Genomic DNA, 72,089 nt, shown 5'->3' with positions numbered 1-72,089 from the left:
CACTGCTGAGATATTGTGCACGACACCAGGCAGCTACTTTATTTGTAACTGCTGGAAATGTGAGTCACATAACAAATAAAGGAATCAGCATGTTGCTGTAAACACTGCGTCACTCACCCACAAATAAAGCTTCACTTCATGACTGTTTCAGATAAAGCTCTGTAATCTCTGAGAGCAGAAACAAAGCGCTCATATTTCTAAATGTCTCCGCGCCTTAAATCCATGTTTCTTTTGTTTGATGGCAAATCTAAGTGAATGAAAGTGCAGAAAGACGGTTATTGATCTAATGATCCGGGCAGAGGGCGAGCTGTGTGGACTGTATGTGTGCAGGCCGGGGTCCGTCTTTGGAATACAAAGGCCGCTCTGCACTGGAGCACTCTCAGCAGCATGTCTGTGAATCACTGTGTGAGCTCAGGCAGAAAAACTCAGGTTAACATCCTGATTTCATCCTGAAGTGAGATCTGCAGTTCTTCCATGAAGAAACACAAAGTACGACAAACAAACACACCAACAGCCAATCAGAGCGAGCGAGCAGACCGGGAAGCACCACCGACCTGACAAACATGGCTCCAACCAAAACACACAACAACCCAGGAGAACATACACACCGGGGGGAATATGGCATCAACAACATGCGTGTCTTTACTATGTCTCATGGAGACACATCACAGCTGACGACATCTGTCGTCCTCCATGTTTGTTTTTCTTCTGAAGTCACGTTTGATCTCCACACACACATAAACACAGACACACACACAGTGTAGAATGTGTGTGTGTTCAGTGGATAAACATGAAAACTCTAAAACAGCTTTTACATGACAGACACAAGCAGAAAACGCTGAAGCTTCACAGACACATCATACGAGCTCTCTGAACTTCCAGAGGTCTGATGATTCATGCAGTGATGGTAATGGTCCAATAACATTTTAGGAAGCCTCTGTTAATCAACACAAGTAAACATGTTCACATTCAGAAGTCACGTTTTAGCTGCTCAGACCTGCACTACACCAATAAATGAAACCTTTCAATGTAACGTCCTAACATCATCAACTCAGCTTCCTGTCCACATCTGTGTCCTCTGCTGTGCCATCATCAGCTCTGAGACAGAGACATGAATGTAATAAAAGAGGACCTGAGACTGAACCCTGTGGAACACCGAACGTGACGTGAGATGTGATAAAAACCAACCGGGTTCAGTGTGTGATGAGCACACAGGTCTGAAGAATCAACTCGAAGCTAAGATAAAAAGAATTAAAGGCGAGCTCTGTGGTTACAGAAGGTCTGTGCTGAGACTGAATCAGGTGGATCATCCAGAACAATCTGTGCTTCCACTGTTCAGCTTAGAGTCCTCCTCCACTGACTGCACATGGTTAAAACATTAAGAGCTGAAAGATATTTTTCTCCGCTGTGAGTAAATCTATTGCTACATGCGTGATAACTGTCGTCCTTCAGTGTGTGTAAACAGAATCATTAGCGGGCTGCTGCAGACCTCTGCCTTCTGTGCTGAAGGTGGCTGATTACTGGGTTTGGTGTTAACAAAGAAATCAGCCGGGGAAGAGTATTGGCATCAGCACCGGGTAGAAGCAGACTGCATCAATTCTGTTAATGAGTTCTCCACCTCTCTGTCCTCCTCTTCTTTCTTTATTCCCCTGTGCCGTCTGCTGAGCTGGTGCTTCTGCAGGAAAAGATGGCTGGAGGATGGAGAGCAGCCAAACTGGCTCATCCATGAACTTTCAAAGGTCACACGATATCCTGGCAAACAGCCACAGGACACGGAGTGCTACAGTAGCACGGTGCTGTTCAGTCAGTGGTGTCTTGTTGATCTGCTGGAGGATGAGAGCATTATAAGGCTGCAGGTCCTCGTCTGAAGCAGTGTTTGTCTTGAGTAATGCAGCCCCTCACGTTCATGATAGAAAATATGAGCCTTAAATTCCCTTTTTCCTATGAAAATATTATCAGAGGAGCATCGTTCTTCATGCACTGACTGCTCATTTTCTTTGAGAAATGAAAACCTGTGGTCGGCCTCTCTCTCACACACTCAGTGTAATCACTGCACTGCATACCTCCACGCTGTCTGGACTTTGATAATGTCAGGGGGTTGTGAGACAGAGGACACAAATGCAGACTTAGCCGGAGGTGAAAGCAAACTCAGTGTTTTATTCAAGCAAGGTTCGGTACACAGGAGTTCAGTCCACGAGGCAGAGGTATCCAAAAGGCAAAGGCAAAAAACAGTAGTCAAATCCAATCCAAGTCACACACAAGAGAATCCAAAACTTACTCGAAAACACGTAGGGAAAAATCACAAGAGCGGAAAGGCTACTTGGACGGCTGTGTTGCATGGAAGACTCACAAAACGAACTCGCAACAAGGGGCAGGAAACACACAGGCTTTATACACAGGAGGGCGGGAAGACAATTGGACACAGGTGAAGCACATTAGGGCGGAGCAGGTAATCACAGGAGGGGGAAGGGAGCACACATGAGGAAGGGGAAGTAAACAGAACTGAAACACAGGGGGAAGATCGAGTTTCAAAATAAAACAGGAAGTTACTAGTAAAACTAATACAAACAGAAAATGAACTACAAAATAAAAGACCTGGCTGAAACCATGACAGATAAAATCCCGGCTGCACTTTAACTACACAGTTTGACTTTTTTCCATTAACTCCACTTTTTTTCTACCTGACTTGCCATATCTTACAGGTGTACATGACACAGGCGGCGTCCTCGCAGCGTGATGTGTGCGGCGCCGCCGGCTGCTGTAAGCAGATTCTGCTGGTGATACATGAACAGCCTGCGTGGAGCTTCTGTGCTGTTTGTCCACAGGGGGAAACTGATGAGGTTGACTCAGGGGTCATCAGCTCCTCCTGGGCAGGACACAGCTGATCATCCTCCTCCTGCGCCGCTCCACTGCTCAACAATCAGCACAGTACCAAAAAACCATGAGGCAAAGAAACACAGATGCCCTTTACCACCCACAGTCCAGCCTGCAGGACGGCGCTGCAGCGTGGGCCCCAGCGCCGGAAAGTTACATGAATATAAACATGTAATACATTCACTGGGAGCAGGGACTCCCATCTTTTCTGCCACTGTGGTCATTTTCCAAAACACAAGCCTAATGTAAAAATAATCCATGTATGCAGAGTGGAAATGGATGTGCAGTGTTTAGCAGAGTTTGTTTTTATTTTCATTTGGTCAACAGTGATTTCATGCTCCAGTGGGAGAGTAAAGCTCAAATCCCCGCTGACAGAGCTCTGCTGCCGACCACTGCCACGGGTCAGCAAAGGTTAACTCGTTCCTTTAACTCCACACACCTCCCAGTGCAGCTCTGTAAATCATTTTAAGCTGCTTCAACCTAAAAACCTAACTTCATCTGCTGCCTGAGTTAACTGGTCAGACTGAAGGTTCACTGAGCACTGCGTCGGACTTAAACCACCTCATCCATAAACTGTAAATAAAGATGGACAAAGTGGCTCCGCCTCCACCCGTTGAAGGTAACTCCACCTTGGAGCCAGAGAGAACATCACTCTCCTAATGTTTTCAGCATTGAGCTCAACACAAACAGGATGCAGTTTACTTAATGTTTCCCATCATGCTAAGTTACAGTTAGCTGCTGAATGCTAGCTGGCCGTTTGTAAGCTGCTTGAATGTGTAATTAAAGCTAATGATTGGTCTGCTAATCATGTAAGCCTGCTGGGTAGGGTTGTTCAAATTAATTAAAATTTAGCATCCAGGTCTGCCTCGAGCCCCTGGCTTGTGGTGCTGTTTTCAAGATTCAAGATTCAAAGGGCTTATTGTCATGTGCACAGTATAGAAACTGGTTTCCCTGTACAATGAAATTCTTACTTTGCTGCTCACACTGAATGCCATAAAGGTTTAAGAAGTCAAAATAGAATAATTTGCAAAAGAGCAATTTGAAGAGCAAAAAGATGCAAATAAGTACACAAAAATATAAACTATGGAAGTAAATGAAGCTACATACATATACATGTAAATGTGCATGTGTGCTACATCAGCTGTTGTGCAAATTGAGCAGAGAATGAATCATAGTGCAACTGTCAGGAGGTAAACAGCTGTACATGTGCAGTTATTGGATTGGATATTAAGGTGCATAAAGAAAGAAATAGATAAACAGTATTGCAGTTACTGTTACTGCATGCAAACATGTCAGCATGTAAACAGTCAGTGTGTATGTGCAGGGTACAGTCCATTTTTTACTGTTGTGTGTGTGTGTAAAATTAGAAGGCTAGCAATCTAAGCTAGCATAGCCAGCCAGAAGTAACTTAGCTAAACTGCATATCTGCTAGCATCCTAACTAAAAAATGTACACTTGAAAACTCCTGCTGATCAGAACCTGTCACAAACATAAACTTATTTATTTGTCTTTCTATTTACTGTCATTAGTTTTTAAATTTTTTGTCTGAGTGTTTCGGTTTGGACACACCAAGCACTTGTTCAGAGGGTGCAACCCCCCATTAAAATACATGGGATCTGCCCTGAGAGGAGTAACAGGAGGCTGACACACCTCTCTCTCCAACATTACTTAAGCTTAATTAGGCAGGCAGAGCTGTTACCATGGTGACAGGCTGTCACACAAGAAGCATACAAAACAGCCATATTTGTAGTCTTTATCAGACTTTAGGCATTATATCTGTCATATTGATCATCCTTCAGCTGTATAGTATTCGGTATTACTTCTTTGTCAATCATTATGATATCTGCCATATTCATCGCTATGGAGCTGTTTGCTACATGTCCACATCGCATATACTGTGTTGTAGAGCAACATCTTGTGATTCTGGCGGTGTCCATATTTTTTGTCTGAAGGCTTCAGTTGGGACAAAAACAGAAGTTGTTTAGAGGGTGTTTTTACATTGGAAACACATTAGGAGGGGGACAGAGAGAGCTGCAGTCAGGGGCATTAAGAGCAGCAATAAACATTCAGGTTGCCATGGATACAGGCAGGCATGCCTTTGATTCAAAGGCATACCTTTGATCCTGTGTCAGCCTGTCACCACGGTAACAGCCCAAAGGTATATAAAAGGCACACCTTTTTGCAATAAAGGTATTGTTGGTAAGTTCCAAAGACAGACACAGCAGGATATTTTGGGGAGTTCCGTGGAGACGAACCTGCCTGAAGTGCAAAGCAATAGGCGTCCTAAAGGAGAATAATTTCAAGCGTGATTACTGGACTAAACGCGGAGAACAGAAGGATCAGAGAAGAAGGAGAAACACAGCTGCAGAGGAGGCTAACATCTTAGCAACAGGTTTCTTCATACAGTCAGATTCGTGGTGAGTACTAACAGTAGTGAGTGATAAGTGCAACTTCATCGCGTTCATTCAAAGAGAGAGAGGGACAGAGAGTCGTGTGCATTTACGCACATGCTGTGTGTGTGTGTCTGTGCGTATTGGGGCGAACTCCATTCTGTGTGATAGAGAGACCAGAGAAATGTAAACCCAGGGACTGTAGAGACGGTGGAGCTCTCTGTGAAGTTACATTGATGTTAGACTCAACTCAAAAAAAAAGCTGGGAGGAAGCTGTTGTCTACTTAAAGTTATAGTAGATGGTATTATTTGGCTGATGATCTGTTGTTTGCCATATCTGCAATGGACATAAGGAGAAGGGTTACAGGCTGGAATCAGTAGATCTGATTCCAGAATCGCAAAACAACATGTCCACATAAAAATCATTTAGTCTCCCTAAGCCTCAGCTATTATTCCAAGATCAGACAATTCACCTCCTATTCAAAGCAATTATCCAGCTGCTGTTCAGATTAATTCAGCTGCTCTTATGACTGATTCAGCTTGTGTTCAGAGTAATTCAGCTCTTGTTCTGCCATTCAGCTTCTATTCATATGCATTCTGATGTGTTTTTTAATATTTTTAGAGTTCAAAGCAATGCTTCAGCTTCTGCAATCAAGAGAGAAGCGCGAGAAGAAAGAGCGCCAAAAACAAGAGAAGCGTGCGATGAAAGAGCGCCAAGAACAAGAAAAGCGTGCGATGAAAGAGCGCCAAGAACAAGAGAAGCGCGAGAAGAAAGAGCGCCAAAAACAAGAGAAGCACGAGAAGAACGAGCGCCAAAAACAAGAGAAGCACGAGAAGAACGAGCGCCAAAAACAAGAGAAGCGTGCGATGAAAGAGCGCCAAGAACAAGAGAAGCACGACAAGAAAGAGCGCCAAAAACAAGAGAAGCACGAGAAGAACGAGTGCCAAAAACAAGAGAAGCGTGCGATGAAAGAGCGCCAAGAACAAGAGAAGCAAGAGAAGAAAGAGTGCAAAGAACGAGAGAAGCGCGAGAAGAAAGGACAGACGGTGAAGCAGTTTATTGTGGAATCAGACGGCTTGATCACTGGACTGGAAAAGGCCAACGGGACCGTCCTCACAAAAGAAAATGAAAATCTCAGAAAGGCTGCCGAAGAACATACCCAGTGTTCTTCCAAGTATGAGGAGCTGGCCAACGAAACCTGCACTCTGAGGAGTGACCTACAGAAGGCCAACAAGACCGTCCAGGAAAAAGACAGTGTGATAAACCAACTGTCAGAGGACAGGTCCTCCTTCGAAGATCAGCTGAAACGTGAGCAGGAATCAAGAGAAAGCATTGAGATATACCTTGATGAGCTCAAGAAACATAACAGCAAACTTCATTCAGAGGTGGTTTATCACGCTAATGTCATTACTGACCTGTCTGCTGAAAACACTCATGTCTGCAACGAACTGGCCAAGAGCAAGGCCAGGTTCAGACAGTTGAAGGAGTGTGTAGACCAGTCTCTGACTCTGCAGCAAAAGGTGACTCTAGAGTCAAGGGTAAAGTGGGAACAGCTCAGTGAAAACCACAGAAAGGCTACCAAAAAATATAGCCAGTGGTTTTCTAAGTGTGAGGAGCTGGCCAACGAGGTCTGCATCCTGAGGTGTGACCTACAGAAGGCCAACAAGACCATCCAGGAAAAAGACAGTATAATAAACCAACTGTCAGAGGACAGGTCCTCCTTAGAAGATCAGCTGAAACAGGAGCAGGAAGCAAACGAACCAGAGGAGCTCAAGCAACGTGACAGTGACCTGATTGCTGAGAGCAAGGATCCCTGCAACCAACTGTCCAAGAGCAGGGCCAAGTATAGACCGTGGGACCAAAGAGCTGGTAGAAAGACTGCCAACACGATTAAAATCACTGTAACCTCCAAAGAGAGAATGTGTCACATCAAGAACAGATCAAGGCCAAGGCCACACAGTTGGAGGACAGAGAGCAGGAAATCCTCCTTGCTCCAAGATGGAAAAAATTACAGAACCCACCAAAGAAAGAATGTGTCGCAGAGACACCAGAACACAAATGGGACAGGCTGTTCCACATACACGATCAAGGCTACCTAGACCAGGACAACCTACACGACCAGGAATACACAGACTACCAGAACAGCCGGGACTACAACAAAAGTGTAGACCACCAGGACCGATACAGCCTGGGCAACCCGAAAATGGGGATAGGGATAGTTGTGGAAACACTGAAGTAGACCTAAGTCTCTGAATTTAACCTGATTTTTTTGACAGAATTTGTGCGTTAGTTGTACTGATGTGGCTGTGATCTCCCAGCACTGTTCTCCTGCTCCGGAATAAATAAAAATTCTTCATTCACTGTTAGCCATTCCACTCTCCACATAAGTTTGCTTCATTCATTCAGTTCCACTCTTTCATATCAGGGCCTATGTTTGCAATTACAGCCCCCACTCATGTCCTGTTCTGGTCATTGTGTGTCTGTCATGTCAGTTTATAGCCTTACTGTTAGTTTACATTGTTCAGTGGGAAACACTATGCTGTCACAAAGAGGTCATTGCTGTAAAATTTGCAGTGATATTCAGAAGAAATGACGGATTTTTTTTGTTACTTTTAAATTTACAGAACAAAACCATTCAAAAACACATCTTCATTTGTACAAAATGAGATGTTTGTAGTGTTATACTTACAGTATAGTGTCAGATTTTTTTTCTGGAAACACTGTAACAACCATTTGAATTTGCAGGTTGCATCATGCTTGTGTAAGGCTTTTAATAGTTGCAGTGTCAATGAGTGTGTTAATGGGAGGCGCTTACAAAGGTGCACAAACAGCTGCAAAGTTATTGTTATTCACAAAGCAATCATCTATAAACTAGATGATTTCTTAGTGAAGTTATCATCTTAAACACAAATGTTTATTTGATTGTATTATTTATTTATTATATACTTCCAATATATATTGCCATTTATTAATTGTTGAATATGCTTATTTAAAAAAAGCTCTAATCCTAGATCAAATACTGCAACACTACACTACGTTTCCGCAGAAGACGAAAGTTAGAAGAACTGACTGACTGACGTGAGGCATTTTGTTTTTAGCTTAGTTAGCTGAAATGCTGTACGTGCCCCAGCTGCTATCGAGTCGGCTGGAAGTTCTTATAAATGCGTGATACAGTTGTGTGAGCGCCGGAGTCCGTCAGATGTAATAGTGCACTTGAAAGAACATATTGTGGAAGGTGACTTGTTCCATGAGAGGGTGCGCACGCATGTTCAAAGTGAAATCCTCATTTACTTCCACATAAGGAAACACGGAGCTTTGCAGACGCAGAATAAGAGACATGTACAGAGAGTCACAGACACGGTTCCAAGTGTTACAGCACGGCAGAGAAACGGCTTCATTCGCACTGGATATATATGTCAGGAAACTTAAGCTTAATTAGGCAGGCAGAGCTGTTACCATGGTGACAGGCTGTCACACAAGAACTGCATACAAAACAGCCATATTTGTAGTCTTTATCAGACTTTAGGCATTATATCTGTCATATTGATCATCCTTCAGCTGTATAGTATTCGGCTACTTCTTTGTCAATCATTACACATGATATCTGCCATATTTATCGCTATGGAGCTGTTTGCTACATGTCCACATCAAAATCAGCTATTATTCCAAGATCAGACAATTCACCTCCTATTCAAAGCAATTATCCAGCTGCTGTTCAGATGAATTCAGCTGCTCTTATGACTGATTCAGCTTGTGTTCAGAGTAATTCAGCTCTTGTTCTGCCATTCAGCTTCTATTCATATGCATTCTGATGTGGTTTTTTATATTTTTAGAGTTCAAAGCAATCGTTCAGATAAGCTTTCAAAGCAATGCTGCAGCTTCTGCAATCAAACTTGCATTTTCTTCAGAAAATGCCTTTTCTAGTTTATATTCAAGCCGTTCACACAGCAGCCACACAGGGCACTTCTCACACAGAGGAGTGATTCACTTCTGTCATACAATCCAGTCAAAGGCAGACTGCTGCTGTCTGGAATTAGCGACCTATCAGCCAATCAGAAAATAGAACTGCTCAGCTCATCTGTCTCTGAAACAATGACAAAATAAAGTGTTTGCTTCTGTAGGTAAAACAAAAGCAGCATCCACCAGTCACCTGGGAGCACTGCAGTGTTTGTCTTTGTGTCATTCATGATTTTAGTATAGATCAAATAATGTATTCAATATAGTGGAAGCTCACACAGAAACACTTGAAGTCTTGAGAGCCCTTCGCGGACACATGAACAGCGTGTCAGTGTGAACGTGCTAATTGTGATCTATATTTTCATTTACACCTCACAGCTACAAACCTCCAGCTCTGCACCTAAAACACGTTTCCATCATTTCACTGTTCTTGAACACATTAAAGGAGGAGAGGTGCATGCTGGGAAGTCTGTTCAAATGCTGCTCAAGTTTCTTTTGAAACTTAATGAGTTGAAAGAACTCTTTGATGATCAGAGGCAGCAGAAGAGGAGCTCAAAGGGTTAAATGCACTTTCATGCTATACATATGGATGTTTAAAGCTAATAGTCCATCATGATTCTGTGTGTTAGTTTATCTCACCTTTATACCATTATTTAACCTTTATCCTAGAATTCTGGTAAAATAAAGGGTTAACTTTCAACCTCACAGCTCATGTCTGCTGGTCCTGATCAGTCGGTGGCCTCAGGCAGCTCCTCATCACTTCCTGGACGATGACCTGAGTCCTGGCTCAGTTTCTGGCTCTCAGGCCCGCATCTGTCGATAGTGTGAGTAAGTCAGGCATCAATAAAAATTAAACATTTAGCAGCATGCAGCTGATTAATGTGATTTTCCAAATGATTTTTCCTCCTGGCTCTTAGCTGTGAGGGCTACAGTAATTCCTCCCTAGATGGGTTTGCTTCCTGAATGTTAACTGTGGATCTCTGTGGAGACAACAGGCAGCAGACCTGCTGCATGTCAGCCGGCAGGTTCCTTCACACTGAAGCCAAATAACAACAGACAGCACAACAACTGCTGCAGCAGTCAAAGGAAACACTGACAGTTGAATCATGGAAACACTGTTTAACCTGTCAGACCCCGTTTCCACAAACACGGGTATCTGTGAAAACGAACATTTCCTTCCCTCCGTTTTCCAAAATAACATTGTGCACACATCATCGTTTTCATAAACGTTTCTGTTTACATTAACCCGCATAAATACGCTCAGAGAGCCGTCATGACTACGCCAGGCCTGTGGGGGGCAGTGTTGGCAGAAGGAGAAAGCCGTGCAAGCCAATCAGAAGCCTCATCGAAGCAGTCTGCCAGACTTTTTGTGTCAGATGTTGTTTGTGTCAGATGTTGTTCCAAAATTGCTGAAACTCGAGACCTAACATGTCTCTGCTCTTCTACACAGCACGAGGAGCTGTATTTGCAAATGCAAACGCTACCATTACTTCCATTACTAGACTACAGCTGCTCTTGCAGCCGTACTACACAAAAAAAGGTCGTACCAACTGACGCACTGCTGCAAACTCCGTTTTTGTCAGTTCAAACGCGAATACACAGAGTTTTTAGAAAGAATTGTTTTCATAGGTGAAAACTCATTTATGTGTAAATAAAAGGCACAAAGGAAGGAAAAGTCTCCGTTTTTACACATACCTGTGTAACAAGGTCTCAGTCAGACTGAGTTACACATCGTCCAGCATGTACAGCTGAAACAATGACATCACTGATGTCAGTATTAGCTAACCTGCAGTGACAGCTTTGAGTACACTTCAGGGGACTGATGGAACCTGGACACATCAGCCCAGGATGGTGGACATTTTGAGACATTTGGACAAAAGAAGCACACTGTAGATCACAGTGCTGAAGAGAAGCCTGAGAGCACAGCGCTGTAACACTGAGGCTCTGCTGTGTGACACTCTCTCATCAGTTTATCTCCTGCCTGCGCTCCGTCACACAGGCCGGCAGTGTGTGTCCTCAGAAAGGTCAGGTTCTGCAGTTTTTGTCATTTTGAACCACCTCACTGTGATGTAGGGCTGCAACAAACGAGTATTTTGATACTCTGCGATTATTTTTGCGAATACTCGAGTACTCGGATCACACGTAAATGTCATAGTTTTCCCATAGATACGGCTGCAGCTAACAGCTAATGGATACCTGCTTTGGACCGCTGCAGTGTCATTGCTTCAGGCCGTGACCGCCTCCATGCCGGGCGCCAAAACGCGTATGTGTGTGTGTGTGTGTACAGTTTACACATTTTGAACCCCCCAATGACGTCTCTAACGAGTCATCGAGTACTAAATTAGTTGTCGATGCATTTTGCCCTTGAATATTACTCGAGTACTTGTAAAGTAATCGTTGCAGCCCTACTGTGATGAAGACTTTCAAAGATATTCTGAATGAAGAAGAGGCGTCAGTGTGTCTGTCTGTGTTCATACCTGCACTGTGGGCTGAAGACAGTCGGCTCACTTCTTCATTCTCCTGTGCAGATGTGGGCTGCAGAGCTGCAGTCTCCTCAGAGACGGCGGTTGTTATGGTTTCATAGAACACACACAGATGGTGATGCTGCGAATAAAAAGGATGGAGGATACACAGAACCAAGACACAGGCAGGAACAACGAGGGCGGGCAGCCAATCACAGAGGAGGAAAGACAACAGGAAGTAAAACAAACTGCCTACCAAAACAAAACAGGAAGTAGAAAAAAACTGAAACAGAACCAACTTAACACAAGAGAACATCCACCCACCCATCATCTGAACCAGAACCAAAGACCTTTATACAGCACAAAGTGAACTTAATGACCAAAAGATGATAAACAAATGGAACACGTGTGACAGGAGCAGCTGTCCTTTAAAGGACCTGCAGTGGGACACAGCTGTGTGGTCCTCACCCGGAGCTGGTCTGGACCAGCCTGGCTGTGCTCAGGGACACAGCAGCATGTGCAGCATGTCTGCAGCAGCACATCCGGACTGAACAGCACCTCCAGCAGCAGGCCTGCACAGCTTGCACTGTCACTGTTTACTTGCTACATCTGGCCGCTAATGTTGTTATTCATAAATGATGATGATGATGGCCCAGCTTGTTATATCTGAGAACGACAGGAGCACCAGGAAACCAGCATTATAAAGAATCATTAGACTGGAGCACATGAAAGCCTATTTCCACACATTTAGGGCTGCATTCTCATTATCCACAGCATAAATCACTCTCTGCCAAGAAGAATCATGAGCTGGTAAAATATATACATGTCTATATAAACCTCCACAGGTTCTATCAGAGTCCTCAGGTGACTGGTCATGATTTAAATAAGCGTGGGAATATTTTATGAGCCAAGGACAGGCAGAAGCAGGAGCGGCACGTCGATATTCATACGATGCTCTCAATCGATGTTCTTTCTTCTACAGAGCTGAAGGCGGCTCACTGAATGTGAGAGACGTGCTGCAGGAGGACAAAGACCGTCAGGAGGTGTGAGCTCCACAGCACAGGACGTGCAGACGTATCAGGATGCAGCCAGATGTTTGGTGGGATCCAGGTCATATAACAGCATCCTGCTCCCTCTGCTCTGTTAACTGCTAAGTGCTCTGTGCTTCAAACCTCGCTGACACCTGAGCCTTTTCCTGAAGAACACAGCCTGTTCAGAGGACCCTTATCTTTGGTCCCAAACCTCCCCTCACAAGCTACAACAAGCCCCGTTGACTTAATGTTGTCCTCCCAAGACGCACCGGTCTCAGCGCTCTCACACAGGAGCAGATAAAAATGCAGCGCGAGGAACGACACTGAGGAACTTTGGTGCCTTTCAGCTGAGAGCTATTGATTCATTCACAGCTTTGGCTCACCGTGTTCTCGCTGTGCTAACAACATGCACCGGACACGGTAAGAGGAGCTGAGACTGCAGGAGGCGCAGAGGAGGAGCTGAGCAACCAGCTGCTTACAGCCAATCAGGACTCCGTCAGCACACGGGGTCAGACATTAAACCACGTGTTAGGATAAAAATTTCTGGTTCAGATTCATATAAAACTCGATCAATACCGATGACCAGTCTGGTGTTAAAACTTGATTTCGGCCCCATGCATCAGCAGCATGTTGGTAGAGCTCAATGACAACAAGCACAGAGCAGCAACATAGGAAGCCAGCGGTATGGAGGTAATTCACTGTGCCAATAATCAATCACTTAACACTTCTCTATTTTCTCTTCTTTAATTACAGAAAAAAAACTGCTGCTTTTCCTGTTCAAAGGAAAATGTGACACAAGGTGACATCACCACAAGCCACTGTACAGCATCAGTCACCATCAGTCCTAATCTGAACTAACCAATCAGCAGCCATTAGCAGGATGCTAGCATGCTATGGTCCGAATTAGCTGTAAGGAAGAGGGGCGCTGTGGGATGGCTCTCCTCAGACGTCTCTAACTGGTTGCGAGGTGACCGTGACGTCGTTAATTTGGCGCAGCTGCTTCATATTGATCAGCAGCATCAGATCTTAGGTGAAACTTCAACAAAGCCATCCACCTAAAACTCCTTTTGAGAGAGAACAGTTCAGCTCGACATGCAAACAAACGCACAGCTTTGGTTTAGCAGCATCTGAGCAGACTTTACATGGAGTACTTTCTCAGAAAGCCTCTCTGAACTGTGTCATGTCGGGGTGAAAAATCCCCTTGTTTCCTTCTGATCACCCCCTGAATTAGTTTGTAAGGAAGGAGCGGATAAATTCTGGTCTCAAAATTATAATTTATTAAACAATGAGGCAAATTCTGAGTCGCAGAGCTCTGGGTTGTTGAGATACAAAGAACCAAACAAGAACAACACAAGAACAGGACAACCAACAAGAACAAACAACCACACAGCAACAACGAACAACGCAACAACAACTGGACATGGAATTCACACATTGATATACCCCATGGGCGTTCCGCCTGCCAGCCCACAGGGGCATCTACTATCCCCCTGCAGACCCTGGGTCATACAGCGAATAGAACATTAGTGTTTACTGCCAAATAAGGTAAAACTTCAATTCCTCAAATCTCATAGGTTGTGAGTCCGATCTAGGGATGACCATAACATGGGGCACTCAGGAGAAAAACACATTCCTTTAGAATCTGGCTTTTATCAGGTCAGAGGTGCTGCTGTCCTGTCCTGAATTTATGACCATCTCGTACCAACCGGAGCTCCAGAGAGCAGAAAAACAACTGATCTCATCTGCCACAGCCCGAACTGCAGAAAACAACGTTATATGACACACTATGAAATTACTTCTTAATACATTTAGTATCCTCGAATTACTTTGATTTTCTATAAAATTTCCTAACACATAAACACGTATGAAAATCACATTATTAAGTGATAAACACATATAAACATGAATACTTATATATCTGAACACACTGCATGTTAACACCATGCAGAATAAATTCTTTCACCCAACAGTTGTTGTACCCAGCGTCCAAGCTCTACAGCCCCATGTGACGCATCATGGCGACGCAGACAGTGAGCTGACAATAGTCTGCTCAGAACTTCACCTAAACGTTACACAATGAGTTTAAAAAAATAAGAACTGCCCATATAAAATCCGACGGCCAGACATTGCACACCTTATATACTACGATGCACCGGAGTGACGCCTTTTGTCATCCAGTCTCTCTGACATGGAGAAAGAGAGAGGAAAACAAACAAGCATGCAAATGTAATTTATTCAGGCTGGAGCCCATTTTAATTTAATGCTGCTATATAGAAAATAGCTGCTCCCATATATAATGGCAGAGGAAACACTGGTAAGTTTGCAATATGTTGTTGTTCCATAACACTGCACTTTCATGATGTGTATGGTCTGTGTTATAACAATTACAGTAGAGTTATTAGTGTGTGAAGCCCACACTGGGGCACACAGGCTCGGGTCCGGCAGCTCTACTGTAAAGTGGTTTGAAAAAATGAAATCGTAATCAGCTAAAATCAACAGCAGGCCAAACTCAATCAAAAACTGGAAATCAGAATCGGGATTCCTAGTTAGCATTAAGCACAGACAAATAATACAGAGATTAACAGATTACTGTTGATAAGAAGCACAATGTGTATATTTAGGAGACCATGCAGTCTGAAACTGGAGAGATGAACATGTTTGTGCTGCTAACTAATTAAACAATCTAAACAGCCTTATGCTATTTATCTTATTTGACAGGCAGCAAATCATTAATTAATTCACTGATTAAATGTAACTTCATACAGTCTGCACATAGGACGCAGACACATGCGCACATACAGGTGAGCACACTTCCACCAGTGGATTGAGCTGGTGGATTAGGCTAAAATAAGCTAAGCTAAGCTAAACTAAGCTAAGGTAAGCTAACGGTTGTGACGCGACCGATCATGTGGCGCGCTTGACCGGCATAAATTCGGCATATCTCAGTCTGATCTGCGGATGCCGGTCATGGCCGATCAATCGCTGCATCTGTCAGAAACACTATGTGCTGAATGTCACTCTTTTCACACAGAGCCGTTGTTGTTCCGTGACATTGTCATGTTTACATACCTGTTCTGTGTAGCTTGATCTCAGGCTTCAGGAGCAGATCCAGCAGTTTGCGCTGACGGTCCAGCTCTCCCTCGTACTGGACGATAGTTTGTTCAAACACTCCCAATATTTCAGCAGCAGCAGCAGTTGGCCGCTCGCTGATAAAAGCTCTCAGAGACTCCGCAGCAGCCATTCAGATGTGATAAAACACTTACAGCGGAAAACTTCTGTTGAACTTCTGCTGTCACTGTGCTCGTCTTTCTAGTTCCTCTTCCCCCTCCTTCTCCTTGTTCAGTTCATTTGTTTGATTGCCGTTGCTAGGCAATAAAACACTTGTTATTCACCCTCTTTCATCTTTTTTGTTTGATTTCCGTTGCTAGGCAACTTGCTGTTGCTATGCAATCAACTCTTGTTATTCACCCTCTTTCTTCTTCTTCTTCTTTGTTTGATTGCCGTTGCTCATCTGTTGTTCATCTCCCAGAGGACATTCCGGGTCAACTTCACGTTTTTTTCCAATATTAAGCAATTTCGGTGTCATCTGCCAAATGTATCTCCTCCTAGAAATTTCAAGCTGCAGACTCCATTTTAGTCTTAAAACGCTCATTAGATGCTGCTCTATCAAACTTGTATTCAGAATTTTCTAATTCCGAATCGTTTCCACACGCCAGGCGCAGCCACAGGTTCTGAGCGCTGTGTTTACTTGTTTTTGCTCCTTGCTTTATAGTTCTTTTACAAACCATACATTTTGTATGACTTACAAATGCCAATATTTCCTTCAGACTAGGTTTCTATTTTCTTTATATTTCATTATATTTCCATTTGAATGACTTAATTGGAATTGTGAAAAGTCTCCTGCCCTGAAATGACTGAGCTGTTTCTGAGGTATTGCCGTCTCCTTCCTCCTCTCTGGCGCTTACTGTTTGTAAATGGCAGATTTCAAGCCCAGGAGACTGGTGGGAGTGCATGCAGCCTGTGGGAGTCAAATGAAAAACAAACTGGAAGATTGTAAACAAGAAATGTATATAAAAAATGTGAATAGCTGGTTCATAGAGTGGAGGCTGACCACCATTTTAAATCTGTCCTAAAGTGCATATTGTGCAGAATCAGAAAAACCTCATTAATCCCTGCAGATGCTGCTTTGTTCAGTCACTCAACATCATAAATTATCCTGGATAGTATGAGAGATGGATTGATTTCTCATGTTCACAGTCCTCCCAACATCAACAGACAAGTGCCTCATAATGCACCTGTAGGGGCTACTGCTGTAATAAAAGGAATGACGCAAAAATGTGACATCATCTTTCACACACACATTTCCAAGAATCCGTCTGTATGTTATAATACAATAGGCATATTTTATAAATGCTGTTGCCCAGAACATATACATTGGTTTGTGATGAAACTGTACCCTAGCTTCTATATCGTATGCTCACTCAGACTTGATACGGGGCAGAATCTTGTATTCGTATATGTACTTCCAATATGAGGCGCCCTCACATTTAGGCTTTAGCTAGTTCTGTGTCTGAGTAAACGCTCTTACTTGACACACACATATGCATCAAATACAGCAAGCCATTGCCATCACACAAGGACATCTGGCATTCAGCACACCAGCTGTTTGTACTTTTATAAAGCGTTGTTGTTTTTCAGTGTTCTCAGGCACTGATGTGACATGAATAAGCATGTTTCTCACAAATGATGGTCTTGTTTCGCCTGCTATTGAGGAAACTGACAGTTAAGGTTGGTCAGATATGGGAGACAAAGCCTTATGTAGCCTTATGCCTTCGACCCTCAGATTGCCTCCTCTGCTGAGGCTTATTAACACAGACCTGTATCCATAGTAGTTCACATGTACAAGTGGCTTGGATGACGTCCCTGAAACTATGACAGGTGGAGAAATAAATTCAACTCTGAAGAAGATAATTGTGTTGTTACAAAGCTTGTTGTCAGTATAGACTTTCAGGTATTTTCTGTCTTATGTTTTGTCACAGAACATGTGTTTACTGCAGATGTATTTATGAGAGAAGTTAAAGGAGTTAGCTCTTTTTTATGCTGCTGTAAACTAATATAAGGTTCATTTCATCATAAAAATGCAATTGGGCCACTTTACAGATATTCACACAAACTCAGATAACTTGTCTTCCACCTGATACGTTCTTTTGGTTTCATAAGAGAAGAATATTGAGAAAGAGGTCAGCTGTAGTTCCTCCTCTCAGTTCCATTGCAGTGTATTATTTTGTGTCTGTCTCCTTATTTCATTTCCACTGTGTTTGGGGACTGCCAGGTGAATGCCTGTTTTTTCCATCTCCTGGTGTCGTATGTTACTAACAGTGTTGGGAAGAATACTTTTAAAAAAGTATTCAGTTACTGAATACAGATTACAGGCCCTACAACTTAACATTGCTCAGTCTAAGTAACATATTCTGAATACTTGGATTACTCACACATTAATTTGTGTAGCATGTATATGATATACTCTACAAATCTGGATGTATTGAGTTGGACTAGTGCAGGGGTCGGCAACCTTCAGCATTAAAAGAGCCATTTGGGCCGGTTTCCCACTGAATAAAGCACACTCGGAGCCACAAACCCCTAACTACTAATCTACACCTATTTGACTAAATTAAAGGCAAAATTAATCTATATATAGGCCTAATATAGATAGATATAGATAATATTTATCTGAACAAAAAATGCCAGTTTATATGTTATTTTGATTTCAGTGTGCCGTCATAGTACAGTAGTCAACCTGAATATGAAGCACGTTAGTTCAGGGTCCGATATAAAAATATGTATTTTCAGAATAACAGCTTGTTAAATTATTTCTTTCACCTGGTTAATGTGAGTTCTGCTCTGGAACTTCACGGCACAGCGTATCGTATCCACTTCAGGGCTGGAAGACGTCGCTTTGATTTTCACGAAGGACTGAGCTCTGATCTGTGAGGCTGGAGCGATGTTTACTTTTAATGTAGTTCATGATGGAAAACACCAGCTCGCTCAAGTATGAGGATCCAAAGATTGACAGGACTCCAAATGCAAACTTTTCCATGTTCATATAAGTGTCGGGAATGTCATTGCATGCAGGCTGTCAAACACCAGTTTGTCCGGTGTCACAGGTGCTGCGCACAGGACGCGACCGTGACGCATATTTTGACAAAATATTAAAAGTTTTATTTTAATCACGACAGCATCTCAATCTCCAAAGAAACAACTATTACTATGAAAAAACTAAATGAATAAAATAAAATACATTTAAATTAAACGGCCATTATTTATTCATATTATTATTATTTTTTTCCAAAAATGAGCTCGCTGCCTGGGAGCCACAACAGAGGGATGAAAGAGCCACATGCAGCTCCGGAGCCGCAGAGTGCCGACCCCTGGACTAGTGGCTCAGAAGTGTAGGAGCAGCTCTGGGAATGAGTAAAAGAGAGACAGGGAGATGAAGATTTGCTGAAGTACCATATAGTGTGACTGAAGTATCATACATAGTTCTAAATTAGAGTTCTCATATCATCAAATATATACATACAAACATAGATATTCTATTAGTCAAATTGGGAAATAAATGTTTGCTATATTATAATATCAATTCTGCTAGTGTAGCAATATCAAACATGATCAAACATTAAAGGTCAGACAGAAATACTTTACAGACCTCTCACATTGATTCAATGTAGCACAGTTAAGGATAGTCAGAGAGACCTGGCTTTTTTCTGGACTCAGTGCAGGAGGTGGGTGACAGGAGGGTTCTGACAAAACTGACTCCCATGATGCACCACTGAGACACAGGAAGTCATTCCTGCCTGTCTCAATCAAACTACTGAACTCTGAACTGTAAGATAAGACAAGATAAGACTTTATTAATCCCGAAGGAAATTCCTGTGCCAGAGGTATCAAGTTACATTAAATGCAGTTAAGTACAGAGTATAAGAGTAGAAGTGTCACTCAGACACTGTACATTCATACTGGTGCATTCATGTCCTGCTCTTTACTATGGAAAGGTTTTATACAGTAGTGAATATGTTCTTTAGATACAACTCAGGGATTTAAATGCTATCTAGGTATTTAGATATTTATTATATATTTCAATGTATCTTTAATTTCTAATGTCTGTAACAAAAAAGAATTTCCCCTCGGGGATAAATAAAGTCATTCTGATTCTGATTCTGATTCTGATGCTGGACAATGAGTCCACCCCCTGCAGGACCCCCTGTCAGCTCTGCAGAGCAGCTTCAGTGGCAGACTGCTCCACCCTCGGTGTGTGAAGGAGAGATACAGAAGGTCTTTCCTTCCTGCTGCTGTCAGACTGTATAATAACCACTTCTGATAGGAGCAATATTCACACACCACAGTGTACAACACATTATTTATTTAGTTTCTGATGCACTATGTACAGTTTTCTTACAGACCACTTCTCCCTCCACTCACCTGTGCAATAACTGTTCATATGTAAACTGTTGATGATTCTATTCTATATTTTATTGGTAGTTTATTTTATCATATATATCTTTTCTTAACTTATCCTTTGCTGTCTGTACCTGCTGTTGCAAAAATGCAATTTCCCCATTGTGGGACTAATAAAGGTTTCTTAATTCTTAATATCCTGTGCTGACCGCTCCATATAAACCAATGGAAGCGGCTAGGCTAAATTACCCAATGGGAATGAATGAGCGGCTGAGCTAACAGTAATGAGACTCACCAGTTCTGTAGTTTAAGATTAGTTCAGACGATCCACTCGACACATAAAGACTTTGGTAGTTGGCTCCTATAGATCGACATTCAGTACATTTAATTTGAATAGAGGACAACATGAATTACAGCAAACTTTTCCTACTCGTGTCCCACTCACATCTAGACTGGCACTGCCAGGTTACAGTGATGCGATTGGTCTGAGTCGGACGTCATTACGTAGAAATACAACACGGCCCACAATACAATATATGGGAGCAGTAGCTGGAGTTTTTCACCCGGGTTACAATTTTAAGCGAGTGAATGCAGCGATCAGTCCCTGTTTACTACAGAGGACGCTATAAAACATTCAGTCAAACCTGTCCAGACTGTTCCAACTGACTGCATCACATCAATGTTATTCTACTTAAAGAAACAGGAAAAAAACGTAATGATGACAGAACGCTCCTCCTACAGCTGTAAAGCTACAAACATTAATTAAAAATGTGCAACTCAGAAAGTAGCCATGCTATACAGCTGAAACTTTGAACATATTTTAAAAGATGTATTTACTTAAATATAGTTAAAACTGTAGTCATAGCTCCACCATGTGGTGAGATATAAAGTGTCAAAAACTTTGGACAAAACATTAGTGGACAACTTTAAATAGTGTAAGATTTTTTATTTTGGAATATCTAATAGCGTTTCATTTCTATTGGCTAATAAACTTTTGTGGGCGTGGCCATGTGCACTTAATGTACTATAACTGATGCATACTGTAACATATAGCTGCCAAATTTGGGTCACCTATGTAGGCTAGTACTAAGACTTAGTGTACCAAGTTTCATGGTTTGGCCTCTGGGGGGCGCTATAGTGAAAACATATGTATTACTCAACATAAATCCATCCTGTTTTTCAAATGCTTCTGTGAAATACCTGATATGACTTCAACAGCACAGCTTTCAGGTGTGGAATGGTCATCTGTAATAGCTGATATCTGTTACACTGGTAACTGTCATGGTTTCAGCCAGGCCTTTTATTTTGTAGTTCATTTTCTGTTTGTATTAGTTTTAGTTTTACTAGTCACTTCCTGTTTTATTTTGAAACTCGATCTTCCCCTTGTGTTACAGTTACTTCCCCTTCCTCATGTGTGCTCCCTTCCCCCACCTGTGATTACCTGCTCCGCCCTAATGTGCTTCACCTGTGTCCAATTGTCTTCCCTCCTGTGTTTAAAGCCTGTGTGTTTCCTGCCCCTTGTTGCCAGTTCGTCTTGTGAGTCTTCCATGCGACACAGCCGTCCAAGTAGCCTTTCCGCTCTTGTGATTATCCCTACGTCTTTTCGAGTAAGTTTTTGCACTCTTGTGATTTTTCCCTACGTGGTCTCGAGTAAGTTTGGATGCTCTTGTGTGTGACTTGGATTGGACTTGACTACTGCATTTTGCAGTACCTTGGATTACCTCTGCCTCGTGGACTGAACTCCTGTGTACCGAACCTTGCTTGAATTAAACTCTGAGTTTGCTTTCACCTAAGTCTGCATTTGTGTCCTCCGTCTCACAACCCCCCTGACACTAACAGCTCTGCAATCACAGTTTCTTCAGGAACTGCCATTCTAGTTAAATTAAGAGATCAACATTTTTAACCACCCAAAATTATTATTATTATTATAACGATTATATTATCAAAGGATTTTGAAAACCAACACAGTGCTATGACATGGTAATACTATATTATACTGCACCACTACAGTAATCAAAGTCCATTGAAAGTTATGCTAACTGAAGATAGAGAGGCTCAGAAACAAGTTAAATATTGTCCATTTATTGTTTACAAAGACATCTACAGTGCCCATGTTAGTCAGAATATGTCTATGTGTTTGCGCTGGCTACTGCACCAACAAAAACTCTTATCATAAACACTATGCCAATAACATTCTGACAAAAGTTTATGTGACAAACACACTAGACCACGTGGCCTAATGGATGGAGTGAGGCCACCGCTGTGTGTTTTGGTTGCGTACCGGAGCTCGGCTACGTTAGGAGCGGCTGGATAAACGGCGTTAGTCCGCGCGGGCTCGGCGCTTAGTTCTCAGGGAGGACATTTAAACGCAGCCATTGCGTCATGCTCGGCAGAGAGGCGGACAGGTAAAGCAGCTGCTTGACAATCCAGGTTTTCTTTGCAGTGTAGTTTAATTTAAGATTAAAATATCAGCAAAACCGTAACATTAAGTCGCATATACGCATTGCAAGTTGCAGAGACACCGCGCACGTCTCATTTTAATTCAGCTGCTGCAGCCGACACTTCACGGCAGGTAAAGTGCATTTTAAACTGCCTGAAACATGACAAGTGATCTTTTTCACTTAATATAGTTTTTATTGAGGCCATTTAAAAACGCATATAGCGAACGGACCGCGGTATTAAACTGCTGAGCCCGTCCCGATGTGTTTCTGTTTGTTTTTGTAATTTTACCATGTTAAGAGCGCAGCATTGTGCAGTCTTTATGTTAGAAGTTACGCATGGTAATAAAAACACTCTTTTTACACTTTTTTTATTGCCGGTATTAAAAATGATACCGTCGCTACCTGTGTGCCCCGCCGTATACCTTAATGCCGCCCCACCCTATTTCTGGCTGAGATGGTTCATACATTTAGTAGCATTTAACATTTAAGATGCAGTTATGAGCACAGCATCCTGCTTCTGTTTGTCTTTTTACTAGATTACTTATAGATTACTGTGTGTTGCTCATGCTTGTCATGCAATGAACACAATCCTGATTTATTTTTTGTTTTGCAGGTTTTTGACACATATCAGACAGAATGCGAAGACGAAGACGGCTCGATCCAAAGCAGGATGCACAGTTTAATGCTAGTGCTGAAAGGGACAAAGTAGGATTTGACATCAAATTCATCAATGCCTTCAAAGGTAAGTTGAATCCCTTGATTTAATTATGATTAAATACATCAGCTTACTTTTTGTCATCTATTTGTTATGTGTATTAATTAGGTCGTGGCATCTTCACCACGGCTCCATTTGAAAAAGGAGACTTTCTGTTGGAATATCGAGGTGAACTCATAAGCAAGCAAGAATGTGAAAGAAGACAGAGACTTTACCATGACAAGCTGGTGTTCATGTTTGAGTTCCATTTTGATGGAAAACTCTGGTGGTGTGTATTATATTTCGCTTTGTCTAATCAAAACTAAATGACACATTGCTTTTGGTTTAGTGAACACAGAAATAATATTAAATTAAGGATCTAAGCCTCTGGAATGAAGGTATAAATATATATAATGAAGGTATAATTAAATAATAATAATTATAATAATAATAATAATTGAAACCTTTATTAGTCCCACAATGGGGAAATTGCTCAAGGCAGCCCAGCAAAGAGCGCCATACGCCAGTGAGCACACTGGAGGCTATGCAGGTAAAGTGTCTTGCCCAAGGACACACAACAGTGACTAGGGAGGAGTTAGGCTGAGATGGCCGTGGGCAACCAGGCTGAGATGGCCGTGGGCAACCAGGCTGAGATGGATGAAGGCAGGAACTTGACAAGTCCACTGCTTGGTCCACACAGCCAGAATGAAACGGTACATAAAATTTAGCACTTCATTCTTTGCGTGTGGCAATGCGTAAGTCCACCAACACGTAATGTAGGTATGTGTGTATGTAGTCACCTGAATGTGAAATGTGTTTTGTAAGTACTCTCTCCTGAAAGTGAAAGTTGGCATAGGATCTGAATGTGTGTGTGAAATAAGCAGTAAACCACCAATCCTCAAGGTGCGGTTGATAGTGTCATCAGTTTGTTTTTAGAAGTTCTTGGACAAGCTGAATTTTATCTGGTTTAGTATAATGTGTCTAAAAAACTGTATGTCTAAAAAACTATAAAGGTTGTAAAGCAAGTATTTCTTTACACTACGTTTCTTCCTCAATTTTGGTATTAACAAAACCTAACATGAGAAAACGGATATCAATGCAGATGTAGTTTTTAACCGTTGGCTCTTTTTTACTGTTTTAGGGAACCACTGAAAATGGCACGAAACAGTTCATCGGTTCTAATGAAATGGATCCAGTTGTCTGCAATAAAAAGGTACAGTATATTGTATGCCATGTTAATATTAGGTTACGTTTATGTGGTTTTCTAGCTATCAGTATGTGACTTTTCACATTATTAAATATTACCATACATTTTCACCAACAGTGTCAGAAGCATCAGCTTGTGTGCACAACAGTATCATCCTTGGACAAGTGCATCCAGTGTGTGGGACCTGTATCCTCCTTGAAGTGGCTTGGATATAAGTGCAAAGGTAAGCTGCAGTATTTAGTACAGTGGTGTAGTACAGGGCCGTAGGTGGACGTGCACTCCTTACATCTACCTAAAACATAGGTGCACCTGAAAGGGAAGGTGTCTAATACAACAGTCCAAAAATAAATCCTTCTAACGTTTGTGCATACAAACTGATGCAACTGGATGCCAATTGTCAGATATGTTGTTTGTTGTGTCGTGTTCTGTCATAGCCTACTGACACATGCAATAATCATTTTTGTCAATTTAATTATATTAAATAAAGTCTAAATGTGGTGTTGTATGTAGTTCAACACCACCAAGAAATAAAGCCTCCACATTTAAAACTATTGAAACACTGAACCTTCAGGATGGAGGATTTATTGTGGCATTTTTATGGTACACTACATGTATTTTTATCTAGTTGCATGTAATAAACTGATCCTTTGGTGTATGCATTCTCATTTACAGTATCTCACAAAGGTGAGCCCACCCCTCATATTTTTGTTGTATTTGTTGTATCTTTTCATGGGATAATACTATAGAAACAAAACTTTGATACAACTTAAAGGAGTCATTGTACAGCTCGTATAACAGTATAGATTTACTAAAAATAACTCCACATACAGCCATTAAAATAATTTAATTAAATTAAAATTTAATTAAAAAATATAAACAGCTGGCAACAAAAGTGGGTACTATGCTAAAGGTTGTCCTGATTCTTGTCTTTTAATTCTTTTTATTCGCTCTATTAAAATTAAAACAACATTTCTATTGTTTCTGTGTAAATCATTGCTATGACACAAGACATTTTTAATTTACCCATAAAATTAAAACTTTTAAAATGTGTTACAGTTTGTTTGGGCGTCTGGCATAAAAAATGCCTTGAGCGAATTACAGATGACCTCCAGCACCATTCACAGGTGAGTCCCTATATAAGGTTTCTTGAATATCTAACATCTCTTGCTGTTTCCAATTATTTAATTTGTTTCTCATTCTTTCAGGAGCCACAGTCTTCTATATGTTCTGTGGACAATCTGGTGTCAGATGAGGACAATTCAGAAGTGGGTAACCTATCAGATTTTGATCACAGCCTGTCTGATGAGGAGTACATACCAGACTCGGAGTCACAAAATGATAATGATTCAGATACAAGCATACCCTCGATGTCTAGCGGTAGAGAGGTTACAGCAAAAACTGTTATGGCTGAAGGAACATCTCATGGATCAGATGCAGACATCCAAGTTTGGCCTAGCCAATCCAAGGCTCCACCACCTCTTAAAGACCATGTGATTCCCAGTGCTGCTAAAAAATCACATTTAGGTACATCCACCAAAAAGGCATCAAAGAAAAAGCCAAAGGATGAAGCACAGCTTCTCAATCACAACTCAAGTCAATTGACTATGACCATAAAAAATTACTGTTACATTTGTGGTAAGCCACAAAGCAAAATTTCTCGCCACCTGAGAACACATAAAACGCACGCTGAAGTTGTATGTTTGTATGTTTTTTCCCTACCTGAGCACTCACAAGAGCGGAAAACACTATTAGAGAAAATGAGAAATAAGGGAAATTTTAGACATAACGTTGCAGTTTTACAAGATGGACCATTGAAAGTTAAGAGAAAACCTAAAACTAAATCATTGGCAGGAAAGTTTATTTCCTGTATGCATTGTCAAGGGATGTACATTCGGAAAGAGTTTTGGCGACATGTCCGCAAATGCCCCTGCAAGCCAGAAAATAAAGATACTGAAAAGGAACCTGGAAGAACCAGAGTGCTGGGTTTGGCTGCTGCTCTACAGACTGCATCCAGTCACCGGATTCCAGGTGGTGTGTGGAAGCTCCTGACAGCCATGAAACAGGATGAGGTTGCTTCGGTTGTGCGAAATGACCTGTGTATTGTTCAGTTTGCCCAGTCCCTCTACAACAGACATGGGCAAGATGCTACAAAGAGTGAATACATGAGACAGAAGCTCAGGGAAGTTGGTCGCTTGTTGGTGTGTCTGCGCTCAGAATTCTCAATACAAAACCTGGAGGAGGCTGTGAGAGAAGTAGTTTGAGGCCACCCTCAAACTACTTCTCTCAATGGAGAAAGGACATCTTTCCAGAATGCAGGGAAAATCATTGGATGAGATTGAACTTGAGGGTATGTATATCTTGAGAGATTATTTAGTCTGAACACAGTGCATGTGTACACTGTCTTCATTTGACCTTTATTCACACCATGTCCCAGAGGAAATTGTGTTTAGTGATGATGAAGCCAAGGACGGCGAGAATGAGTCCGATGATAGTGGAACGGAATTCACAACGGCAACGGAGTGTGAAACTCGTGAACCTGTTGATGCTGCTTCAGAGTCTACAGTCACAGAGCCGCTCCATGACACGGGAGGTTTTGGTAAGTTGCCTTACACTATACTTGTGTTTCTGATGATGAAATGTATTTTACCACGACAAAAACTTTTTTCCATATGTGTTCAGCAGAAGCTGTGTCAACAGTGACATCCACGGTAAATGAGACTGTCTCTGTATCTGAAGGTAAGGCAAGTTTAGTTGCAGAGCAATGTTACATAAGGCGTAAACACATTCATGGAGACGATGGAAAACACATTTCAAAAAGTTGATATAAAGACACAAATCAAATTCAAAAGAATAAAATAGATAACTATATAGTGTTGTGTATTTTAGAAGTTTAGATCATTACATTTACATTACATGTATGCATTTAGCAGATGCCTTTGTCTAAAGCAACTTAAAAGAAGAGGATTAACATTCAAATGAAAACAAACACAATCAAAAACCTTACTAAGAGAATTTGAATTTGATGTAAGCAGTGTAGCTCATTGAACAGAAGTGTGATGCTCTTTTTGGCTGGTTGAAAATCAGACGTGCAGCTGCATACTGGAGCAGAAGCACCGGCTGGAACACCTATTAGGAGGGCATTGCAGTAGGCAAGAGAGGCGAGGTCTGGATCAGGAGCTGGGTTGCATGTTGAGTTAGGTGCGGCAAGACTGGGCTACAGAGGCCCCAAGTAGACATGCACGTCTTAACGTAGTATTGTCTTCACACAAGGAGGGCTGACACGTCAGTGTTACCCCTACTATTATGATGCAATAGTAGCTGCACTATTGATTGCACCTAGCAGTGCTAGTAGTTAGCACCTTCTGATGGGTTCCGGGTATGTTTGAAATCAGGTGGTTTAACCCACAAGCAGATTTTCCTCCTGGGAGTTTCAGCTGGAGTCTGTGGTGGATGTGACAGAGGAGAACAACACGCCTCACCCCCTTCATGCCACGCTGCATGAACAGCACTGGGACTACCCAAGAGCAGCACAGAACGCCACAGGAGGTCTTTCCTGAAAGTGGCCATCAGACTGATTTTTAGTGACACTTCTACTACTTATACTCTTCTACTTTAATTGTAACTTGATACCTCTGGCAAAATCATTTTAATATTTAATTTTAAAAATTGCACTCTACTACATAAAGAGTATTTTCATTATTTTTCAGCTGCAGCTTATGTGAAACTTCGTCTCAGTGGTGAAATTATGATGAATTGGTAAAAAAATGATTTAATCCTAGGAATAAGTAAACAGGAATCTGTGGCAATAGGTAAATGTATTAACACACTTGTTTGTGTCTGTGTCTTCTGTTTTTCTACAAGATGCTTGTCCAGATAATGAAGTAAGAAGAGCACCAAAGAAACCATGGTCCAAGGCTGAGGTCAACGCAGTAATGCGACATTTTAAAGATCACATATCTAAAGGACAACTGGCAACCAAAACTGAATGCACTCACTGCAAGATGGCTGAAGGGTCTGTTTTAGCACAGAGAACAGTGCAAAATATCAGGGACTTTGTTAGAAACCGAGGAGTAACTGCAAAAAGACAGTCACAGAAGGAAATGTAATGTATGTAAATCCACAGATTTGCACATAGAAACCAAGTTTCTAAAAGCAATCAGTTACTAATATGGGAGAGTAACTACGTTGTAGTAACAGATTTAATATAAAGTTATTAGAGTTAAAAAGTTTGTTTTGTATGCATGTGTGACATGCTTTTTTTACATTTGATTAATGTAAATGCACTTATAATCAAATTTAATTTAAATTCTGTGCAAAGAAGAGTACACGGTTGTGTTAGTTAAGTTATCTTTATATTGAAACCTCCCATATTTATTTTGTAGAATGTTCCTGTTAAAATATATTAGCAAGAAGGAAAATGTAAGTGCATTCATTTTTATGCACCTCTTTCTGTTTATATGTTTATTATTTTTAGTTTTGGATTTGTGCAATAGCACGTAGAATACCAATAAGTTTGGTTGCTAGGCAACCAAACTAATTAAAGAACCTGTCCATTTAATCCTGTGTTGTCAGGTGTGTATTTATGTTAATCCATGTTAATTTAAAAGTGACGTCATAGTCCAGATAATGCATTTTCTTGTTCTCATAAACCACAGATTTATCAAAAAGTGAAATGTCTGCTCAAACCACAGTTGGAGCAGGGTCATGTGTATAGAGTTCTGTTGCGTGTATCTGAACTCTGAAGTGACCCAAATTTTTTTCAAGTTTTTTAGAGTAACCTAAGCCAACTCCCATAGCTCTAGGACCATGGGAAAGGGTAGCCCATCTAAACCACCTTCGGGCCTGTTTCGAGAAATTGTCCATCTAAACCATAAAAACCCTTGTGTGTGTGTGTGTGTGTGTGTGTGTATGTGTGTGTGTGTGTGTCTGTGTGTGTCAGTGTGTGTGTGTGTGGTCAGCCTTCATCCTTCCTGTCAGCAGAGCAAAGCTGTATCAGTGTCTCATCCAGGTCTCAGCTCCTCAGGCTTTCTTCAGAAGAGCTGTCACTGTTGGAGTATCTGTTGCACAAGTGCTGCACATATCTGATCTAAGTTCTTTCTGAATCCTCACATCTAAAGTTACAGAGAACTTTTACAAACTCCCTTCTTGTTGGCTGCTACAAGCCGACAGCCTCCACACATCAGAGGCCTGCACACCATGAGCTTCCTGCACTTCCTGCTGTTGATGACAGCTCTCTCTCCGATTGGGAGATTAGACTGATGTGACTGTGACATCATGACGTCACTATTCAGAGCCTGCTGTTTAACATGCTGCTCACAGAGAGACAGAGACAGCAGCAGCACTCTGTGAGCCAGGTCCACTCTACTTGGAGGAAGTAAAACGCCTCATTTCATCAAGATGGAGACACTGAAAGAACACAACCAGCAGCTGTGACACATCAGCTTTTCCTCTTAATCTACTCAATTCATGGATGTTCTGACACACGTCCTGCCTCGTGCTTCAACAGGAAGACTCATCAAGTTGATAGCAGCTTCAAAATAAGTGTGTATAAGTATTAAAACACTAAACTGTGACTTCAAAGAGTCTCCTTTATTTGAGCTGATTCATAAAATGATCATAAACACATGACAAATGAAATCCATTCAAACTCTGAAGTTCACCTCATCATATCCCAGTGGCAGACAGAGCAGGCCCCCTGAGTGACAGCAAAGCAGTGAGCCCCCTGCTGGTGATCAGCTGCATGTACCAGAAGCAGACAGAGATTTCTGATATGATGTTAAAGGTGTCACAGAGGAGGATCCGACTGTCTGACCTCTGATTCTTCTGTCAGCATCAGACACATCACAGTTTGATCAGTTTTCAGATCACACACAGCAGCATCAGTAACACTGAGCAGACATTACACACTCCATCAAACACACACACACACTGCTCACTTATAACAGGGATAATAAGTAAAGCTCTTTACAATAAATTCACATTCACATGTTATTATCACTTCACACATGGCACAGTATATATGGCAGAGAGTTAAAGGTGGAATATGTAGTCAGAGTTAATACCAAATATTGACACTAGGTGGCAGCACTTCAGCCTCCATCCACTGCTGCACTACCAGCACCACTCTCAGTGCTTTTTGTTTCCATTGACTGTACAACATGATTCAATCCATGTTATTTATATGACAAACTATGTGTAGTGTTTCTATGTGTGTAGCTGACATGTTGCTCAGCTTCCATTGGACACATATACTAGATGGAAGCTGCAGCAGGATTGGCTGATGACTGATCACAGGTGTGAACAATCAGCCGGTGACGAGTGGAGCAGGAGCAGCTGCCCATGCTGCAGAGACACAAACAGCAGCAGCACTCTGTGACCCATGTCCACTCTGTGTGTCCTCCAGACAGTCTGGAAACGAGAGGAGACAGAACATTATCATACATGTTGCATAAGTAAAGTCACATGACATGCACGACTGTAAATAAAGGAAACCACATATTTTCAGACTCTTAGAACACAGAGCCCAAGAAATAATATAATCTAAAGCTCACAAGACACAAGACGAACAGAACAGAACAGAACAAATACTTTATTTATCCCAAACTGGGAAATGTTTTCTATTGCAGCAGCAATGTACAGGGTCAGTATCATCCTATCTGGTGGTAAAAGTCTTTCTCCCCGTCGCGGAATCGAACCCCGGTCTTCCGCGTGACAGGCGGAGATACTATCCACTATACTAACGAGGAATGCTGACAACCACCATCTGTCATAGCAGCAGCCACCTGGTGCGGTCATGTGTCAGCTGGGGTGTGACGGAGTGGCTACGTCAGTAACTGTGGGCAGACTGCAGGTGTGTGTGCACCCCATTGATAGTAAAAACTATGGACAGAGCTTCTGTGACGTCACGTTTGTTTCTGAAGAGCCGTTCTGAGGCTCAGTGGGAGGTTCCAGGACATTGATGACCGCCGCCATGTTGGTAGCGTCACGTCCACCAAAACTCCAAATATGGACAAAGAGGGGGAGCACGAGCGGGGTTTAGGGGGGCGGACGATCGTGGAAGCAGGAAACTCACACTGTGATACGCCTGTCACTCAACGCCCATAATTATGCGTAATTTTAACGAGTGAGTTGTAAAAAAATTCACCCCCCCTACAATTGACACTAGAAGAGAACCTATCATCTGAGACCAGAATGGTTTTTTGTACTAGGCTGTAAACATGTTCTTTTCTGCTGTGAAGTCGGACATTTAAACATGGGAGTCTATGGGAAATGACTCGCTTTTGGAGCCAGCCCCCAGTGGTTGCGGCGTGAATTACAAGTTTTGACACTTCTGCATGGGCACAAACACACACGTTGGCTGTGTCCCAATTCAGGGTCTGCATCCTTCGGAGTGCGCATTTTAAGGCCGCTTACGTCACAAAGCTGCGCGAAGGCTGTCCCAATTCGCCAAAAGTCGAAGGGTCCTTCAAATGCGTCCTCCAAATGCGTCCTCCTTTTGCCTGAATTTGGAGGACGCATCGCTACCATCCTTCGTGGCCTTAAATATCCCACAATGCTTTGCGGGCCTACTTTTTGTCCAATAGTACGATGACGGACCAAGCGAGCGGCAGCGGCACCGGCAGGAGTGCCGAATTCACATTTAAATGTAAGTAAAGAGCAGTAGTTCGAGAGTTTTAAAATGCTAGTAGTGACAGTGGCATTAAAAAAATGAGTTTTATATTTACAAACATGACGTCCTGTTGATACGAGGCGCTGAATGTTGTTTCTTGTTGTTTACTGTAGTATAGTATAAAGTATAGTTCACGTGAGGAGCAATATTATCGTTATTATATCAAACGGTCATTCTGCCTGTTGGCATTTTGTTGAAGGAGGAGCAGAGAGAAACAGAAGAAACCTGACAACTGATAACGGAGGAGATGAGGCTGGAGAGAGAGGGAGGGAGAGAGAGATAGAGAGAGGGAGGGAGAGAGAGAGGGAGAGCAGAGAAAGAACGGACAGACCTCAGCTCATTGAGAGGATGGTGGACAGCAGTGATTTTATGTTCTGTGTTATTTAAATGTTACTTATTAAATTAAAGGATGATATTAAATCGTTCTTGTCTCTGTGTTCTTAAACTCTTCTAACCTTGTTACATTATGTGTTTCATCACCTATTTATAATTTAAGTAAACTTTTGAACAACTTCTCAGTGACCACAGTAAATCATTTATTGTGTGTGTGTTGTGTTATGTACAATATTTACAAAGACACAGTTTGAACATTTCTAACTATTTACCAGTGGGCATTATGAAAATGTACAGTTTATTATTTATAAAAGATCAGCAGAAAATACTATTCACAAAGAACATATATATAAATGTTTGGCTGAGCAGGAGTCCTTGGTGCTGCTGGACTGGATGATGCCACGGTGAAGACCTTGGAGTCCTCTGGCTGTGAGTGGGACATCATCTGGGGGAGGGGGGTGTCTGTCTCCTCTGTCCACCACATCGTCCATCAGGGTTTGCAGAGCGGACGATCGGCGGCTGCCATGTTACTAAAGATGTTTTTAAAAAGGGCAAAAATAAAAATAATAACTTCAACAGAGCGGTTTCCAAGCAGCTTAAAATATGAAAAGCTATAAAATATGTATCCTCACCCTCCAAAGGATGATGGTCAGTACACCTCCTCCAGGACAGACAGCTGGTCCTGCAGGGAGCCCCACTCTCCTCCACCCAGCAGTAATTCTCTGGTGTAGTGACAGACCTGATGCTTAATGACACATTAAAGCAGTGCTTTCAGGGTTATTTGCAGGGTTCGTACACATTTAGCTATTTATTTAAAGTATTAAAATTACAAACAGACCCTGTATCAAGTCTTACAATTGAATAAAATATAAATTACATTTAATCATATTTGTCTATCTACTGGTTATATATCTAGCGTTTGCTCAGTAACTGGTATATTAATTATGATCAATAATATGGTTAAACAGCAGCTTACCGTCACCTCCCCACTGCGCTCTCCCAGCCTGAAGAAAATGAGCCGTCACAGGTTTTGCTGCCGCTGGAGCCGCCTCTCCTCTTCCTCCAACAACAAATAAATATATTAAAATATTCCAAATGTCTAAATCCACACTGTTGTCCCGTTTGTTGTGTAGTCCGTGTTGTGTCGCTGTCGCTGCTTTTGTTTTTCCCGGGGCAAAATTTATGACGTCGCGCCACAATCAGGAAGTGATTTGAAGGCCAGACCGTCCCATTTACCAACGGTGGAGGATCCTCCGGAGGATCCTCAGGAGGACGCGGCCTCCTGAGACCGCGTAGGCTGCGTCCTCCGAAGGATGCAGACCCTGAATTGGGACACAGCCAACGTCAGCTTCTCTCTACAGACTGTGAGAGAAACAGTCTGACTGAAGACAGGAGGAGGCAGAAATGTCACTGTGTGGATGTCAGCTGCCAGAAAACACCACAGAAGAAGAAGAGGCAGAGGAAGAAGAAGAACAGAGAGGGGAAAGTGTTTGTGGTGACAGTGGATTGGAGTAAAGCTCAGCTGCTACAACAGAACAGTTTCTGAACACATTTGTAGCCACCAAAACTACACCTGGTACAACAAAGGATCACAGTGAGTGGAGGACCAAGGCTGGAACCAGAGGACCAGAGCTGAGCTCTGGAGGCCAGAGAAGTCCTCCTGATTGAAGCTGAAATGAAACAGTCAAGATGTGAGTGAAGTCCAGACTTTCTGCTTTAATTCAAGTGTTTGGACAAAAGCCATTGTCCATTAACCATTCGGGAGCTGTAGACATTTTCATACACACACATTTCTGCTGGCTCATATATAATGGAACAAAGGGCTGACAAGCAGCTGCATGTCCAGGTGAGTCCTGTTCCTGGTTCCTCCATGACTAATCCAGCAGATCAAAGTGCTACATTTACATTTGGTAGCTGTTCACTGGAGCTCTGAACCCTTCATCAGGTGTGCCGTGTGGAATGATCCCCTCACACTTCATCGGTATGAAGCGTGTTATTGAGTTATGGTAAATACTTACATCTATGCCAGCCACTTGTGTGGCAAAATGTCATCCCGATCTTATATTCATGCAGCCATATTGTGTTCTATATACAGCTATACCCCATATATATATATATATATATATATACCTTCTTACACTGCAAAAAAGGAATTTCAGGAAAGTAAAAAAAGCCTTGTATCAAGGAAATGAGTCCAGAATGTTTGTCCAGAAAGAATATTAATCTCGTCAAGCTTGTTTTACATTAGATTTTATATCTCATTTTAGGAAGGTATGGTAAGTTTTTCTTGATATTTCAGCTAATTTTGAGGTAAAGAGAACCAGAAACAGATGAAAACATGTTTTATAATAAATCCCAGTGGAGCAACAAGACTTATTATAAGAGTAAGACCATTCACACAACTCCTCAATTTAAGAAAAACTAAACAAGAACAATGAACACTTTTTATTATTATTATTTCATTGCAGGCCATCTGTACCTGACAGAATTGGTTCATATCCAGCATCTTGTTAAAATGACAGCAGACTGGTCTATAGAACATACAAATAATACAAATAACCATGCTGTAAATGTGCATTGTCCACAAACAGAACAAAATGACCCAAAATGGCAAAAAATGAAATGACCCTTGCTTCACCTGCACCCTGAATCACAATGTAGCAAAGAACATGCTTGTTCAGTATACTGCAGCATCAGCATTTGACTGACTGTTGATCTGCTGTTTCAGATTAGTGTTACTGTTATTTTCATACAGAAAGAACAATCACGAAACAACGAAAACCACCGAGGCAAACCGATTAAAACCTGCACCTGTTACAGCCTCTCAGATGAGGCTCTGTGTAGCCCAAGCACAGCTGCCAGGTAATATTTTGTGGGGACATGTCACATCCTTGTGAGTAGAACTATAACAGGGAGTGGAATCTAACAGATCCTCAGATGTTATGAGTTCAGTTGCTTGTGCCATGTTTGGCCTCTCTATTGAATATGCCATGTAATTTCTATCATAGCAGACAGTATTATGCTGCTGCAGCTCAGAACAATATAACGACCAGTTAATTACATAGATGTTGCTCACGAGTCCAAACTCAGGTAAATCACTGGAATTAACAGCAGTTACAAGTAATGTCTTCTCCGTACATATTAATTACCATTTAGATGAATCCATTCAACAGACACTGCATTGTTTGTGTCATCATTTCCGAGGAAAGCCCTTGTTTTTCTTTCAAATATGACATGCTGCGTATTTCTGAAGTTGGTCCCGATGCACACTCATTGAAAAACATTGGGTGTTCAGGATGACTTACATTTTGACAACACTCATACATTTGATTATGCCTTACTAAAGACCTTTGCAGCCCACTGTTGAAAAAACAATGTATTGATTCAAACCTCATGCACATGTGATGGACCATCGGTCCCAGGAGTTCTATCTGCGATGGAGCATGAATCAGATATAAATATTGTTATCAGGGAAAAGACATTTCAGATGTTTTAAATGCTGTTCAGTCTCTTTAACCTGCTAATTGTCTGTAGACCAATGACGGGAGCAAACAACATCTGAACACTTTCTATGAGTTCAAGGATGAATTTGTAGTACTCAGTATCTGTAGCTGTATCAATAATAAATGAACAGTCATTGGGCCTGAGGATTGCTTCAGTTTACTGTCACTTGAAGCTAATGTGCTGTAAGCTATAGGGCTTGGTTTGTCTCTGACATCAAGCGGAGAGTAGGGAAATCCAGTTAATGCAGTATTGAGGGCATCCAAGTCTAGTTGACCTAAAAGAACTGAATGTTTAACACACACTTTATTTCTGATGGAGCAATGCCTTCAAGAATTACATGCATCATATCCTGAGGTGTTTGTTCAATCAAGTTAAAGGCTGGAAATTCTACCAGCTTGCTCTTCCTGTTGATGCCAAATGTAGTCTTTAAACTGTTCCTAAGATCCTCTGTATTTGCTTCTCAATGTCACTGCACTGCCGAACATGTCTTTCTAGTGTCCTTAGTTCAAAGTTGTCTTGGTCAAAATACATTTGCGTGTCCTTAAATGAACATTCACACTGCCGGCACTTACTCTAGGCTGAACCAACAGCCTCTTTAAATCCACAAAGCTCATGTTGTGCTAAGGTGTCTCCACATATCGACACTAATGCTCCAGATATTTCACGTTCACCAGCTGCAGTCTGAATATTAACACCATCATATAGCATTTTCAAGTCCTCATACAACCTGCCCAAAATTCCATCCACTCCACAATCAGACAACTCACTCTTCTTTGCAACAGCCAGTAGACGGATTGCAGCAGGTTTTGATCTATATTTTGGATGAATGTTTCCTAATGTGTAATAAAACATCAGCAACTTATTCTGGGAAGCATGAGATCCAAGTGCATTGCAGATTTCAAATAATGATCTGTAAAGCAGAAGGTGGGGCTGAAAATAAAGGCTGTGATTTCATGAGCTCTCCATCTATGATGTCATAGAGAGAGCCACTTCTGTATTTTTGTGGCTCATCTGTCAGTTCTAACACTTTTGGATGGGACAATAACTGTTCTGAACTTGTAATCAGAGGTATGTAATGAAAACATTCAGGAACTGTGGCAAGAACCCTTTTTGTCCCTTTTTTCTGCAGCAGGCGGTATAGCCAACAGAAAGCTCCTCTGACTCCACACACTTGACATTGTTCTTAATCACATTGTCCTGCCTGTATGCTGTCCAAACAGATGTGAATGGATCCTCAATCCGGTCCAATACTGCCAATGCTTCCTTTTCAAGTTCACTTCCCTGATGTTGAAATACAGTTTGTAGCTGACTCCTCAGACTAGTCACCAGCAGAGCTTGATATTGCTGCATTGCTGCCAAGACATCATTCACACCTCTGCAGAACAGACAACAGGGCTCTAGAGTGCGACCATTTTGGGCGCACATGCGACCTAATTTCTCAAAGGTGCAACCAAAAAATATCAGAGGTCGCACCGGTATGACCAGCTGTAAGAGGGAGATACATTCTCTGCGATTCTCAAAAGTCTCCCTGTGGTCCAGCAACAGACACACATCAGGCCCATATAGTGGTCTAAGCCAATCAGAGACGGTGAAGGGCGGGACCTCTGTGTGTGTATCTTTGAAAACGTGTCTGCTGCGGTCACCCGAGACCGAAAATTCATAAGAAGAACGCGGACATATGCTGCGCAGAGCTGATGCTGTGTGATAAAGCTTGTTCCATACGCCACGAGAATGGAGAAATCTGTTCGTGTTCCCGAGGTGACGAGAACAAAGTCGTTTGGGCCCGGACTTTTTAAAACGTGTGTGCAGAACTCATACGGCCCTCTGACTGCAGCGCGCACACAAAGACAGACAGGGTTTAAAGACGTTTCGCTGCTGAACAGCAGAAACCGCAGTTTAAGTGAACATGTGCGGAGGAGCAGGATTTGTTGCTACTATGCGGGTTTTGCTAATTTGCTGTTGACCTGAATGAGTGACGATAACGAGCCGGTAATGTTCAGGGAGGGGGCGTGACGTGCTCGTAGCATTATAACAGACTGAACAACCTGTGTGGTTCATCCATGAAGGCCGAGTCACTCTGACTGACAGCAGTCAGCTGGTTTAAGGAGTTATAGAACATGATGAACGCCCATTTAAAAAGTATTGTTATTATCCTGCTACAGTGGAGCATTGTCTGCCAGGATGATATCTGCATACAGCTAAACTGTAACAGACAGAATGAAAAGTCTGTCAGCTGGAGCTCAGCTTTAGAAAGAGAGGAGACACTGAGGCAGAGAGGTGAGGAAGATGAGAGAAGAAGTACTGTAACTGCATTAAAAACATGTTGAAGAAAACAAATATATATCTCAATCACAACTATTAAATAAATAAAGGTGTATATAATTTAAATAATTTTTAATTCCAATTGCCAGATAGATAAGTGAGGAGCGACAGCCAGAAAATACAGAGAGAAAGCAAACAGGGAACTGAAGAGTGCTGTAACTTTGAATCTTCATCATGGATTTCTGACAGGCAGACTTGTTGGCTAGTTTGTCTATAATTTGAATAAGTACTATCGGTACATGTATTTATTTATTTGTATTTACCTGTGTTCATTAAACAAGGTCCAAAGTCAGTTTAGGATGATATGTGATTATTAAGCCCGTTATTTCTAAAACTTTGGCTACAGCCCTGCGAGGCCGTCAGGTAAAGAGTAGATGTAGCTGCAGATGATGAGAGAAGATGAAAAGAACTTCTGTATTAGGATAGGTGTCAAGTTAAGGCCTGATCCATAAAATATATGGACAGTGATTAAAAAACAAACTGCTGTGTGATGTGTGATGCGGTGCACCTAACTTTTGTGCCGGTGCACCCAAGAAAAAAAGGTTAGGCGCACCGGTGCAACCAGTGCAAAAAGTTAGTCTAGAGCCCTGTGTTAGTAAACTTGATTAGTTTTTGTGTTGTGTCTCCTTTCTATTGGCTGTTGACAACACGTGTTTGCAGATGGGTTAAGGGTGAGCCTATTAGAATATGAGAGAGCCTGTTCATGAAGAAGGTCATGACTGAACAGTGTATGAACATTCAGGGAGAGCAGCTCACTGTTCACTGGTGCTTTTGTTCTTTTGTGAAAAGGTAACGGCAATTAAATAAAGAGATGTTTGTTTCAAATAACAAAAGTTAAAGCTGTGCCTGTTTTTATTGCACAGTCAAACTAATTTCATGACAAATAGCCTATATCATAGAATTTTAGTCGACTAAATCCACGGCAGATTTACTAGACTAAAAGTTAAAAAATGTTGATGACTAAAATGTTTCTAAAATCAAATGACATTTTAGCAATTTTTGATTTAATTTTTATTTTAGTAAAATAAAAACTAAATCAAAAATTGCTGCCAAAATTAACACTGATATGACTACACATACTTATATGTATGCTTACAATGAAGGGTTAACTACCAAATAATGTAATTGTCAGAAACAGAACTCAGCCTCATAAATATCCATTTTTACAGTGAGCTCCCAAGGAGCCATGCACAATCACTACCTTCACATAAAATAAACCACATCATAAAGTGCTGCTTACCTTTCAGAGGAAGAAAACTTCTGAAAGCAATATGGCGCCCTGCACAAACTTCTCTCAGCAACTACGGTGTCACTGAAGAAAAGTGCAGCATGTGAGCTGTCACTCCAACCAAACCAACCGTGCCTCTGCACCACCTGCTGGCCAACCGGAACAGACTTACATGTATATCTGCAGATCTTATGGTTGTTCTGTATCGTCTTTATTTTTACTTTATCTGTTGTTATGCTGCTGCAATGACTTCATGTTCCTCGGCCACACTTGGAGGAGCTGTTCACGTCCACAGGGAGGAAAGGAGGATTCAACCTCCAATCTCAAAAACACATTATGGTAAGAAGTCTTATGTCTGTATTTGTGTATTTGTAAATATTAATAAAACAGTTTTACAAATATTTGATTTCACGCCTTTGCGTCTAGATCAATTGATGCGAAAATCGAAGCAAGTGAACCTGTGACTAATTAATCTGGGTCTACGCTGCGTCTTCTGCTGCTGTCCAACAACACTCCGCCGCATCCGTGTCCGGCTGCCGTTAAAAGAAAACAAGCGGTCGCTGCAGCAGTCATACAGCTAACATCAGGAGGAACATGCTAAACAAACAGTGACACATTCAACAGAAGGAACTCTACAGTACGAGAGCAGGTAGGAGTTTTCTCTGAGACATAGAAAGTGTCATCTAAGAACTTCCCGTTTGTGAGCCCAGAGATAGCGAGTAGGATGTCAAAATGAGTGACAGCATGTAGCTCAGTCAGCAGGATAAAACCTGTTTGTAGTGCCTTTCACTGAACATGGAGGCCTTTCTTCATGGCTGTTCACTTTAATGAAGATGTGTTAAAGCACCAGAGCTGCTGAACTCCTTGTGTGTGAGAGCCTGTTTGGTTTATGTCATTTGAAATTGAACATGATCAAAGTGTCGTGCGTTCACATTAACTTTATTAATACCCATGGAGTCATTGGGTTGTGTTAGCAGCATATACAAGAAGTGACAGTAAACACAATGCATGTGTTGATGATTTTCTGTGTCCTCTTCACAGATACTGTGTGTTGATACCCCAGTATTTTCTGAGCCAGTCATCTACAAAGTAAGTTACTAACACAGCCACAACTGTTATGTTGTGTTATTTTAAATGATACAATGATTCTGTACATGGTTTGTAAACCTTCAGCTGTAATGGAAACAGTAGTGCTTTTTATATTGTTTGAATGGAAATGTAACCGTGCCCTGACAGATTTGTTTTCTTCTTTTCTTCTTCTTAGAATTCTTTTCTTCTTTCGCATTAAAAAGAAGAAAATGAATCATAATATTAATTAATAATAATTAAGAAGGAGAGGTTGGTGTCTTTAGATAAGCATGTGTTTCAGAGATTCAGTGTAGTTTTGAGTGTGAGTACCAGTATGTGTTTGGCATGGTGTGCTGCTGATTTTGATTGAGCTTTGTATTCTTTCAGGTCTTGTATACATTCAAAATGAGTACTGTGATTAAGTTTGTGCGGCATTATTATCAATACGTAGGGAGTGGCAGAGATGCCTGATTGTCAGGGCTCCTTGTACAAACAGAGCACAGTGTTGAGTAATAGGGCATAGAAACTTCAAGGTCCGCCAAAGAAACTGTTATTACTAACAGCAGCGTTACAGTGAGGAAACATACAATAATTATTCTATAACCCTATTCCCAGTTTGTTGGGGTGTTGTCAGAGCTTATTGCCTTTGATTAGGTGGTTGTTGTTGCAAAGAGCGTAAGAGAACCACACAGCCTCTGCTCTCTTGTTTCTGTGCTCCTGTAATACCTTTCATTCTGCTCTGTAGCCACTTAAGGTTTATATCCATTTTGATGTTGTTGTTGTCACATACACACTGTCACAAATGTTTAATTGAACGCTGGCTATCATACACAGGAAGAGGGATGCGATAGACATGTATCCAGTGATTAGCCTGGCTGCCTCTCTAAACCCCTCTGGAAATGGTAAAAGCATTTTTGTAACTTCTATACAGATCCACAGTTTACTAAACATCGCAGATTGACACTAAGAGGAAAGATGTTTTATATAGGCTACTATGAATGAGCTGAGACACTCCATAAATCATGTGTACAGGTGTACCTGAAGGGGCAGATGGAAGCTACAGACAGCAGGTCATCAGCTCTAACAGAAGAGACGACTCAACAAAAAGGCACGAGACGTCGTACAATATGTGGTCTTAATAATACAGTTACATTGTTCTAAGTGTTTTGTTGTTGGATTTCAGTTACCACCCCCATGTACGTTGGTATCAGACGGTCAACTGTGCAGTTGCAAGAGTGATCTTGGTGAACCCAGAAAGTCAGCGCTGTGATTTCTTCCCTGACAGAGTCATCTACAGGTCTGTCAGGACCAGACCACCAGTGTTTGCTCACTCACTTTCATCACATCCAACATTCAGTGGAACTTTCTGTCCAGAGCATTTTACACTGGTGGTAGTGGGTACATGTTCGGCATGCCAGTCTGTAAATTAGACAAACAAACGGTGTCACACAGTTCCGGGTTACAGTTTAATGTAAAGGGCATCTCATTCAGTCACTTTCCTTTGGTGCTACTGTGATTGTTCTGTATTCTGTTGTTTCTGAATAATACAGCTGTCTCATAATTGGATTTAAAGGAAATCTACATTTAATTTGTGATTACATTATCATGAAATTTGATTGGCCTAACATTATACTAATTTAGCAAAGATATCTTTACTCTGCTGCAGTTACATTCATTCATGTCAGGGAACAAACTTCTTTGTTTGCACAGACTCAATATACCCGCCCTCATTTGTGTCAGATTTTCATTGTATACATTACATAACAGTAGAATAAAGCTTGCCCATCTGATTCCTAAGACCTTCTATCAGCAGCAAATATGTAACTTGGTTGTTGGTGCATTTCTTGACAGTATACATGATTCCTTGTGGTTGCTCACCTGTGGGAAGCTTCCAAGGAATTATAGTGGTTTATTGGTTCACCCTGACAAAGAATGAGGAGGGATATAGGGGAAGATTATAGAGTTTGAGAGATGTTCATGAAACAATGTAGAATATTAATGTTCCCTTTTGTGTTTTTGCAAATTGAAATCGTAAATTGCCTTAAATGCTTCAGAATTGCAAACAAGTGACCTGGTATGGAGGAAACTTGGAGTGTGTTGATGCCCTCTTTTTGTTCTGCAGTGGCAGAGTGAATGGTCGTCAGTACAGAGCCGACCTGGAGCTTTACCAGAATATTGTTGCTGAACAGTGCTGCTGGGAAATGAAGTCCAACCAACCCGTTCTCAAACTAGTCAAACAGCAGCAGGGACACTGGGAAAGACTTGCCAGGACTAAGGTACTCAACTTGTGTTCAGTCTACAGCAGAAATATAGAATTTTTCCACATCGTCTTTTGATTGATTTCAAAGGTGATTTATCTTTCTAGAATATTTTTGTGAAAATGTTACTTTTGAATTATTAGTCAGTAAAAATATTCTCGCTTGCTGTCAAAGTAAATAGTGGCCAGTATAGAGTAAGTAATAAGAGTAATCAGAGTAAGTAATTCTCACGAAATACTAAGTGGTATCAAGAAGTATGAAAAAAAAACATATAAAATAAATAACATAAAAAAAACTATGAAACCTGTAGTAATATACAAATGGTCCACCAGAGGGAGCCAGCGCGAGTGTGTGTGTGTGTATATATATTTATATACCAAGCGAGAATTCACATTTAAATGTAAGTAAAGAGCAGTAGTTGGAGAGTTTTAAAATGCTAGTAGCATTAAGAAAATGAGTTTTATATTTACAAACATGACGTCCTGTTGATACGAGGCGCTGTAAACTAAACGTTTTGATTGAATGTTGTTTCTGGACTGTTTACTGTAGTATAGTATAAAGTATAGTTCACGTGAGGAGCAATATTATCGTTATTATATCAAACGGTCATTCTGCCTGTTGTCATTTTGTTGTAGGAGGAGCAGAGAGAAACAGAAGAAACCTGACAATTGATAACGGAGGAGATGAGGCTGGAGAGAGAGAGAGAGAGGGAGAGAGAGAGAGAGAGGGAGGGAGAGAGAGAGAGGGAGGGAGGGAGAGACAGGAGAGAGAGAGAGGGAGGGAGAGACAGGAGAGAGGGAGAGGGAGGGAGAGGGAGAGAGAGAGAGGGAGGGAGAGAGAGAGAGGAGAGCAAGAGGGAGAGAGAGAGAGGGAGGGAGAGACAGGAGAGAGAGAGAGGGAGAGAGAGAAAGGGAGGGAGAGAGAGAGGAGAGAGAGAGAAAGGGAGGGAGAGACAGGAGAGAGAGAGAGGGAGAGGAAAGAGAGAGAGAAAGAGAGGGAGGGAGGGAGAGAGAGAGAGGAGAGCAAGAGGGAGAGAGAGAGAGGAGAGCAAGAGGGAGAGAGAGAGAGGGAGGGAGAGACAGGAGAGAGAGAGAGGGAGGGAGAGAGAGAGACAGGAGAGAGAGAGGGAGAGGAAAGAGAGAGAGAAAGAGAGGGAGGGAGAGAGAGGGGAGAGAGCAAGAGGGAGACAGAGAGAGGGAGGGAGAGAGAGAGAGGGAGGGAGAGACAGGAGAGAGAGAGAGAGAGAGAGAAAGAGAGGGAGGGGAGGGAGAGGGGGGGAGAGAGACAAGTTATGTTACAAGTTGGGAGGCTCAGGCATTATTTTATATCAGTCAGGTCAAAGTTTATCCAAAATATTGAGTTGGAGTTATTAGTGTTTGTATTGCAGCAGTTTTAAATGGTGTTTTCCACTTAGGTCCATTAACTCCTATTATAATACTACATTTTAATATCAGAGCCATAACAACATGGAATCATGCATTTCTTAATGTAAGGGTTTCATTTGTGAGGACATGTCAAAGTTCATGATCATAAATTCAGCTTCACATTCTTCATTTCACTGCTTCTAAGACAAAAACATGTTCTGACCTGAAATCACAGTCAGTGATTCAAATGAAAGTGAAACATCATCAACATTTAAAGCACAAAGTTGAAGCTGCTGTCACTTCCACACACTCTGCTTCTACACACAGCACAGACTCACTGAGGAACCACGAGACCAGAACCTGAACCCAGCATGTAGAGGCTGAGTGAATGTGGTGCTGAAGGTGTGGAGGTGGATCAGTGTGTCAGAGGAGACTCTGTAGAAGGACAGAGTGCCAGCAGGACAGTCCACATACACTGCTGCTCTGTGAGAGACAGAGGAGGAGGAGATGGATGTTACTCTGTTATTGTGACGGACAGAGTAACCACGACGATCAGAGCAGCTCAGACTCCAGGACTGATTGTTTTCTCCAAACCTGCAGTCATCACTGTTTCCTTTCCTTCTGATTCTTCTGTAACTCACTGATATATTAACCCATCCTCTCCACTCGACCTCCCAGTAACAGCGACCAGTCAGAACATTTCTACACAGCAGCTGTTCCCAGTAGTCAAATCTGTCTGGATGATCAGGATATGGCTGCTCCTCTCTCACACGTGTCACCTTCCTGTTGTTGTCAGACAGTTTGAGCTTTGTGTGCACTGAGTTTGTGTCGACTTCAAGTTGACAGAAATCTGATGGAGAGAAAAAGACACAGCTGCAGTTTATCATCTGACACATCTGATGGCTTCATTCTGTCTTTACTGACTGATGTGTTGTTCATTCATACAAAGTTTATCATCAGACTTTTTGTCACTAATGTTTGAATGAACAAACACACAACTATCAGCTTTGTGTTCAAACACAAACTGGATATTTGCAGCAATGTGAGTAAAGACAGACGACACATTTAGAACATGAGAAGAACAGCAGCATCAACTGTATCATTGGATAAAGAGCATCATCCAAAAGCTCCTTCATCAGAGTCTGGAGGAGGATCTGGACTGAAAGACCAGACTCAGACCTCCTGATCTATCCTGATATTGTTCCACTGTTACTATTGTAAATACTTATTCCGCTTCTGTATTATTCTCCTTCTTCTGGACACATTTTCAGCAGAACTAGTCCCACAGCTTTAATGTGAGCGACCTGAAACTTTTACAGGACGTCCGGCTGTACCGGGACACCTGTGCTGTGACTTTTCTTTACGTTCCGACGTACGGTTTTCACGTAAATCGCAAAAAACCAGTGGGCGAACGACATAGATGGTGAATGGGAAGAGAGAGAGAAAAAGGCAAAAGTCACAAAACCAGGAAGCCGAAAACTGAGGGAGCTGTTTCCATGGTAACCTCCACAGGTGCTCTGACTGACTTCTCTGATGACATCAGCAAAGATGGCCGCTCCCATTAACAATGCATTGGGTTCATTCAAACCAATGTAACTTCACTGTATTGATCCATAGAGAGGCAGACACACACACACACACACACACACACACACACACACACACACTGATTTTGATTTTCAAAATAAAAGCCTCCAAATCATTACAGACCTTACTAGGCCTGGTAAACTACACACAAGCCACCCAGAAATATGCAGACACACACACTATACACACCTGCCAACACACAGACACACAAACATGGATTTTCAAAATAAAAGACCCTGCACAATAACAGGATATGGCTGACGTGTAGAATTTCAAAATAAAACACTTAAACATGTTTTAACATGCATTAGGGAGTGTCTCCAACCCACCCCCCACACACACACACACTTACACAGACACACACTGATTTTCAAAATAAAAGCCTCTAATTCATTTCACAGCTAACTAGCGCTAGCCACCCCTACAAATTATACATCAAATCGACCGGCTCGGTCAGGACTACTACCCTCTGAGGTTTGGTAGCGATCGGATAAACGGTGTTTGAAAAAATCCAGAAAAACTGCGATCAACCCTCCACACAGGCATCAAATCACTGTCAAACTTTGAAGGCATGGTGTTTGGGCATGCTTTCACACAGAACCTTCATTCAAAATGTAAAATGTAGATAAACATTAGACCTCTGACATATTGAGTCCCCATGTCTGTGCCACTTTTTGTTTTGACAGGAAAGCCACTTAAGCTGACCTAACCCCCCTCATAGGAAATAATGGGAAACTGGTGAGATCCCTGACAAAACCCAGCTAACTTTGGAAGCCTATCAGTCTGGCATGCCTCTACACAGAATATTCATTTCAACTGCAAACTGCTCATAAATAGTTGGACTTTATCATACTGAGTCCTCATGTTCATGTCTTTTACCAAACTTCATAAAATAGCAGCCAAAGTCACATCCACATCTTTAGGATTCCTCCATTCAGAATGAATGGAGAAGCTTGGGGCCTATTAAACCTTATATAAAACCAATCAGAAACACTGTAAAAGCATGAAATGTCATCAGTGGCATCTTTCACATATGCCAGTGATCAGGAATGAGGTTTGGTGGTATATAATGGGGCGGACCGGCAGCAGAGTGTGGGTGAGCGCGCATTGGCCCACTCAAAATTTCTTGTGAAATTTTCTAGGTTATATATACAATAGTTATTTCTATTTTCTTTCCTGTTTGGTTCTTCTGTCCTTATGTTCCTTTCTTTGGTTGGGATTGTTGGTGCATTATCATTGAGGGTTCTTCCTGTAGAACAGACCAAAAGTCCAGTTCATATGTTCACTGGGCCGAAGCCTCTGTCATAAAATCAATAATGTCATAATATGCCACCAGTACTGTTGTCCACAGGATGAAATCACACCTTTAAAAATGATTATTATTTATATATATTTAACATTTCACCACAAGATGGCAGCAAACATGGTCAAACTCTCACCACCCTGTTTTGCCAGTGATCTGTGTTTTTTTTTTTTTTTTTATTGCCCATTTCTAAAATGGCAAGTGTGAGTAAGAAAAGGAAGGTTGACAGCGAAGGCCGAAGTTTCAGGACAAGTGGAAATGGAAGAAGAATGTGAGGGCAAGACATCTTGCACATTGAAACCTGTGTTGGAGCCAGACCTGCCCCCTTTACTGCAGCTGAGAGCCCAGTCTCTTCCTTCTCATCAGAGGTCCCTCGTTAATCGCGGGGTTACGTTCCAAAAATAACCCGCAAAAGGTGAAATCCGTGAAGTGATCGGCTTTATTTTTTACAGTTATTCTAGATGCTTTAAGGCTGTGAACCCTCACTACACACTTTATACTCCTTTCTCTCCTGTTCAAACACTGTCAGAGTTCAAACCTTCATAAAAATAAGTCCAGTGTTACAGAATGAAACCAAAGCACAAAGCAAAATAAAAGGAAATATAATAACTGAAGATTAAAAAATGGTTTGTGAAATGGAAGTTGTGGCGGCTGCACTAAAATGAATGATAAGTTAATGTGGTCTGTCATTTAAAAGATGACTGGACATACTTTCTATCTACTGACAGGGCGCCGCCATGACGGTTGGAAAGCTGCCCCGTGATTGGTTGAATGGAAATGCTGCATTGTGCTGAAAATCAGGGCGTTTGTAGCAGATTGGGAAAAAAGGGAAGAAGCGGTGCAGGGAAACATGGCGGATAACGTGTTTTGTTACTAATTGATTAAAAGCTTTAAACAGAGACCCCGTGTGAAACTTATTTTGGTGGTAACTCGTTTTCTTAAACAGTGGCGTTTCTCGCCCTAACCCTAACCCTAATAATGCTGCTCACAGCTCAGTGTCTCAGTGTCTTCACTCTTCAGTCCATCAGTCCAGTCTGACCCTTTGGATGAGATTCTTTGTGTCTGAGTCCTGCCTGCTTTTGGACTGTGGAGCTGTTTCTTCCTGTGTTTGGACCTTTTCAACCCTTTGTGGTCTCTTATTGGATTTTGTCTTTTGTCTGCTTTGGTTGTCTCTGTTATGTCCCAGGCTGAGGGGAAACCCACACACAGCATGTCTGCACCTCCCCACTCGTCCCCACTCTCAGATCGGCAGCTACACAGGCTGGTTTCAGTGTTAGGCTGCAGTTCATGAACTCAGAGCTGAGCAGTGCCCAAACAAACACAGAGACACTACAACACACTAAAGCTCCCTAACAAGAGAAAAAAGGAAAACCAATGACAAAGCTGGAACCTAAAACTCCTGCTGGGGAGTAATAAACTCCAGTAAACACCAAAGAAATCCAACCGCCGAGGCTGCGCTACAACAGCTCTGATGGACTGATAGAACACTGACTCATGCACAATAACATGAGGAAAGACTGAGTCAAACTTACACCTCCTTGGAACAGGTTTTAACCTCTGCTCTCCACCATGCTCCACCCTGCAGGAAGAAACACAGTCAGAATGATTTTCTAACCAACATGAGTCCAAACTGCTGATCAACATGAAGCAGAGTTCCTCAGTTTGTCAGAGACACACAAACAGACTGAAACTCATCTGTGTCGACTCCAGAAGAGTCTCTCCTGATCTGCTCTGTGTTTATTCATGTCCTCCATTCTGTGAAATATTGCTCTCTGTCAGTGCTTTACTGTAAAATCCTCTTCATGCAGCAACAGTGTAGGTTTGATCTCAGCATTGTGCATTTATCCAAAGCAGCAAACAAGCCACACTGTCTCTGACTGTTTGTTCCTTTCACTCTATATGCAAACACAAGCCTGGTTCACATGTGTCATGGATGGAAGAGTTTCTGACACACTTCAAATAAATACATTCACTCATGTCTGTGTGTAGTTTTTACAGTGATAATATTGTAGTGTCTCCCTGCTCTCTGTCTCTGACTGAAGGAACTCCTCCTTCTACCATTGTGTTGTCTCCTCTGAAGCTTCACATATGGATTGTTTCAGGAACATTTGTTTGTGGAAATAATTCAGTGGTTCTTACAGCTGAGGACATTAATAAGTAGGGCATCATTTAGTATTTGATCTGCACTAAGTGTGACTGAAAATCAGTCTGTATGTATTTTGACATGAAGAACGTGTATAAAGAAAAGTGAAGTTAACATGATGGACACTTAATGATGGAGGAAGATGAACATCAGGGATCAGTGATTATTTCTTCTCTGCAGTTTCAGTCCATCCATCAACAGCTGTGGATATATGAGCTAAACTGATAGACTGAGGAGGACTCATGCTCTGTGGTCTCTGTGTACCTGAGAGTCTTCAGACTACAATCTGGACTGTTGAGTAAAGCAGACAGCAGCTTCACTCCTGAGTCTCCTGGATGATTGTAGCTCAGGTCCAGCTCTCTCAGATAGGAGGGGTTGGAGGTCAGAGCCGAGGCCAGAGAAGCACAGCCCTCCTGTGTGATCAGACAACCTGACAGACTGGAGGTACAAAACATGTCATGAACTCAAGAAGAAAGAAGGAAAATCCAACAGATCTTCAACATGAACATGAAGCAGAATTTAACTGATGATCAAAAAGCTGGATCCTGACCTGAGAGTCTCCAGTCTGCAGTCTGGACTCTTCAGTCCACGAGACAGCTGCTTCACTCCTGAATCCTGCAGGTCGTTATTATCCAGATCCAGCCCTCTCAGACTAGAGGACTGGGAGCTGAGGACTGAGGACAGAGCTTTGCAGCTTCTCTCTGAGAGGTTACAGCTGCTCAGCCTGAAAGAAATGAAATGTGTACATTTAACAATACTGAATAATTGTAAAAAGTAGAGCAGTGCAATGAAAAAAACAATTCTACAACATGAAAGGACACTATTGTCTAAGCTTAGTAATGTCAGTGGTTATAATTTGTGAATTATGTTTGTACCTACTTTATTATTAATCATCGGCGAATCATCAAATTAATCCTTACTGACACATAGTGACTGCTGCAGTGCATGAACTGAATGAGCGAATGAATGAATGCATCAATAACCAGTTACAAAATTTGTTCTAAATAATGAAAATCAAGGTGTCAATGTTTTATTGTTCATATAAAAATCAACCATGTTTGAAATGGTTCATAAATCCACCTACAGAACTTTGTTGGAGGCTTTGACCACTGGCAGCAGCCTCAGAAGAGCCTCCTCTGAAGCAGAGTATTTCTTCAGGTCAAACACCTCCAGATCTTCTTCTGATGACAGTAAGATGAAGACCAGAGCTGACCACTGAGCAGGAGACAGTTTATCTGTGGAGAGACGTCCTGATCTCAGGGCCTGTTGGATCTCCTCCACTAGAGAACGATCATTCAGTTCATTCAGACAGTGGAACAGATTGATGCTTCTCTCTGCAGACACATTCTCACTGATCTTCTTCTTGATGTACTGGACTGTTTCCTGATTGGTCTGTGAGCTACTTCCTGTCTGTGTCAGCAGGCCCCGTAGAAGAGTCTGATTGGTCTCCAGTGAAAGACCCAGGAGGAAGCGGAGGAACAAGTCCAGGTGTCCATTTGGACTCTGTAAGGACTTGTCCACAGCACTCCGGTGGAGGTGTTTTAGTTTGGATTTGTGTCTAATGACTTTAGACCACCAAGATTGTTCCAGCAGGTTGACAGCAGAGCTGATGAAGGTCAGATGGACATGAAGAGCAGCCAGAAACTCCTGAACACTCAGGTGGATGAAGCAGAAGACCTTGTCTTCCTCTTTGAAGATCTGTGTGAACACTCCTGATTTCACTGGGGCTGGTTTATCGATGCCACAGTCTGTCAGGTCTGATTCATAGAAGATCAGGTTTCCTTTCTGCAGCTGATCAAACGCCAGTTTTCCCAGAGCCTGGATCATCTCCCTGCTCTCTGGGCTCCAGTGTGAATCTGTCTGAGTTCCTCCATCATACTTTACCTTCTTCACTTTGGTCTGAACCACCAGGAAGCGGATATACATCTCAGTCAGGGACTTGGGCAGCTCTGCTCCCTCTCTGGTTTCCAACATGTCCTCCAGAACTCCAGCAGTGATCCAGCAGAAGACTGGGATGTGGCACATGTTGTGGACGATTCGTGATGTCTTGATGTGGGAGATGATCCTGCTGGCCTGCTCCTCCCCTCTGAATCTCTTCCTGAAGTACTCCTCCTTCTGTGGGTCAGTGAACCCTCTGACCTCTGTCACCACGTCCACACAGTCAGTAGGGATCTGATCGGCTGCTGCAGGTCTTGTGGTTATCCATATGCGAGCGGAACGCAGCAGTTTTCCATTGATGAGGTTTTTCACCAAGATATCGGTGGTGGTGGACTTAGTTACATCAACAGAGTGACTATCATCAACATGAAGGTCCAGATGAAGGCGGCTCTCATCCAGTCCGTCAAACACAAACAGAAGCTTGAATTCGCTCTTGTCGTAGTTGCTGTTTCCTGATGACTGCAGAGCAGTAAAGATGCAATTAAGAGCCTCCTCTTTGATGTCCACAGCCTCTGGGATACATTCATGAATGAGATTTGCCAAACTGAACTGTTTTCCCATCCGTGGATTCAGCTGGCGGAAGTAGAAGGGGAAAATGAGATGCACATCTTGATTGGCTGTTCCTTCAGCCCAGTCCAGAACAAACTTTTGCACCAGGAAGGTCTTTCCAATTCCTGCGATTCCGTTGGTCAGCACTGTTTTTATGGGTCTGTATTCTCCAGAAGGATGTTGGAACATGTCTCTGGGTTTGACAGATTTTTCAGTGTCTCTGGGCCTCGAGGCTTTCTGGATCTGTTGGACCTCATGCTGTGTGTTGTCAGGGCTGGCTGTGATGTATAGCTTTGTGTAGATATCAACCAGACGCTTTTTTTGTATTGCCGAGCCTTCTTGTGCACACAGAAACCTGTCCTGGAAGTGTGATTGGAGTTTCTGTTGGTAATATGTAATGTGATGTGGTTCTGGCACTGGAACCATCCCATCTGTGTCAAAAACAGTGAGTAGGTTAGTGTGTGTACACATACAGGCACTGAGCATTAACTTTTAGAGACAGCCCAGTCTGTTCCTACAAAGCAATACAGATCCATCATTGTCCAAAACACGTCTCTGATGCAGATGATTCAAGATGGGGGACACAAAAGTGCCACACTGTTCGACACCCATAAGAGCCAGAGCCGTGTTCTAATGGGAAAGTGTTAAAGCTACAATCAGAACATCGTATCTGTGTGAATCAAGTTCCTCAGTCCTACTCTTCCTTTCATGATAGGTTGGTGCCCCCTGCAGTGCGAGCATGGAAACAGCAAAACGGACCTGAAAGTGGCAAACCTTTGTCTCTGGATAATGTGGATGATTCTGTAAAGAGGCTGGTGGTTTGTTATGTCATTGTTAGTGTTACGGACCCCTGGTCCGTTTGGATGAGAGTGACGTGTGTGTGTGTGTGTGTGTGTGTGAGAGAGAGTTGGAGGTGGGGCCCCGAGTCAATGAATGGGAGTGAATGTAGGCGGGGCCCATGCAAACTGGATCTTCTTCTTCTTCTTCACGATTGGCTGGCTACGAGACTCCTCCACCAATGTTCGTTCTGCAATCTGGGCGGCCGCTACAAAGCCTCGAAGCACTACATCTCGGCGGAGACTGCTAAAGAGAGGGTTGCCGCGCGTGTGTGTCTTTCTCCCCAGCGCAACAGAGGTGTCTGTTGCGCTGACTATGGTCGTTACGACGTGTGCTTTAACATTGAGATTGTTTGTGTAACTTTGTGCTGCCGCTCTCAGTGAGTAAGTGACTTGTGCTGTGTTTCTTTTTGAATGGATTGTCCTCGCTCGTACGAACGAGTAGATTTATGTTACTGTGTTCCTGCCCTTTTAAAACAACCCCTACTGGCCTGTGAGTGTTTGCCAGCATTTGTTAGTCCGCTTGACTAGAAGGGGGGTTTTTTCTGAGTTCTCCTTGTTAGCACTGCCTTGCCGTGCCTCCGCTCATAACGAGTAGATTTGTGTTTGTTTTAAAATGACCAGTTGACCTCCGTGTGTCAAACCCGCATTGAAATTGTCTTTTTTTTTTGTTTTTTTGTTCTGTGGCGTGGCTGGACCTTTTGTCCCCCGCTCTTGTTTTGTAATTTTCTTGTTTAACCCAAGTAAAGAACCGTACCGCAAACCACTGGCTTCCTTTCATACCTAACGCAAACAGGTTGATTGTCCACATCCCCCCCCCAGCCCCTAGACTTCAGTGGGGAGATGTGACAAGTGGGGGCTCGTCCGGGATCTCTATAAAAAAAAAAAAAAAAAAAAAAAAAAAAAAAAAAAAAAAAAATATTTTACTATCCGGTGTGTTTGCTGGCGGTATTTCATTACTTGGCGTTTACAGAGTGTAGCCACCACGGATCCTGAGCCTTACTGATTAACATGGCCGCTGGAGAGCTAGAAAGTTTTTTTGTTGCCCCTTCTGTAGAAGCGCTCCTTAAATTTAAGAAGGATGATTTAATAAAAATTGCTGCAATCTATGAGATTGTTCATCCTAGCCAAATTAAAAAAAAGGAATTGCAAACTCTTATTGAGAACAGACTGGTGGAGTTGGGAGTTATCGTTCCAGCACAGGCAGACCCTGTGGCTGAGAGTGGCGTGCCTGGTGAACAGGGCGCCGAGGCTGGCACTGGGCGGAGGAATGGGGACGCAGTCGCTGCCGCGGCCTCGCTGTGCAGTGGAGCAGCGGGTGAGCTGAAAACCCCGTTTACAATTCCCCGCTATGATCCAACTTCTCCTGAGAGCAGTGCTAGTTCACGTCTGGATGCTCGGCTGAAAGTACGCCTGGCTAGACTACAATTGGAAGCTCAAGAGAGAGCGGAAGAACGGCACTTTGCATTGAGAAAAATGCAGATTGAGGCTGACAAAGCTGTCAGATTACGTCAACTGGAGTTGGAGGCCAAAAGCAGCACATTACAATCGGTGCCAGCCGGTGCGGTATGTGAACCTTTCTCCACCACCTTCGACATTACTAAATATATTGCTCTAGTTCCCATATTTCGGGAAGCTGAAATAGACTCATATTTCTCCGTTTTTGAACGAATGGCTAATGCACTGAAGTGGCCCAAAGAATTTTGGACATTATTGTTGCAGTGCAAGTTAAATGGTAAGGCTCAGGAAGTCGTGTCAGCACTCCCTGTGGAGGACAGCACAAAGTATGACATTGTGAAAGCTGTAATTCTGAAAGCGTATGAGTTGGTGCCTGAGGCATATAGGCAGAAGTTTAGAAACTCCAGGAAAACGTCTGCTCAAACATATGTCGAGTTTGCTCGAGACAAGAGTATTCTCTTTGATCGTTGGTGCAGTTCAGAAAAGATAAACGATCTTGCCGCAATGCGTGAATTAATGCTATTAGAAGAGTTTAAGCGTTGTTTGCCAGAGCGGATTGTGACGCATATTACAGAACAAAGGATAGGCTCACTGGCTGCGGCGGCGGTTACCGCGGATGAGTATATTCTTACACATAAAGCTTTCCCCGCTGTGATCGGTAATAAAGAGCGTTCTGCTGGGGGACCCCGTGGTTCTACCGGGCTAGTCAAATCCGGTCCCTCTAAAGAGGAGCGTGAATGTTATTATTGCCATAAAACTGGACATGTTATCGCCAATTGTTTGGCTGTCAAACGCAAAGAGAACGCCGCTCTGACCCAGCCCAAGCCTGTAAGTCTAATAAGCAACAGAATAGTTGAAGACAAAACATCACCCGAAAATGTTGACTCCTGTTTTGAACCGTTTCTATTAGACGGCTTAGTGTCACTTGTGGGGGCCGAAACGAAACCGCAACCGATACGCATCCTACGCGATACCGGGGGATCACAGTCCTTAATCCTCGCAAACTGTTTGTCCTTCTCGGAGCAGACAGCAGCTGGCTATAGCACCGTCATTCAAGGTGTCGAGATGGGGTATGTTCCGCGTCCTATCCACTATATTCAACTGACATCTGATTTGATATCTGGGGTATTTCCTGTTGCAGTTTGTCCTGCGTTACCAGTAAGGGGAATACAAATGCTGTTATGCAATGACATAGCGGGCGGGAAAGTAACCCCTGCACTGGAAATTCTAAACCATCCTAAATCATTTAAAACGGGGAATGATGGGGTGGAACAAACTACATTTCCCACCTGTGCTATCACCCGAGCACAAGCTCGTAAGGCTCGTGAAAATAAGGAGGAGCTAGCTTTGGGTGATACGCTGTTTTCTTCAGTATTTTCAGATGATGCAGAACCTGTGAGGGAGAGTCCGGAGGAGCAGAACCCTGCAGTTCCTGCTGCGCCGGCGCCCAGGGTTTCGTCCTCTCCTCCTGGGTCTCCCCCCCCTGTTGACTGTACTACACTGTGTGCGGCCCAGAAAGCTGATCCAACACTGCGTGGGTGCTATGCTAAAGTAGTGAGTACTACTGATGTCGAGTGTGATATGCCAGTTTTCTATTTAGAGCGTGGCATTCTGATGCGCAAGTGGTGCGCCTCCCCAGATAGTAATTGGAATGTAATCCACCAAATTGTAGTGCCGACAAAATATCGAGCACAAATTCTAGCGTTAGCACACGAAGGCCCGTGGTCCGGACATTTAGGCATTACAAAAACCTATCGTTTGATCCTAAATAATTTTTTCTGGCCCGGCTTGAAAAAGGACGTTGTCCGCCATTGCACGAATTGTCATGCATGCCAAATTGTGGGGAAACCGAACCAGCCACTCCCTCCTGCTCCACTCCGTCCTATTCCTGCTGTAGGGGAACCCTTTGAGAAAGTGATCATTGATTGTGTGGGTCCACTGCCGCGCACAAAGGGTGGAAATCAATATTTACTCACTGTGATGTGCGCAGTAACTCGATTCCCAGAGGCTATTCCACTGCGAAAAATAACAGCGAAATCGATTACCAAAGCCTTGACAAAGTTTTTCACTACTTTCGGCTTACCCAAAGTGGTCCAAACTGACCAGGGTGCGAACTTCATGTCCAGGTTGTTTAAACAGGTACTTCATGCACTAAAAATTCAACATGTGTCGAGTAGCCCGTATCATCCTGAATCGCAAGGGGCTTTAGAGCGGTGGCACCAGACTTTAAAGTCCATGCTGAAGAAGTTCTGTTACGAAACCCAGAAAGATTGGGACGAGGGTATTTCATACGCCGTCTTCGCGGCACGTGAGGCTGTGCAGGAGTCTTTAGGTTTTAGTCCAGCTGAATTAGTGTTTGGACATAACCTGCGCAGCCCGCTGAAAGCCCTAAAAGAAGAATTTCTGTCGGCACCTCGCTCACACGTCAGTGCTACGGAGTATATTGGGAAGCTTCGAACCCACCTGGCTAAAGCGCGTGCCTTAGCTCAGGAAAAGCTTCTCACCTCACAGTCTAAAATGAAAAGCAGGTTTGACCGCTCCGCCGTACCGCGACATTTTGCAGTAGGAGACCAGGTGATAGTTTTATTGCCCACGCCGGGAGCTGCATTATCTGCTAAATTTACTGGACCCTACGAGGTGCTCGCACGCACCTCGGACACAAACTATGTGATTGCAACCCCTGATCGTCGAAAAGGGTCCCGAGTCTGTCACATAAATATGCTAAAGAAGTACACTCCCCGTGAGTGCAGTGACAGTGAAGTGGGCGCAACCAAAACATCTCCCGTGTGTAGTGTTACCCCGGTGGGGAGGGAGGAGTGTGTTGAGGGGTGTCCCACTGTGCGTTCGATGCCGACCAGTGCTCGGCTTACAAACTCCGCTATGATAGATAATCTACAGGACCATCTCTTACATTTAACTGAAAAACAGCGTGACGACATAGTTAGTCTCATCCACAAATTCCCGACACTGTTTAGTGATGTCCCGTCGCGCACCACCGTAGCTAAACATGACATAAATGTAGGTGATGCTGTGCCCATCAAGCAACACCCTTACCGTGTTAACCCAGCCAAACGGGAGTTGATGAGGTCTGAAACGGAGTACTTACTTAAGAATGGGTTAGCAGTACATAGTTCTAGCCCTTGGAGTTCCCCGTGTCTCCTTGCCACCAAGCCCGATGGAACCCCGCGATTCATAACGGACTACAGAAAAGTAAACGCGCTTACCGTGCCTGATTCTTACCCGCTACCGCGCATAGACGACTGTGTTGATGCCATCGGCAATGCTGAGTTTGTGACCAAACTGGACCTATTAAAAGGGTATTGGCAAGTCCCACTGACCGAGCGCGCCGCCGAAATCTCAGCGTTTGTTACCCCCGATCACTTCCTACAGTATACGGTGATGGCTTTCGGCATGTGCAACGCTCCGGCCACGTTCCAGCGCTTAATAAATAACGTCCTGTTTGGTCTCCGAAACTGTACCGCGTATTTAGATGACCTCGTTCTCTATTCATCGAATTGGGAAGGCCATATACAAACCTTAGAACAAGTGTTCACTCGGTTAGCTGATGCACAATTAACCCTGAACCTTGCAAAGTGTGAATTTGGGAAAGCTATGATTACCTATTTAGGTAGGGAAGTTGGCCGTGGTCAGGTTAAACCAATTAACGCAAAAATCGAGGCAATCCTAAACTTTCCCCCTCCCGCGACTAGAAAGGCTCTACGTCGATTCTTGGGAATGGTGGGGTACTACCGGACCTTTTGTAAAAACTTTTCGGCTGTAGTACACCCGTTAACCTCGTTGCTCAGCCCCAAGAATGACTATGTGTGGAGCCCGGCTTGCAAAACTGCTTTTGAAAATGCAAAGGCATTGCTTTGCCATGCTCCTGTATTAGTAGCACCTGATCTCACGCGTCCCTTTAAACTGGAGGTGGATGCTAGTGATACAGCCGCTGGGGCAGTACTTCTTCAGGAGGACGGGGATGGAATTGACCGAGTGGTGAGTTATTTCTCCCGAAAATTCTGTAAGCACCAGCGCAACTATTCTACCATTGAAAAGGAAGCGTTAGCCCTCCTACTGGCTTTGCAACACTTTGACGTATATGTTGGCTCAAGCTCCGGGCCGGTAACGGTGTATACTGACCACAACCCCCTTGTTTTCCTCAACCGTATGTCTAATCATAACCAGAGGCTTATGAGGTGGGCGGCTCTTGTGCAGGACTACAACCTGCACATATTACACAAAAAGGGCTCTGAGAATGTAATCGCTGATGCTTTGTCACGAATGTAACCTGCTACTGTCTTTTCCTGTCAACGTCACTCTTAAGGGGGGGGGTGTTACGGACCCCTGGTCCGTTTGGATGAGAGTGACGTGTGTGTGTGTGTGTGTGTGTGTGAGAGAGAGTTGGAGGTGGGGCCCCGAGTCAATGAATGGGAGTGAATGTAGGCGGGGCCCATGCAAACTGGATCTTCTTCTTCTTCTTCACGATTGGCTGGCTACGAGACTCCTCCACCAATGTTCGTTCTGCAATCTGGGCGGCCGCTACAAAGCCTCGAAGCACTACATCTCGGCGGAGACTGCTAAAGAGAGGGTTGCCGCGCGTGTGTGTCTTTCTCCCCAGCGCAACAGAGGTGTCTGTTGCGCTGACTATGGTCGTTACGACGTGTGCTTTAACATTGAGATTGTTTGTGTAACTTTGTGCTGCCGCTCTCAGTGAGTAAGTGACTTGTGCTGTGTTTCTTTTTGAATGGATTGTCCTCGCTCGTACGAACGAGTAGATTTATGTTACTGTGTTCCTGCCCTTTTAAAACAACCCCTACTGGCCTGTGAGTGTTTGCCAGCATTTGTTAGTCCGCTTGACTAGAAGGGGGGTTTTTTCTGAGTTCTCCTTGTTAGCACTGCCTTGCCGTGCCTCCGCTCATAACGAGTAGATTTGTGTTTGTTTTAAAATGACCAGTTGACCTCCGTGTGTCAAACCCGCATTGAAATTGTCTTTTTTTTTTGTTTTTTTGTTCTGTGGCGTGGCTGGACCTTTTGTCCCCCGCTCTTGTTTTGTAATTTTCTTGTTTAACCCAAGTAAAGAACCGTACCGCAAACCACTGGCTTCCTTTCATACCTAACGCAAACAGGTTGATTGTCCACATCCCCCCCCCAGCCCCTAGACTTCAGTGGGGAGATGTGACAGTCATAAAACAATTTTGTATCTTCAACCCCGTACGTTGTCACTCTGCCTTGCCATAGTGAACATTTCTGATAAAAATGAGAAGCTGGATATCACAAGACGCTTAGAGAGAATTCTTAATAGCGCGGATGAAGCATAATACAGTGCTTAGTGCTTTATTAAAGGTTTAGATTAGGAGCTGGAGAAAAGAGAGTTGTGCTATAAATCCGGGCGGCTTGGAAGGCTTAAGGTGTGATGGGAGAGGTATGAGAAGCGTGCAAGTCTGAGATGAGAGTAAGATAAGATGCTAAAAATAGACAGAGAAGAGAGATATGTTTCGAGAGAGAGGGCTACAGTGAAGATTTAGGAATCTGAGGAATCTGATTTAGGAAGTTCAGAGTTTTCTCTTAGTCCTTTCTGTCGCTTCTGTTTAGCTGAACGATCTCTCTGAGCGTGCTCTGATGTATTAGCCTCAATAAGGCCAGCATTAGGCTCTACTTTCAGACAGCTGTGGGCATCGTGGACAGATTTGTTTACTGGTTTAAACCTTACCTCTAAAATATTATCATCAGTGTGTGTACTGTAGTGATATGGTGAATCTTTTAGCATCCTCTTAGCATTGGCGATATACGGGGTCACCGCAGGCAGAGAGCCGGTGCATGTGAGATTTATGTCGGGAACTTGCAAATCCCAAGTTGTGAGTTGTAGATATGTCAAACTGTATTTGCTCATCTTTCAGAAGATTTGCGTTTGATTTTAATTGAAAATGTGATGTACACTCAAAACAGTGTATAACTATAAGTGTGGGAGGAAAAAAAATTATTCTTATTTCTCACCTTGTTGGTAGTTTGACTTTATCTCAAGCTCAGGCACACACTCTCACTCAGCCTGCAAGCTTCTCACCTCTCAACGCGCCTCTTGAGCTACTGTACAGCCTGCTTAGAATCAGATAGCTAAAACATCTAGTGGTCCTAATAGTGATGCAATAGTAGGTGCATGTTGGTGTAGCTAGGCAGTCTACACTAAAGTCTTATTTGTAAGCATGTTACTGTTGCATTGTAGGCCTCACAGAGTGAGGCTGTAGGAATACACATTCTACTCTGGACTTACATTAAGGCTGAGAACAGAGATAACACATCTAGCAGTGATCACTATACATATAACACATGAATAAACAGCTTTATAGGCTGTATTCCTCTGAAACTTACAATAAGTGTGCCACCAGACCCAGAGAGTTCATGACTAAATATACACATTACCTGACAATGGATTTGGCACTTGGAGAACATTAGGACACAGTTGAAAGATGAGAGGGCATCCTGCCTATAATTACACTGATAAAATTGTCAGTCTAACAAAGTGAGTGAATAAAGGCAACACTGTTAAAGGTTGACATAATAAGGCTATTACCATCAGCCAATCTGCCGTTTCTGCCTTTGTTCATTTAGCTGATTATTATGCCACTGTAGACAGAATGGAGATGAGATGGGAGAGAGTGCAGACATTCACTAAATTTGACATTGCCCTTCAGTTCCACAGGGAGGAAGCCTTAAATTAGGTTGCCCGAGATCCAGCCTTTCTGTCTGAGGAGAGGTCAAGGAGTGTTAGGCAACACTTATTCACCAGAGCAATCCTCTGTAGGCCTGTTGAGCTAAAAGAGAGACCAAGCTAAACTGTTGCACAGCAGAGAGAGTATAAAGGGATGGACAAGCAGGTTTTACCAATGCAGTGTCTTAAATGTGGGCACCAAAATGGCTGCCAGGCTGAGTTATTGTATAATAATAATAATGTCATTTTAGCTTATTCAATGTCAAACACACTTATATAAAAATGTAAAGTGAAAACAAATGAGTTGTCAGTACAAAATATGGCGTTAGTGTCCTTCTATAGTGTCATCTGTACATTTTTTCTATGCTCCAGAGGTTGCTCCTCTGCTTCTGCGGTGTCACAACTGAAGCTCCCACCACATTTGGTTGATATTTCAACCCCACATATATGACCCATGCTTATGTTTGTGCTAACAAAACATATGATCATATTGCCTGATATCATGATTGAACCAATACAGGCACAAAAGTTCACGTTATGAGGTAGGATAGTGTGGGGATAGGAAGCACAGTACCCCTTCACCCTGAATCCAGCTTTCAAGTCCCCTTGAAAGCTGGACTAAATAACCACTGACTTAGTTGTCTAAATAACCACTGACTTAGTTGTCACTACTTGCTTAAACAATTGAACTGCAGTCTAAATTCGTATTTACAAATTTGCTTTGAAACATGCTATTGTTTTTGTTTGGCACATTGCGAAGCAATTTTCTCATGAGATTAGCTAATGCTACTACTGTCACCTCATTATACCTCCAGCTTAACTCCCTAACATACATGTCCTCTTTAATTTTCCCTTAAGTAGCTTTAAGGCTTTTAAAATAATGTTACTCTCAACAGACTAACAGTCTCGCTTGTGCCAACTCTTCTTTAATTCCATGTGATGATCACACTGAGAGGAAACGAACAAGGATTGTGTACACAAGTGAACTTTGTAGCAGCCTCATAATAGAGTCAGTGTTGTAACTGAGAAATGTGTTTCTAAAAGGAGAGAAACAGAGGCTAGTAATGCTGGTTATCCATACTGTACAGTGTTCATGTAGAGCATATGATCTGGTGATAGCCAGAGCGTGGGCTCAGAGATTGCTTCCATGGCAACAGCAAAATTACCTGTAGGACAGTGTGTGTGTGTGTGTGTGTGTGTTGGAGTGAGAGAGAGTAATGAGCTGTTCAGATCTGTCAGGGACCCAGTATGTACACCATCTCAGCAAACACATTCAGAGGTCTCAAATGAAAGCTTCTCCGTTTCTTTCTCTATGGTCACGTTGGTTCTCACACACTGATATGAAAAACCTAATCACCACAGCTGTTGAATAATTAAGAGTATTGTCAAAGTAGATGGCAATACGTTAAACCCACTCACATCCAACCAACAGGGGGAACAAAAAAATGATTAGGCTTCACAATAATAGGTCATTACAGAAAAGCACAGAGGAATGTTTGACAATAATTACAAGCCTCATTCATTGCTATTGGAACAGGATATTGACACATACTTGACAGACTGAGGTTGTCTGCAAGGGACAACTAAAATATGTTTTTAAAGGTATTATTTTTGCCATCACTCAATACCTAACCTCTTCTAATTAATACAGGCAGGGAGAGATAGTAATACAATAAGTGTTAAATGCAACACATGTCTGGGCCAGGGGTCCCTTAGCAATTAGTTTTTTGGTGACATTTTTTCTTACATTTGCAGTCATAGATTTTTATTAAATGTGTTGATGAGACAGTCACACAGTGTGTTATTTCCTATAAACATCTTCATTCACTTCCTCATGCTCTGAGCCTTTGTACATACCTCAATGTGCTTGTTTGTCAAATGTTGCTTGTGTTTGGAAAGACCTTTTTTTATTTATTTTTGGGGTGGCAGATGCCCAGATGGCAGCACACTATTGGACTGTGTGTAGAAGACTTACAGGTAGAATGAATAATTTGTTCAGTTTGAATGGATACTCACTGCTGGGGTAAATGATTCAGCCTCTTCAAGTAAAATACTGATTAATAATTACATACAAGAAACTGCAATATCCGTAGATGGTAAAGATTTTATATGTGGAGGTAACTGGCCTCCCATTTGTTAGCAGCTCAGTGCTGCGTCGCTTTGTTACTGTTGTTTCTTGTGAAGTTGGCGGGCAGACTGTTAAGTAAATGCTCTCAGTTAGCATTGTAGCTAATGAGGTAGTCTTACCGGAGGCTTTGGTTGGCCGAGTTTTGTGTCTCTGTCCTCAAATGAGAACAAGGAAAGACCTGGAACAACAAAAGAGACCGGGTGTGTTTAAGTTACACTTAAAATTTAGTTTAAATTGCACAAAAGTCCCAGTTGTACCACATCACTTCTGGCAGAATGAGTTATTTCCACCGTGTGAATTTGGTCACATGTGCCTTATATACAGAGTAGGGTGTGAAAGCTAAGGACAGTGAAATCCATTAGGCTGGTATCTAGAGTGATGATAGTGCAGTGGTTATGTAGGCTAGAAGCAGGAGGAGCGTTGGAACTGTTAGCATCTGTGGGTGGATGGGGGTTTCGTCTCTGGGCCTTCTGAATCATTCAGAGGTCCCAAAGCTGGACTGAGATTATTTATCATTCCGGGCACAGAACAAAGTGGGATGCAGATGTTTCTACCTGGAACCACTGCAACCGCTGAGACCCGCACCAAAGCTACTGTGCAGGCACATTCATGTGACAGAATGAGATTTAGTTTGTAGACAAATGAGACAATTGTATAGATCAGTTAACCCTATGTGTTGCTTTCAGGCTACTAGTGCAAGCTTGCAGTATTGTACAGTAAACTACATGATGGGAAATTTCCATTGTAAACAACATTTGACAAAAATCCATTTTATTTACTATTATATATATTTTTAGTTACATTAATGCATTTTAGTTATTTACTGTTAATACATGTTTTGTGTATTCAGCTACTTCTGGTGATCAAGAAGAGTTATCTTATTTTTAATTTGCTTTAATAGCCACTTCACACTGCAGTGAAACTGTCCCTCTTAACAGCGTGTTGAAACCATCAGTCATGTGTATTTCGGCTGTGACAGTTCCTGTGTGTTAAGCAAGGCTCTCGACTCTCGGGGTTGCGATACTCGGCACACAAAGACGCAACAGAGATCAATGGAGTAGAAGAGGCTCGCAGTCCATCTGTAGTGCGGTGCATTCTGCAACGATTTCCTGCTGACGTTTTAATGTATCTATAGGACAGGTCGATGAGCACGCTGGGAAGAATTCTATATTTCTGCCTGATGAACTACTTAATCATCTAAGGGATGGTTGGCTGAGTGAGAAAAATCCATATCCATTTTACCTTTTGTCTTTCATTGGCCACTGCCTCTCAGGTCATCAAAAAATAGACAGAGGAATGAATGGAGAAAGCGAGGGAGGGAGCACACATGGTGGGTGAGAAAATATATTTCAAACTACAGAAGTGAGGAGATGAAGAGAAGTAGTTGTTAATCGTGACTGACGAAAAATAAGTCACACAAGGCTGTAACTCAGAACAGATTCACACCTATTTCAGAAGGGAGATTTTCTTGAATATTAATCAATTTTAATTATCAAAGGTTTCTTTTTTGTCATATTCAAATGTCAAATTCATATTCAGGTTAGACAACAGGCACAAAGAACTGCAACAGATGGAATGACACCTACATGAACCTGATCCCAACATGCTCTCAGTCTGGGACAGACTGATCAGACTAAACACACAGAAGAACTGTGGCCATTCCGCCAAAGATGCTCAGACCCACCTATCTGCCTAGTAGTGTGATTTTTTTCTTTTTTGCACTTTTTATAGGAAAACAATTCATCATTCTTCATTGACTTCAAAGCACATGAAGGTGCCTGTCATTTGGATCTGCTAGCATAAAAATGAAAAATGCTGATGTGCATTCCCAACAGAATAAAGAACCCTGAAGTAACTCTTTATAAATTGCTGAACCCAGACATTACAGAGACAGGAAGAGCATAAAAACCCCCGATACACTCTATACTACACGTCCAACTAGCGATTTACCACTATTAAGACAAATGTCCAAAATTGAGACTGCCATGTATCTGTAATCAAATGATTTGTTAAACTCACTGCAGGTTGTGTAGAATAATAAAATCACAGTAGCTCGCTAACACATATGTTGTTTTAATTTCCATTAGTACTTTAAGTAAAAACACTGCAAGATGCCAATAACTAATCTATTGATGAACTACTAACTACTATCTTGAATTTACTGCAGTGAATTATTAAATTAACACAATAAAAATTACGGTGCCTTCTAGTATGATGATGGCTTTGTTAAGATAAACACTTATTATAAAGGGATGTACCATGGTGGTATTCTACAAAGTGAGATTAGCAGCTCATCACCATTCTTAGCCAATCCAGTGGACCTGGAATAGAAGGTACATGAACTGTACTAGATTCTCTTGGGAGAGATCACGGTGATGCATTTTTGATGATGCACAGCAAAGAAATGTTATATGAGACCTATTGCACATGTGTAAATACACATTGAAACATGGAATATCATGTTATTAATACAGTCCTTCCAATTGCTTTGTAAAATTGGGGGAAAATAGTAAAGATCAGTGACTAAATATTATTGATTATTTTATTATATTGATTATATCCTAATAACCACTCTTCAAATGTAAAGTCATTTTTAATTATATCCGCTTCTTGAGTTTTTGTCACCAGTTTACATTCTTTGCATTTCAGTTCAGTATTGTGTTTCCCAACTGTTCACCTCCATGGAGTGCTGGTGCACTCTGAAGAAAGTAGTCTTCATCCTCTTTTTCAGCATGACTGTCAACTTGATGAGCAATCAGCAATGGCTTCACTTAATAATGTAGTATTATGTACCCTGTAACCTGGACCAACCTGAATCAACCCGCTTTCTCTACTCGACAACGTACCTAATACATTTTTTTAAATAGTTTGCAAATTACCACTGTATGCTTTTCGCTAGGTAATTGTAAAAAAGAAAGTAAATAAGAAAGAAAGTCGTTCATCGACTGTAGTCGTTTGCAGTTCATCTTTATTTACTAATTGGGTTTTTCTGGGTATTTTGCCTACCTGTTTTTCAGGATGTGGACGAGATCTTTTCATTTCGAAGCCTGCCCATTTCTCAAAAGTCACCCTTTTCCTGTCAACTAAAAAACAAACAAAGAGACAGACACAGCCAGCAGAGCTTTCTATTAAGTGAAGCACTGCTATTGTGTGCTGTAACGCCACTTTGTCTCTCAGTACTTTCCCCTATAATCCTCCTCGCTTCGCTCTACCATGTCCTCACCTTGTCGTTTTTCACTCCCTCACCTTCATCGCCTCATTTTTTTTTCTCTTCCTCCTCCGCCCTGCTTTTTTGATCAGTGCTCTCCGTCACTTTTCTCACACACCTTGCTGTGCCAAATATCTTTTTTCTGTCTCACCTGAGTTTGTACATCCAGGGAGCGTTCAGAATACATATTGGTAAAGAGGCAAGACAAACGCCAAACTGCCTGTATGTGAAACCGGTGGGAGAGATCAGTGTCATAGTTATTTTACCGTTTTGTGTCACTCGTGCTATTTATATTTTCACTTACGATCATTTGTATGTCACAGTATGTCTGATAGATCTGGGCACTATAGAGGGGAGTTAGGGGATTTGTTGTAGTTTTTTAATGCTCTTTTGTTGATACTTCACTACAGGATGATATTTAACGTACTAGTTTTAATCGATTAGAGATTCGAGACTAATGAAGCAAGACATTAGTACATTTTATATTTATACTGTTTAGACTAAGTTGGAAGCTTCTTACATGAAGGAAAATTTTCCATCACTGAGCTTGTACCAAGCTTGTTGTAGCTGAACTAAATAAAATCAGAACAATTAACATAACAGGTTTTAGAACAAAGCAGAGCAAGCAGGGGAATGAAGTGACTTTGAATCAATAATTTCATCTTCAATCTGTTTTCTCTTGTGCTACGCAGGAGAATAGAGCGTCATCTCATTATGGTTTGCATTTTTAAAATCAGAGCTTGAAGTGGCCTGCCAACCAAATGATCAATCTGATCTGACAATCAGTATTTGCTCAAGGCTCTTCAGCAGCCCGAGGACATAATTTGCCACATTAATCTGCTGCATTTTCATGCAGAGCGCAAAAAAGAAGTGCGTCAGGTGTTTGTTAATGACAGTGGGTGGACTGAGGACCACTTTTATACGGCTTTTGGGTATCTTAGAGCAGCGTGTCTTCCTATATATACATCTCTCCTTTATCTCTTCTGAGCAGGTGAGGAGGTGTTTCAATCAATTAACAAAAGGAGCAGATATGCATTTAGTGGTAATTTAATGAACTGTGTTCATGTAACATCTGCAGCATCACAATGAGATGTGCATAGAATGAAGAGATTCTCTCGCTCCTCTGATTTGCTATGCTACGGTTTGGTAGTATCTAACCGGCTGATAGGAGGAGGAAGAAGGAGAAGAAAAGATAGAGAGGCCTAGGCCAGATGAGGTGAGGGGCCATGACTTATTGAGTTGACACTCTGTATTTGCAGCATGGTGTTCTGTACTGAAATGCAATATTGGTTTTGTTTACATAGTAATTGATTCTAGTGGAGTAATGCTCTTCTTTGTTTTACCTTGGGTACAGCCAATAATTATTTTATTTTATTTTAATTTACTTTTATTTATTTATGTATTTATTTACGCACACTGGCAAACAAATTATGTGTTGTTTGTTGATCCTATCACATAACAGATTTCATTTTTATTTATTTCCATTAATTTAAAATGAAAATCTTAAACTGTGTAATCTTCATCTGTTGATAAGGGCTGCAGAGAGCTCTGAAGATTTTTGTATCATTATTATTTAAATATTATTAACCACGGTTAGTGACTGAATTGAGATTATGAATAAACATACTCGTCTTGTAATGAACCAGTGGGATTAATCCAGTAAATTTGTTTTCCTGGCGTCTTGAATCATATTACCTATTGGAAGTTCTACTTGATTGATTTCGGTTTGTTGCTTTAAGTGTGCTCGTTAAGCCTCTGGGCAGTTTTAAAGGAAGGAAGAGATCAATTAGCCAGACCACACTGGTGATGCTATTGACTGAATTGCACAAGGAGGATTGAGCTTCAGAAGGAGCACTGCAACATTTTCTTCCCACAGTGTTGGGGAGTAACGGATTACATGTACTGACGTTAAGTATTTAGAATACAAAATATGAGTAACTGTATTCCGTTACAGTTACACTTTATTGAGGTGGTAATCAGAATAAAGTTACAAAAAATTGTCTTCTTACAACAAAGATCTTATTTATGGCAGATGTTTGACTCTCCTGATCGCTTGTCTCATTGTGTGGTCATATACATGTGTATGACAGTGAATAGTCATTGGAGTGAGAGCTCCTACCATCAATACAACATCTTTGAGCAAAGCTAAAGTTTTTGGTTCATGTCGGCAAACTGGACAGAAAGCTGCAGCTGCGGGGGATGGGGAGGACAGAGCAGCCGGACTGATGGGTCAGAGTCTGAGGATGAGGATGAAGCGCTGCGTGCTTAATGCTCCTCATGATGCTGGTACTACTACTAGCTGCTAGCTAACTCCGTCTAAAACAGAGGCTGATTAACATTTAAGTACAAATGTGTCGCTTGCAGTCAGGTAGTTTTATACATGGGTATGTTTGATGCACATATTTAAACACTGTTTCTGTGTGTGTAAAAGGACCTTTGGTTGCATTGTTTAAAATATATATTTCTGTCATCATAACGTCTTTTTTTCAGTTTTTTCTAAATAGAATAACATTGATGTGATACAGTCAGCTGGAACAATCTAGACAGATTTTATCGAATATTTTATAGCGTCCTTTGCAGTAAACAGGGACTGATCGCTGCATTCAATCACTTAAAATGTAATTCAATGTGTGAGTAATCCAAGTATTCAGAATACGTTACTCTGACTGAGTAATATAATGGAATACATTGCAAATTACGTTTTAGGGCATGTAATCTGTATTCTGTAACTGAATACTTTTTAAAAGTATTCTTCCCAACACTGCCCATGCAAGGAGTTTTCCCCCTAAAGTGAAAGTGAGCTTTTGTGGCCAGGAATGAGGAATGTGCATTAGCGATTTGATATGCTGACTGAAGCATCTAAATGTGGTGATAAAGGAATGTGTATGAAACCTCCTTTAGGGGGCTTCTAACCTATCTGTAAGGGAAGTTCATTAGAACGATTTCTAATCAGAGATTAGTGTCTCATGATGGTCCAAGCGCCTCCTCCTGAGATATATATTAATCTCTTGAGGGGCAAATGCTTGGCATGTAAGGAAATACATGTAAGACACATTAGCAGCAGCAGCAGCTGAAATATCTCATTTCCTGACACACTTTGGTCCCGTCTGAAGGAACGTAGAGGAAACAGTGCCGGGCTGCCAAGCCTTTGGTGCGTGTCTGAAGATAGATGAGCTAGATTTGTCATTCAGCCAGTGCACCTATAATTACACAGAGGAATTATGGCTGCACACTAAAATTACTGACTGAATAATAAGCAGAACCACGAACACTTAGATTCATTTCACAGGTGCTTCACACTTAACCAACAGCTAATTGGGTGTGGGACAGTTTTCTGAACAAAGCCTAGCTTGAACACCTCATGAGGTAAAGGTGTCTTTGGAAGGTTGTCCATCAGTGTCAATGCAAAAGTTGAAGCTATGGTGCCTTTATGCAAATGGACTGGGTTTAATGTGCATATCAAAATCTCCACATATAATATTTGGAGTATATTCGTGGTTTTTAGTCTTTTAAAGATTTATTTTCCCCCCTGACATTTAAAATCAGTGCATTTGATATAGTTGGTAACACAAGAGAAACAAAATGTTGGACATTTTATTTCTAAGGGTCTCTAAGGGTTCTAAGGGTTTCTAATGTCATGTCATTAAAAATCAACACAAAGTGGTGCCAGTTGGTAAAAGTGCTTTTTAGACTCCTCTTTGTCCTGTTGTTTACATAGAAACATTTGATGACTATAGTTTGCATCTTTGCTTGCACAAAGACACATTTTATGGGATTGTTGGTTTTTAGGAATGCATCTGTTGGTGGTTGATTGGTTAGCCGGTGGTCTGACAGAGGCCTTGATTGTACCTGCTGTGTTGATTATATCTTGTGGTTTGTGTCAATTGAATCATAACACATGTTTTTCCTGTGGTGTAAGCATTATTATCAATGTAAATGCAGTATTTTTTTACACACACACATCACTGCAAATGTAGGGGCAACATGAATGTGTTTTAACTTGGACCACAAACCCTCGTGCCGCCTCACACATCCCTCTCTATAGTCTTCCCTTTACCCTTCAGCAGTCTGTAAAAACTTCTGCCTGATTTCGCTCTCAGTCTGTTTGTGCAGTCGATTACACTGCAGCTCTTTACCATTTTAGCCATGTTTCCCACATTTTTCCATGTGAATGCATCAATGGCGCTGGCTGTTACATATTGTCTATTCAGAAGGGAGGGACTGTTGTGACTTTGTGCATTAATGTGGCATTAAACAAATCTCTAACTAATGACTTCAAAAAATGATTAACAGGACAGTAAATAATTAACACATTGGTTTTTTTTTTACGTTTCAGTCTCTCTTTTATCTGTGCTTCTTATAGTGTATTGTTTTACCTTTTTATTATATTATATTATATCAAAAACAGTCTGACATGGAAATGAAAGAGAATTGAGAGAATTGGAACAGAACAAATATTAACACATCTCAGTATGACATAATTTCCAGCCTCCTCCATTTTTCATGAAGCTGGACACACCTTTATATTTTTCACATTGGATGGACATTCAGCTAACTGCTAGCTCTGTGCTCCTCATCCCAATGGCATGACCAGGATTTGAGTGTTTCTAGTCAGTGGTTTTAGTAAATCTATTGTAATATAAGACAATCTGTATGTGCAAGTGTGCCGGTAGATGGTGAAACAATAGTCGGAAAGCAGTAGGTACTTTTGGCGCAGTGGGATAGCAGGGATAGCAGGGTTGTCCAATAACCGGAAGGTTGGTGGTTCAATCCCAACTCCTCCCTAGTCACTGTTGTGTGTTCTTGGGCAAGACACTTCACCCTAGCCTGTGGCGCGCCATGCTAGTCATTGTATGACACTGCTTGTGCAGCAGCCGTAACGAATTCCCTCTGGGGATTAATACAGTATCTAAAAAAATAAAAAAAAAAATTATTCTACCACAAATATTGCCCTTAAAGACGGCCCTTTTGGGAGAATTTCCTACGGTTCACCATAATTCCAGTGTTTACAGCCACAGCAAAATCACCTCTGGCATTCATCCTCATTTCATCATAAATCCATGTATACATAAAACAAGAGTTACATTCAGTAGCCACTACGTTTTACTAGTATTGTTATTGGGATACCATTCAGGATTCCAGAGGGTGGATATAATTGATCTGCATAGTAATGTGTCTAAAACATATAAGGGTGACCTTAAAGTTAAAATGGTCACCGATGTGAGTAAAAACATTTGTCTCAGGTGCTTACACAACCATGTCACGCAGGTTGTCAAAGCTGAACGCCAACTTTATCCTCCCAAATATCCCAATTCTAACTGCCAGTCTCCTGCTGTAACATAAATATCAAAGGAGAGATGGTGAGCAGTCGCTTGACTAAACACTAACAGAGCATAGAATAATAAATCAACATTCAATCCCCAAACTGTGACGGTGCAGATAATAAAAAGCATCCAAACTTAAAACAATACCCTGTGTGTGTGTTTTTTTTGGTTCTTTATGCCTTTTGTCAAAACAAGAAAATATCTCCCTCTCTTTGACTTTATCTTTTGTAAAGATATCTCATTTCCATTCCTGTCTGCCTCATTATCCCCATCCCTCTCTCTCCCAACCTGCCCTGATTTAACAACAAGAACAAGTGAGACAGAAAAGGATGTGTTTCTGCTTTGTTTCTGCTACTGATGAGTAGATAAATGTGGTGTTACAATGAATACGGCAGTACTTCACTTCTGCCTTTTGTAATGCTTGTGGATTACACACTTTTTACTTGGGAGTTTTCCACTTTAATAAGTTCAGTTACTACAATAAGTCAGACCAATATGTCCTTAAGCCTTATTTGTATTTACATCTTACTGTTCTTTGTTGTTCCCTTCAGCACTCTCTTACAGCCATACATTCACTGGGATCATTAATTTTTTACCAGTCCAATTTAAAGGGATTTAATGGCATGCGTGCTCGCTGACCCTCTCATGGAA

Source organism: Parambassis ranga, unplaced genomic scaffold (genome assembly GCF_900634625.1).
Source record: "Parambassis ranga unplaced genomic scaffold, fParRan2.1 scaffold_22_arrow_ctg1, whole genome shotgun sequence".
Taxonomy (NCBI): Eukaryota; Metazoa; Chordata; class Actinopteri; family Ambassidae; genus Parambassis; species Parambassis ranga.
The sequence above is the reverse complement of the archived record's forward strand: the minus strand, read 5'-3'. Positions refer to the sequence as shown.